This window comes from Colletes gigas, unplaced genomic scaffold, assembly GCF_013123115.1.
Source record: "Colletes gigas isolate AHSC1104 unplaced genomic scaffold, ASM1312311v1 Colletes_gigas_Sc00008, whole genome shotgun sequence".
NCBI lineage: Eukaryota > Metazoa > Arthropoda > Insecta > Hymenoptera > Colletidae > Colletes > Colletes gigas.
In genome coordinates, this window is record NW_025106637.1 from 4722217 (window position 1) to 4791465 (window position 69249).

General features: G+C 37.0%; 3 protein-coding genes across 4 annotated transcripts in view; 1 reads left to right on the plus strand and 2 right to left on the minus strand.

Annotated features, from left to right (window-relative positions):
* The first annotated feature begins 24511 nt into the window (after positions 1-24511).
* On the plus strand, positions 24512-60388 carry LOC122396942 (trehalase-like). The gene is made up of 10 exons (XM_043395738.1): positions 24512-24948; positions 43256-43372; positions 44745-45046; positions 45343-45521; positions 49792-49973; positions 50367-50613; positions 51947-52187; positions 53334-53533; positions 58366-58539; positions 59395-60388. The coding sequence occupies exons 1-9, from the start codon at positions 24851-24853 to the stop codon at positions 58534-58536; spliced, it is 1737 nt and encodes a 578-aa protein (XP_043251673.1). The 5' UTR covers positions 24512-24850; the 3' UTR covers positions 58537-58539; positions 59395-60388.
* Positions 60389-63971: 3583 nt separating this feature from the next.
* On the minus strand, positions 63972-66366 carry LOC122396871 (B9 domain-containing protein 1). The gene is made up of 5 exons (XM_043395601.1): positions 66234-66366; positions 65996-66107; positions 65504-65612; positions 65198-65316; positions 63972-64089 (listed from the first exon to the last, which is right to left on the minus strand). The coding sequence occupies exons 1-5, from the start codon at positions 66357-66359 to the stop codon at positions 63986-63988; spliced, it is 570 nt and encodes a 189-aa protein (XP_043251536.1). The 5' UTR covers positions 66360-66366; the 3' UTR covers positions 63972-63985.
* A 1498-nt stretch (positions 66367-67864) lies between these two features.
* The window catches only part of LOC122396829 (aconitate hydratase, mitochondrial-like), a 7671-nt gene continuing 6286 nt past the window's right edge, over positions 67865-69249 (minus strand). For both annotated transcript variants that reach the window (XM_043395530.1, XM_043395531.1), the window contains exons 8-9: positions 69077-69249; positions 67865-68705 (exon numbers count right to left, since the gene is read on the minus strand). The exon at positions 69077-69249 is cut by the window's right edge and continues 176 nt beyond it. In XM_043395530.1, the coding sequence (XP_043251465.1) occupies positions 68565-68705; positions 69077-69249 (314 nt within the window). In that variant the 3' untranslated portion in view covers positions 67865-68564. The remainder of the gene's footprint in view (positions 68706-69076) is intronic.

Here is a 69249-nt window from a genome sequence, read left to right on the forward strand (position 1 = left end):
ACTAATAACATACGTCATGTAAGTTTTAATTAATTTAATAGTGCAATTATTTTTCTGTTCGAGTATTTATTCTTTTTAATTAAAACGAAATTAAATTGGCAGCATTCCAGTGATTCTATTCAACTCTTTTAATTAAAATTTTGTATGTAAGGGAAAATGGTTTCAAAAATACAGAACAAAATGGCTGAGAGATAATTTTTCATTGTTCATTCAATTTTATTTTCAGTAATCTAGGTCTGTGTTATTGCTCATGGTCATTATATGGGGAAATTTTTTATCAGCGCGGTATGATTTTAATTTCATAAAACTTCATTTTATCATACTTATTTTTTTCAACATCGTCGAAATTCATGAATTCTATTCAAACCCATTTTCATTCTCATAATTAATTTCTCCGTTCCTCGATAACGAGGATCACTCGTGTATGAGTCGAAGTATTAATTAGGTCGTTTCTTTCTCGCGTTTTGCGAGTCCATATATAATTTTCAATTTATGTTACCATAATGTGTCGAGAGATCAAATCACCCCCCAACAGCAGTTAGCTTACAGCTTTTATTCAGCCTCGTCAGTTTAATGAAACATCAGGCAACGAGGCAGACGTTTTTGATTGCAGTCTCATTTGCCTCTGCATTTTATCAAACGATCGCCCAACGATTCCCCAAACGACTCTACCAATCGCGTAAAAATCGCGTTACGAAATCAGGATTGTCGAGCGTCCTAAAAATAGAGATCTCCTCGATTCCGACGGGACCTCGAATCGTTCGAAAATCACGACGTTTCTATAAATGTTTCGAAATATTCCGGCACCAGCTCTCCGTTAACGTTAAGGAACAGGAAATTTAGCGGAGTGCTTCTCCAACAGTGACAAAGTTTGAGAAATAGAAACACGTAATCCGACGCAGGCCTGTTGTAGTTTCAAAGGTGGAATTACTCTGTGACCCTTTGTGCGTTGGACGTTCATTGAAACCGACCGAAAGCAGAATTCTGCACTTTAACAAATAGCGTTTCTTAACTGAGTTTTCAGCTACAGTAATTAAAGTTGTACTTAACGAACGTTACTTATTCGGATTCCGTTTAAATGACCTTTGTTAAACGCTCGACAGTTTCATTCTCTTAAGATGCCTGGAAATAATTCATGATCATTTTTGATTCGTTAAAACTCACTCGAAATCTCGAATACTTTTATTCCATTGTTTTGTTTTTCTCTAAATAGCTTTGAATTCTGTTGTTATATATAGTTTCGAAAACACTGAAATCCTTTGATGCCATTAAAAGTTTCTTTCATACATTTCAATATAAAAATAACCCTAAAAACAGTGAATAAATAAACGTTCCAGCGCGAGTTGTGATGGGTCAATACCAGTTTCAGTTTTCCTGTGTTTAAAAAAGAATAACGTGCCTCTAAAAAATTTAATTGGAAATTTCTATCTGTTTCTTCAAACAAAAAATTCTATGCTACGCAAATAGAGAGCATTGGAACGAATTTCTCTGTTGAATTTATTTCAATTCAGAGCCCGACTAAAGACAAAAATAAATATGCAGTTATTTCTATCGTCTCATTAATCGTTCAACAAATAGAACGATAAATGAAAATTATTTATCAGTTAGTAATGGAAATCCCCGAACACTTTCTCTCAATAATTGAGATTCATTTATGAGATTCTTCTACTGCGAGCACTTCCTGTTCTTTTTCTATCCGTTTCCCGGGTTCTATAGATGCAAAGCTTGCAGAAGTGCTTTTCAAAGCACGGTACATTTGCATTAAAGCATTTCGACAGGTGTACGCAAGCCTGATTTCCATCACAACTTTGTGCCAGCTTTATTCCATAACAATGTTTAGTATTTTGTTTAATTCGTCGAATAAAAGCGTTAATGAACTTTTCCCCTCCACTGAGATCAGTGTTTTCGAAACTTTAGCTTGTTTGGAATCTCGATTCTAAAAAGAAAAATCTTTGGTTGCTAATTGGGATCAGTTGCAATTTCCCATACTCTAATTAGGGTCTGATCGGACAATCCAGCCCGATCTCGTTCAGAAGTAATAACAGTCTGCCGATCAGGTTCTGATTGGACACCCCACTTAGGATCCATTTAGGATTCCGATATGGTTCTGGTTGGATTAACCCATTCGCTATCGAGCTAATTTTCTTCTAAAACTGAACCCTAAACCATTAAAACTGGTCGACCTTATTAGGATATGTGGCTGGGACAAATATCCTCTGTGGCATTGGTTCTCAACCTGTGAGTCACGAAGGTTATTTTCAATTGTAATTATTGTTATAGAAAACTTAAATTGAAATTGAGTTGCAGAGAATTACCGAATTCAATATAAAGTTTTGCCAATGTAGGCAATCAATAATTTCGAAATTACGACTTTCTTCTTTTGATTAAAAAATATAAGACGTGCAAAAACTTACTTCTAAAGACCTATCTCTACCTTTCTCGCTGTTAAGAATCTTAAAGTTCTGAGCTCACTCTGTCTACGGTAGAAGGATTAATATTCAAGAATTATTAATTTGAGAAAGAAAATAAAATATTAAAGATTCTTCTGGAATTCTTTTTGCAAAATTGATTCACTTTCCCGAAAAGGCAAGTAAGACACTTTTCGAAGAATCCCGAATCCTATGGTCAGAGAAAGCCCTCCGTGACTCTGAACAACGTGAAAGAGATAGTGGAAGGATTGTAGAAGTCGTCTTCAATTCGACAAAGACGTGTACGAACGCGAGTACGTCATCCAGAAGTCGGAGTGGACTGTATGGCATTCTTTAAAACGAAATCCACATATTGTCCGTTCGAAAATGCTGTCTCCTTGCCCTAAAAAGCCCCACAAGAAGATTAAACTCCTCGTGCAAGTCTGATGTTACTAGAAATACGAGTCATGGTAACCCAGAAACTGGGGAATCAATATGAATATTTTATCGGCAATTTTTCAGAAATTATGCATAATTGAAATATCTTTTCCATCCAAATATAACACGAAACATCTTCCTTTCGATTCTCTTATTCGTTCCAAATGAGTATTTAGACGTACTGCATCTTGTTTTTAACAAATTGCCCTCTCACTAGCTCAGTGAATGCAGATTCCTCATTCGAGTGAAGATTTATTGCTCGATTTGAATTTCGCGAACAGAGAAAACTCGAAAATAATACACTGCATACGTTCGTATCCCATCGATTCGTTGGTCAAAATATTTTTTCGTTTTTATCGACAGCTGACGTTAATATTCGTTTACGCGTGAACGTGATAATTCAAAAGCTTGCATTTCAACGCGTTTTATAAAAGAAGAATTATCAAGATTGGGGAAACTTTTCGTTCGTTAGAAAGAGTTAATTAAAATACATTGTATTATTTCTATAATAAAGAGAATGAAATAATAGAAATATTTCACTACGGCTATGCAGTTCCATTCAGCAATTCTAAAACAGACATAAATTTTGGAATGCAGTGAAAAGGAGAGGGACAGCTTTATTATATCCCGTAAAATGAGTATAATAGAACAATAGAATTTTTGCTCCACCTTTATTCTGTTCAGTGCGAAATGTATTAAAAATAAATTCCACGCGATTAACCGAACCAGCCGGGAAATCTTAGTTATATTTACTATCGACTAACTAAAACTTATTAATTTCGATTACACTCGATTGTGTACAGAAATTGTTAGTATCGAACTTGGTGCAAACGTTTTAAAATTTCCTCGAGAACTTCGAGTTTGCAATTAAGGCGAATACACTGCTGTAACAAACACTGAACATTAAGAACGAGTGCTTGTTATATCTTTACATCGCTCTGTTCCATTTAACTTTCGTGTACTTTCGCGATATTAATCGTAGCATTTATTTCGTACAATATTCACGCTAAAGTGGGAATATCGATAAGAAAAGAACTTGAGAATTATTTAATTTTTAGATAAAACGATGGACGTTATACAATGAGCTCACGTAAGTTAACAGAAAGATATAGAATGTTTAAATCCTTTTTCCGGAACATATTTACCATATTTTTCATACGTACGTGCATATATGCATATTTTGCATGCTGAAACGTCATACGCTTGTTGCTTATCTCACGTGCATAAATATCCGCGGTTATGGGACACGAACAAACAAAATTAACCTTAATTCAGCTGTTTTTAAAATACAGAAACGTTAGTAAGTTACATAAAATTTCCCACTGTACATTCAGTACGATTTACACGTTCCGTAGAAAAAAATCGATCGAACTGCTGGGTGTGCGAGCTCAAGTGACAAGCATTGCGTGTACTCTGCAAAGATCGTACGTTGTCGACAGGTCAAATTACCATTTTCAGTCATTATTGGCTAAGTGGATCACACGTGGCGTAGTAACCTAACCTTTTGCTTCGTGTCGAGAAGTTTGCGAGTGCTTGACAACTTACGATCTCGGCACAGTACTTAAATACTTGGCACGCGTGCCAAACGCTCAGCGTAAACCAGCCTAATGTAACATTAAAACGCTGTTCCACTTTATTTCACTTATTTTTCCGCGTACCGTTACTTTTTTTCTCGAGGATGCAAAGAATCGATGTTACAGCAGCGAATGTAATCTTTACCATCTGCATGAAAGTCCAGCGATTATTAGATTGTCGAGAACAAACGAATCACGAACCATAGAAGCAAAATGTTGCTAACAGTGCAAAATTGACGAGAACCCGGTATTTTCGAGTTTCTCTATTGAAACAGTATCGGGAGCAACCGATGGGGAAGCATGACTCTTTTATTGTTCGACAGAAATGAACACGTCGACGACAACAAACGTAACGCGGCACTAAAAAAAAAAAAACTTTTGCCACGTCGCGGAGCAACGTACGCACGATGAAAGAGAAATCGCGGATTGTGCATTTTACGGAATTTTTGTTCCGTTTCAAAGGTCCGTTCCAATTTTTCCGCGACGCATCTGTCCGCGATACAACTTTCGTTATGGTTCTTTTTCTGTTTCGCGACGGTGTAATACAGTTTGTTACGCGAAGCAATACACAGGGTCCCGTTGCAATGTTATTCCTCTTCGGGCAAACGTATGAAAGCAACGCGGAACAACCGCATCGGGTTCCTCGGGGTTTATGATATACGGTAAAAATTTGTAACGCGCGCTATAAAAATTGCGATCGCGAGCTGCGTTGTTACCGGCGGCTATAACGCGTCGCGGGAGTGAAAAATCTTTCGACGCCGGCAGCCTGCTAGTTTCGTGCCGATTTTGTCAAAATTAAACGCGTCAGACTTTGATATTTTATTTCAGTAAAGTAATTTTATAATACGTGATATTATAGTGTAGTAATTTATTAAATAATTTGTTTAAAGGTGACCCTCTTTGGACAAAATTAAGAACACCTCGAAACAGTGAATATCGTCTTGACCGTATAAATAAGAAATTAAATCGTATTTCGTTAAATAAGTGAACAAGGACAGAGGAAACATTATGATTATTATTAGTAAAATTCATATGAACAATCGTAAAGAGAAAGATGTGTAACGTAAAGAAAGGTTGTGTGGATTAATGTATTGTTCGTGCAAGCGAAAGTGAGGTTCAATTGCGCATGCGTAAATCGACCAGCGCGGGTGGCTGGAGATCCAGTCCACCATTATTCCGTGTTTGGGAGCTGTCGAGTCCTAATCCTGGTCGCTACCCCACCTGTCACGTCTTATAGTATCATTAGCTCTTCGTTAGTCGCGCTGGTGACACGTGTCACCCACCCCTATATTTCGCTTCGTGGTTCCAAAGCTGTTCGAGTTAGCGTCGCCCTCATTACTCCGACGGTACAGAAGAAAATATTTTATATAATTTTTGACGTGGGATAATGTAGAAGAAGTCTTAGACGATTGTCTGCTATGACAATTTTTGTCTTGACTGACACGAAAGTTTGTGTGACATTTTTTAATTTGTTCGATTTGTGCGCAGTAGAATCGTCGGTTTCATTAGATGCTGTAGAAGTTCGTAATAAATAACACTTTGATAATATATAATTCAAAATTCTTGCTTAGAGTTTGGTTAAATATCAGACGCAGAGGGAAGTCATTGTATCAAATCCGTTTTGTAGTGAAAATGCATAAATTCAGCGTCATTTTAAGCGCCCGTTCTGCGGATAATTGCGGTCACTTCCGAGAAGACATAAACCACGTTGTATTTGTCGCATTTGCGTATTGCTATTTGTCTCGGTATAACGCAATAGTAAACAATACGCTGGAACGATTCGATTCATGCAAGACCATCCCCGCGAAATATACGCACGTCGTATATCTGCTTTTGTTCAGATCGAATGGTCATGCTGTAAAGCAAGGTGAATATTTTCTCGGAGCTACGATCGTATGGCCGATAAAAGCACGTATAAATCGTCAACTGACGGAAAACTTTTAACACACGGTATCATTGAAGGCGATTCGCCTCGCGGAGAGAAAAAAAAGAAGAAACTCGATGCTTCCCATACACATATTTCTCTGCTATATCTATCATTTATTTTAGAAATTTTTCTGAATTGTCTAATTTACAGAATCAAAGGAATAATGAAATCTAAGCCCAACCTGGCGAAATAGAAGCACGGTAATGTCGTTTAAAATTTCATTACACATAAATTTTCTAAGATCAAATTTTTGATTTCGACATAGTCACGTAAAAATGAATAAAATTTCAATCCTTTTCAAGCTTTGACTGGTAGAAACGTGGAACAAAGGATTTTAGTTTTTAAAAGCTTGTTCAATACTGTTAAATTATTTGAAATTTGCATATCAGAAATGGCAGTGACTCGGAACCGTTGGCTGAATAATTTCTTTGCACGTGTTGGAAATTTTTATTGCACGATGTATAGATCCCGTGTAGTTTGAAAATTAAACATCATCGAGGTCGGTGTAGTTCGTTACCGGCGAAAAAGAAACCGACGAACGAAAATGTGCAACGATGATTTACGCTCATATTTGAAAAAAAAAACTAAGAAACGGGGAATTTGAGAGGAGCTGAAAATTCGTGGTAAAAAATATGGCCTGGCTGTCGACTGTCAAACAATGGCGCCATCCTGTTCGACGTCGACAAGGCACCACTTCTGGAATTGGCAAACCGCCTGGTTCTAATGTATCGCCTTGTCCTATTGTTTCGAGTTCATTATGGGTAAACAAAAACCAGAGACGCAAGCAAATATACGGCATTCTTCGCTACCATAAGACACATGAATAGATCAGAAATAAATCGAGCCTCCTTGTACAGGAAAAATCCTTTAATACTTTCAATTACATTTTCAATTGAAAAATAACAAATTATCGTAACAAATGCTGATTCGATAGGTTATATTCTCAGCAATTATTTTACAATTTCTAATTGTGTTAGAATTTGCAAAAATATGTTAAAAAATAACGACTAATTTGTCCCCTGTATAAATACATTTAATCGCGTTGGATCGTTATTCGCTTTATTTCTGTGGTTTTTCCAAGGATCGTAATAATCGTAAACATCATTCTTTCTCGGTGATCATGATCGTTAATCTGTAGTTATACCACGTCGCGTATATATCATTTGATACCAGCGTTATGATAAATGGAATAAGAAGTGTTCTGAATTTCTTCAGCGCATAACAGGAAGTTGTAACAAAAACTGCCGTAAGCACATTGAGTGGAACAAACAGATTACGGTCATTAGCGAAAAAGAAATAAGGAACCGTAACGAGAACCTAACCGCCCGAGAATTAAAGTAACCTGGTACGATAAAAACTGTCACGCTTGGCAGTCAGCTTGACTACTACTCACCGTTGCATTTCGAGCTGCTTTTTTCGTGCCATATGGAAAGCACGTAAGAAGCAAGGAAGAATAGGATTCTACCCAACGTGAACTTCTTATCTGCTTCTCCTTTTTCCCCACCAGTAGGCATCTTAACGGGGTCGTAAGCTCATGCACTATTTACATGATCTTATAGATTTACAGAGCTGGTACGCAGTAAGGATTAGAGTTGGGATTAAGCTCGAATAACGTCGCACAAACCTTTATCTAGAGTACTACCTCCATAAGACTGTGTTCTCTGGCTAATTATCCGGATAATCCGTATTCATTGTATACAGTGTTCGTTCGTTACGAAAAAGTTCATAGAAAATATTTAAAAGATAAAGGTATATGTTTTTTTCAAGCAGTTTAAGAATATATGAAAAGAAAGATCCCCTATTTATGCCCTTGTGATTGCACGTTTGTGCAATTTAAAAAATCAATGCTGTCAGGGAATATAAGCCATATTGGGTCAGACGTTTTAATCAGCCTTCGAAAGGCAACATTTCCCTCACTGACGAAGTTATATTATATTTAATCCTTTTTCACTTCCAATATATCGTACTCATCCAATTTGACTTACGTAGAAAGCTTCGAAACGAATTAATCGTACAGGTCGAGGACGCACTGTACTAAATACGTTATTATTTGATTAATAAAACCTACAGTGTCGGGCGCAAAAAAGTTTGAATTCAAGAGAAAACATACTTTTACAGAAAATGATTGTATTTTACAAAAGCAATTAATTTTTTATAATGTAATTGTGATAAAAATATTTAAAATAAATGACAAAAATTAACAGGACAAAGACAAGTATAATAACGTGTTTTTTAAATGTTTATAAAATAGTAGATTTTCCAATAAGTTCGTACCGTGTTTTAACGATCAAAAATATTTATTTTTCCTAGAATATTTAATAACGTTCAGTCTAATACACGTTCTCCACCGTTTTCTGTAACTTCTTCCTAATGCTATGGTAATATTGAAAATTTGGATTTTAAAGAATTCGTTGCTTTTTGTTTGAAACCAATTTTAGAACCAGTTTACAGATTTACGTCACCGTGGAAGGAAATTCCGGCCAAAGCATTCTCAAGAGAATGGAAAAGGTGGAAATCTGTCGATGCAGGATCCGATGAGTAGGGTAGATACTGGAGATCCTTCCATCCAGGATTTCACAAGCATTTTTGTGAAATTTGCTGTATGGGATCGAACGTTGTCGTGAACGAATCTCCATAATTTTTTACTTACAACTTTTCTATTAAAAACGCGAGACGATAAATAGGCTGTACATAAGACAGTATCAATGGAAGACATTTGCTATGAAATGAGAGAATCTTCAGTTTCCACTGTCCAACAACGTGTATTAAAGATAGTTAAATTTTACACGCGTGCAGTTCCGCGACTGCTAGTGTTTTATTAATAATTGAGCCGTTGTTAGAAGCGGTAAACCTTCCCCTTTAAAATGGCTTTTGGTTTTTGTCGATCGGACTTTTCGTTTTCGAGATATCGTAATTTATGTAAAGGGGTAATTTTTTTAATTCGACTATCTCTGTCTCCGTCTGACGCGTCGCGCTGGACCTCTCTTTCTCGCACGTGACTCGCGACCGTGTGGTCTCGTGACCTAGTTTCAATGCGCGCGTGCGGTCAACGACCTTGCCAAGGCCGTAGTAAGAAAGTTCATTGATCTCGCGAGGTAAACAAACGCTTCGAACCCCTATATCTCCGAAACCAGCCACCGCATCGACTTGAAACTAAAATCGCCATATCTCCGGAACTAATAAAGCTATCCACTCGTACAAACGCTAATTTTAAAGGGCATTTCATCCCCCATCCGATGACCGTATCAACTATTCCAATTTATGCTGTCTTCTATGTTTAATTTCACATTTACTTTGACTCCATGCAACCAAAGAAATTTCAGCAATTCCTTTCGATTATACGACTAGTTCTCCGATAAAACTGAATTACAAATTGTTTATTTAATTGAAAATAAAATCAAATTTGAATACAGCATGTTTGTGTAATCATTAGCCAGCATTTTTTCGCAAATAATTGTTTTCCCTGGAACTAATCACGCGATCGACTAGAAACAAAATTCGGTAAGTTTGGCGTTAAAAGTAGTATTTCTTTCATAGTTCGTGCAACGAATTGGATGAATAAAAGTAAAGTACACGGTTGAGATATTATCAAGGGAGGTGTAATTTGTAAAAGTAGACGGAAAAGGATGCATTTCTGTATTAGATATGAATTAATTATGTACGACTTTTATTAATATTTCGAACGAAGTTTTCATTCAAAAGTAACTTGAATGGCTTCCTTGATACTGATCTGGAGCACGGCAGGGCAGTTCATTTAATCATGATGGGCTTCGATGTAACCTAAGTATTCATTATTCAAGGATAAACTTTTCGTTAAAGAATTTTAAATTCTATGTAAAATACGATCTTTAAGAAACTTCGAAATATTATAATAAGTACCGCGAAGCAGCAATCAGTTGTTTTCATAGCAGTGTTTAGTTTGGTAATTTTAGATAATGGATGAAGGCGAAGATACTTGCGACAACATTGTAATTATAGCGACTGGCGGAATTTATCGTCGCAGCCACGTCAATTTAGTCGTAACCGTGTAACCTAGAAACTCTGTTCACCGGTAAAAAGGAGTGATATTTTATCAATAATAACGACGTACATGTTGCAAAAGTGAATCTATGTATTCATCGCTCTCAGAGATCTACAGTTTGACGAGTTGTTATCAACCGGTTTCGAACAAGCCCGACCTGAATCGAAATCACGTGACTCGTCTGATAAAAATTTATTTTTCACGGAAAGTAATTAAAGGCTGGAAAGTAATTATAATTTCGAAAAGTAAAAAGTACCGTTGGTAGTAAATAAAAGTTTCTATTTCAGTGGTTTGAAAAGCAATGAAAACTTTAGTTAATAATCTTTCCAAGCGGAAGCATCGTTTGCCAATATTCTGTGCTTGTATTAAAGCTGGGAATGTATTTGGATATTTTCAGAGTATCTTGACTCTGTGCCAGACTTTAATCACGTTGAGTCGTAATTCTCAATTCACGTGTTATCGAGACGAGACGGCGGAAGTAAAAATTGTAAATTGACGTATTTCCGCGAGGGAAAGTCGAGTCAGTTGCATCTGTCCGCTAGTCTCATAATCCCGTCAAGAAGTCTTAATTTCCATTTGTTTGAGACGTTTCAGTGAACCCTGTCACGAGCAGATGTCTCGATCGCTTTGTTTCCATCGAAACGTGGATTCTTGTAACGGCAAAAAATCTTTACGCGAATTGTTCTTTCAGCGACAGAGATGTCAGAAACCAAACTTGACAAATATATTATAGAATAAATTCGCAATGATTTACGGAACAAACAGAAACGAATTTATTAAGAAACTTAAAAGTAAAATATTATTAATTCTAATAAAGTGCATTTTTAATTTTAATTTTAGATATTTTATTTTCGTGAATATGTCACTCGTTAATTAGACCATTGAATAAAACTGTTTAATGAAAGAAATTAATGAGAAAAGCTAAACTCACCGTAGCGTGTAATTCGACTCGAACGAATTAGTTCGCCATTTGTAATGCGTACCAAATCATATGAAAAGCGATCGACGATTAAAAAATTTAAATATAATTCGTATACTACACGTTTCTTAATACTCCATTTTACTTGATCAACTAACCAGATTATGACGGTACGTTTCGCGATCAGGCAGGTGTTTTCAACGTGTTTTCGTATTGTACGCCGCGAGTTTGCAAATTGAAAACACGAGCCACATTCAATGCAGAAGACAATATCTCCCAGACATGTGAACCGCTCGTTTGCTTCGTGTCAGACTGACGTAAAGGGTTTAGAAAACTATTAAATTTAACGTTGCGTCATGTTAAATGAATACAACGTTGACACGATGAAACAGGCAAGCACATTACCTTATTGATCAATATGAAGATTAAAGTTGCTAAAAAAAGGATGTTTATTTCTTCAAATTCTTTTTTTACAATCTAGCAATTTAAATAATTTTATGTCATCCTTGGTACAAAGTGCAAAGCATCATTACATATTTCTTACAGTGGCCTCCACGACCCTCTGACCCGAATCTAATCGAGAACTTACGGGGTGAAGTGGACCAAAAAATTCGAAAAACTGCCATAAATTTCAAAGGAACGTTAAGAAATTGATTTATCGGCCAATTGCAGCGTGTCGTTATTTATTGATTTACGATCTCTTGCGAAGGCTACGCCGGAGGAATGCACCGGAGGAATCTGGTTTTGATTTCGGGAAAATACATAATCAATGTTTATCGATTAGAGTTGGCAAGCGTATTAGTCGAGTTACAGTGTGCAAAAAATCGAAAAATATGGCAGGAAGAATGCGACTGAATTCCGAAATCAGGTCAATGGTTGTGGCTGTGCATTTTGTAGCATTGACCAACCAGGAAATTGGAAGATATCTGAGGATTTTGAAGTTCCGTACGAAAAAGAGTAAAATAGAGGAACCGGAAATTGAAAGATTATTAACTTAGTATCCGATGCAAGCAAATCAGAAAATACATGTCAATTTTACTATCATTTAAAAAAATATTGATCAGCTAAACGCGATCTATCAATTACTTCGCATTATTGATGGGCCTTCAAATTCTAATAGCGCGGGAAGCGCGTTTAACATGCATGGTTTATTACATTTATCACATATTGGAACGTTGATTTTCGAACTTAATTATGAATGTGTCGGACTATTATGGCCGATAATAAATTTATATAACGCTGTTTCATCTTTCCGGGTAAACGCCATGATTTTACAACGTTGTTCTCCTTTCCACTCGACACAATTTAATTTCACGAACAGTAGTGTACGCGTGTAACCGTCAACGAGCTGAATGTTTCGACTGCGATGTGCAGTGTCGCGAATTCTTAACAGAGAGCAACATTGTGCAATTGCATGTGGTTTCCAGCTTCCGTGTGAATGCACGGATGATTATTATAGCGAGCTCGCGATCAAAACCAGATAGTTAAAGGAACTCCGGGGAGAACAAGAAGTTTCAAAATTCGGGAGTCCAAACTGCACGGGGCGAGTTAAAACATTCGATTGTTAAATGTTTCTGGAAGATTCCGGTAGTCTTTAGATTCCAAATTTAACATTATCTATGCACACATGATTTGAGTTAGATTTAAACAGAATTTTGAAAGTAAAGTAGCTTTTTGTAAATGGTTGATTAAATGCTAATAATTTTGTAATGTTAATGGAAGACGACAAAAATCATTTTCGAGGAGAAGCTGACAATTGACAGTGTCGTTTGTATGCAATTAACGAAAATTTTTTTGGATGGATAAATAGATGGGTGAGAAATAAGTATGTTGTTCGATATATTTAAATGAACTGTCGATGCAATATGCACCGAGGCAATGTTCGTTAGTGGCGCCATTAGTTGGAGCAGCGAAACTTCAGCGTGAGGCGACGGTGGATCGTAGAATACGAGAAAATTGTTAGCAACTAACGACAACCACATAGACACGATATGTGCGAGGCATTGTACGAAACTATGTTCCTTGACTGCACGCGAAATTCTAACCGCCGAAACCCCCGTATAGTTAGACCCGTGGCAACGTTCGTCTGTGTTTGCACCACGGTGCCTGGTGTCACACTCGCGTCCAGACCATAATTTGTAAAGCACCGATGGCACTTGCAATCGAGACGTCTGTTAATTACTACGGCTTGTCGAATCCGCCTTCGTAGCTAGTTTCCGTTTCGTAGACATTCGCCCATGATTGACAAGAGATCTCATTTCCATGATGACGTTTCGAGATGGTTTTGAGCCATCGCGCCGGTAAAGCGGAAAGACCTCCCGCGGTATGTGCAACCCTCGTTCCAGGGAAATCGTTTCCGTTTAAGAAGCTATTGGATAGGGAGTTTGCATTTCAGGTGTTGACGAGTTTTCGTCGATCCACGTGGAAGCGACGTTCCCCCGCGTTTGGATAACGTGGAAACGTTTTTGACCTTAAAAAAGTCCATTTCGAGATACTCGACAACAAGGAGAATTGTACGATTCTATCGCGAGGGAAATTAGAAAAAGCGACGCAAGCTTTGCGTTGCACTTTTCGAAATTTTTAAAGTCAAGCGAAATTTACAATTTAACACGACCAGTGCGAACGACGTCGCGTGAGAACGTACAATGAACGGAACTAAATATTCAGGAGCCCGGATTAATTCGAGCTGTTGAGAATTTCGATTTTAACGAAGATGTCATATCCAGGAAGATGCTTCGTGGCAACTGCCACTCTCAGAACGGAAAACTGGGCGATCCTCTTTGAGTATGTCACGTTCCTTCGGCGAATATCTGCCATTGTACAGCCTGGAAAGAAGCCTCGATTGCAGCCGCGATTCTCTAGCTAAAGTATTTCCTGAATATGGCACGAACGGAATATATCGTGTCGATGGGGTTACATAATCGTTATTCATCGAATGTCATTCGATATCATGCACCGAAAGTTTATTCGGTTAAATTGAAAGAGAATCAGTTGGCTCTGTGTGTGTAACTTTTTCGAGATTGAACGTCAAAGTTTCAAACTACACATTCTGATTTTCTTTAGTATGAGCGATGAATTGCGTTAGTATTTTTACTTTTTCGTTAAAATATTATTGTACTTATAAAATTTAAGCTTTGAATCTCGTTGAAGACTGATGCAAAATAACAAACACACGTTTTAAAAAGTATTAGAGATTTTACGATTTGCAATTACGAAATTGTAATACGTGTGCTCGAAACCCTTTCAACTAAAGTATAGTTACAATAAAAGTGTTGCTGCTACGAGACACTAAATCATAGTGATAAATGATTTTGCCGCGCTGTTTCTGCAACGTCAAACATTAATTGTGTGCCACAGGTGGTGCGAAACATTTCGCAATACTTTGTAAGCAGCATTTTTCTTTCGTTACGACGTATCAAAGAAAATGTTTTTAGTCATGTATTATCGCTTTCTTGCTTTTCTCTGTTAAAACTCTTTTGACATTTTCCATTGGATAAAAAATGAACATTCCTCGCGCGCTTTAAGTTACTTGGAGCTCAATGAACGTATTGTCTTATTTCTAATTCTTCAAATTAATGTTTCGCGTATAGAATAAATATAATTTTTCTCGCAAAACATAATAATGAAAATATTATATTAAATATGTCCTCGTAACGTCTCTCTTATGATGTGCTATGTTGCATCGGTTTAAAATTATTTTTAATGTTTTTCGACGGATGTCACTGATCGTCACGAATAATGGTTAAAGAAATACATCGATTTTACGTTCGATTCACTCTCGTAGATACTAATTTTTCATCTGAACTATAACGCGTCGTGAATGATCGTAACTATTCGTCTCTTTCCACGAAATTGAATTTTGCAAAGTGTGGTGCACCATATTCGCGTATGATAAAGGTAACGTTTCAAAAGAATCGAGCCGAGAGATACTCGTTGAATACAAAACACCTCCTCTTTTTATCATGCTGCGAGGTACGTGGTTCAGAATCGATATTTCACTGAAATTACTTTTATTTAGCTCTTCCGGGAAGTTGTGTCCCAACTCAAAGACTAAAATGCAAAGGATATTTACAAACATTGTTAAAAATGCAACTGTTAATTTTAATGAACAAGAGAACTAAAATGAGGTTTAATTTTTGAGTTTTATTACGATATAATATTTAGACTTTTATGAACAAATTTTCCTTCGATGTATAATATATTATTTTTTTTTTTTGAAGAGTACTATAATAAATTTATTATTTATCTCATATTACGAATCGAGTCTCTTATCTAAACTAAGCTGTGTTATTGAAGTGTAACACGTTCAAGTTTGCACCGACATCATCAATTATTCTCCCCTATTAACATCGTAAATCTTCGTAGAATACATTACCAATATTTACGAGCGAAGTTAAATAAGGATGTACCTCCCCGAATATGTCATAAAATTCGAGGGTTTCGTAGCTTCATCAGATTTCATGGAGCTGGTAATGAAGGTCCAGATATATGGATCAAACGTGGACATTATAAGTTAGGAACTTTTTAACGGTGATTCCGCCGGCGAATATTTCGTTTCGCGAAGCAAGGAGTTCCAAGTACTCGCACGGGGGTTTATCGCGAAAGCTTTTTAGCACGCGATAAACTCCCGGCGACACGACTCAATCTATACGTCAAACGTATTCAGAGAAAATGTGTGTGTTTCATCGAACTTGAAAATTTTGTAATTGAAAATTTTTATTTTCTTTCCCGGCGGTTTTGGTACGCGCGAACGATTCGAGATATTTTTTAAAACACACACAGGATATTTGATGTAACGCAATACGCGAGTTACTATATTTGTATTTACTTTTTCGTTCCGTTGTATTTCGAATTTTTTAGTTTTATTTGATGTACAATTGATACGGGAATTAATCGAGCTTTCACGAGATCTTTCTTTTCAAATCACGTTCGTCTGATCTATCTCGCTCGAGTGGGAGATGAATCCGGGGCTCCCATGCATTAATTTCGCGCCATCATTTTTACCCGAACCACTGCACGTCATCTCGGCGGGAAAAGTCAGTCCCTCAGTGTCATGACTTTCGCGAAGTTCTTTTGTTTTACTTCGCTTCATTCAATCACCACTGCCACGAAGCGAACGCCGCGGCCGGCCAGATAAACCGGCAAGTTGTTTATTACGTGACTTGCAAACCGGAAATATGGAATTATCTCGCCGCCGGGCAGACTTTTTTGTGAAAAGTATTTCCAACTCCCGTTGGCTGCTTTCACGTATCTGGAATAACTTACAAAAAAAACGCGTTACCTCACTTTGTGCGAACGACAACAGCAAACTGTTCTCGAAACTGTTCTCAGTGTGATTCTGAAAATAACGAGAGTAATAGAAATTGATTTGGGTACATTTACCAATAGCCTTTTCATCCAATTTAAAGAATGTGAATTAGTGAATCGAAGACATCGTGCTTATATACGAGGTACATTGATAAGAAAAAAAAAGTAGAGCAGATATTAGAACGAGGAAAAAATTTACTCAATAAATATTCGTTTAAATGGGACTATTTTTATCGTCGTGACGTAATATCTGAGGTCAAAGAAACTAAAACAACGTGACCTTCGAAAGTACGACAATATGACCTTCGCTATCTCTCTTTTAATGATAAGAAGAAAGTAATTCAAGAATACATATATCACGATTAGCTTCAATTTTCTCGATTCAAAGAAAATAGAAAAATACCAAAGATACCTTCTATTTAAGTAACAAAGACGTATTGTTATTGTTGTTCCTGTCGTCGTGTTTATTTGTTCGATCGTTATCGTTGGGGTAAACATAGTTAGCGAGGCGCCAAGTGTTGACAAAGCACGTGTCATGAAATTGAAATGATAGTGGTGCAAGGGTGTATGGTTGAGCTGCAGAATGCTGGTTTCTAACAGTCACGAAGAGTGACGAGATATGTGCTGGTTTTGCTAATAAATCTTGCTCGATCACGGAATGATATGGTGTCAAGTTAGACGTGTCGTCGACATGCAACCAGTTACGAAAGACGCCCTGCAGTCCGAAGGTCTGATATTTTTCTAAGAAATGCTGCTCTGTATCTTTATCGACGATTACACGGTGCAAGTAGGTTACGAGATCGAAGGATATTGTCCCAACGTGCAACGATCATCGAATTTCGAATCTAAAGGAAGTACAAGCTTTTAAAAACGTTGTTTTCGATCCCATCATTTTAGGCGATCGTTTCCTAACATTTTTATGCTCGAAAGACGACCATCAAACGCCACTTATGCTTCAGGTAAGAGTAACTATGATGTCAAACAAGGACGTCAACCGTGGATCGTTGTTGCGTTGTCTAGCACAGAAGCTGGGAAGATTATGCGAAACGATAAAAGTATTAAGGTGAATTTGCACTTGTCCGTTAGGCAGCCATCCGTTAAGCGTATTCCTCGATGGAACTGCGAAACTGTGTGAATACCTTTGTGCAAAATCCATTGAAGAATGTTTCGAAGAATGGCTGCCGTGTGAATCCGAGTTTTATTCTGATACCAGCTATTGAATTCTCTTATATTTGTATAAAACGCTTTCTATTTTTATTTTTATGTAATTTTTAGTGCACGGTTGTTCGACAGAAGTTACGATCGCGCGTCTTTCTTAATTCTCGAACCGAGGAATCAAAGACAAATTCATCAACAGATGTGGAACCGGCGTAGAACCGATACAGCGTCGATGTTGAAACTGCAACCGGTACCGATGTGCAAGAAAAACTTTTCTGCCGGTAACAGTTGTGAAATTATATCGGTTCTTCGTAACTGTTTCACCAAGTATCTTTACGTAACAGTTTGAGGCAGTTATTTTTAGAATTTCAATCCTTGGTTGTAACTAGCTTCGTCGAAACGGGAATAAATCCATCGATGAATTTCGATTACTTTCATAATGATCTGCGCCGAGATTCCGCGACGGAATTGCGGGATTACTTTCGATAAAGTGTTCCCACTGACAACAGCCACGCTTTTTCCGTAGCATTGAAAAATTCTGAAGCAAACTTAAAGACGTCGTAAACCTTGTATTAATCATGTGTGCGTATACAGGTTTATAAAAATGATTCGCTTTACGTAAGCCGCGCTGAAAAGCGTAATTAAGAGCAATTTAGCTTACGTAAGATTGGAATTGTAAGTAGCGATAGATAAATTACTATCGGAGGAGCGTTTACAAATTTTATAACGCTGCTAGTGACATTGCGATTGGAAACAAACAATTACAATTTTTTCTCTTTTTTTACACGAATATTCGAAATTCATTCGAAGCTTTCATTCCACGTTTCCGTCGAGTTTGTATTATAAAACTGAGCAGAAATTTTAGCAACCGTGAAACATGAATTATTTATCCGGGTATTATATAACTCGGTTCCATTATTGTTTAAAACCGGATAATTAATATAGGATCGTATTTCTTAACAAGGTTTAGCCCAGTCTTTGTGAAACACAGCGTTGGCGTTGTTCAGTTGTGCATAATTTACTGCAAGTTAATTTCGTTCCGCCATTGCAACTAACAAGTGTCGGAATTCTAAATGAAATTAATGCTGGAAATTTGTAATTAAAAGACTTTTGAATAATCCGGGCATTAATTACATCGATCTTCGCAGCACAGTAAAAATGCATCGTTGACAATATCGCCGTGGATAAATAATATCCAGCGTGATAAATCACAAGCAATTTTTTATGCAATGACCGTAACTAATCGACTTTTAAATCAATCCACAAGAATTCCTCTGGAATCAAAAATCCAACCAAAGATTTATCATTCTTCCAGCACTTGCATAAACAATTAACATTAATTCCTTATCATATTAAATCAGTGTCGAGCGACTCATGCTTCATTAAACATTTAATCGCTATGTGGTCAGTAATTATTTTTCCGCTTTGGAAAACTCTATGAAGCTTCGCTGAATATTAAATTAATAACAACAATGTGCAGCAGTAATGTTGTGTACTGCACGATTTTATCAAGCGATGAGATAGGGCGTGTAATAAACATTCTAAACGCCCATAATTAATGTAATCTATGTAGGAAACGTTTCTGCATATCAAATACGTGAGCTGTTTTCTGTTACTGGTCAGACGATAAAAAAAGTAGAAAAATATGCAGTGCATGGTGGAGGGTATGGTACGTATCACCGAGTCTATGAAAAAGTTCTTTCTAGTACCAAGAAGTTCATGAATACCGTAGAATTACCATAACCGTGTCGTATTATATTTATCCAATAATTAATACTATCTACCGCGATTTAAAGTCTAATTCTAAACGAGAATTGAGCTCTTTTTGAGATCTGATATTTTTATAGAAGGTATCCACAAAATATTGTACATGTAAATCATCGATTATTCTACTTGCTTCATGATCGTTGAATTCGAGATCCATGACCTGTCTGAACGTATCATTGGCTTCCTATATCATGGTACTCCTAATGATTATTAGTAATTCAAATCACGCACCAGCGCGTGTACCCAATTCATCGAAATTCCCACTGACAGATGTGCACAGAGTAATAGGTAATAATATCCGTAATATAGTCACGTTTTCGTTAAACAATGACAGCTACTGCCACGAACGTTTGACGGTCAAAATTAACGACGAACAATTATTTGGAAACGTTGCTCATTATGCCCTATGCAAATCGTTCCCGGGAACTAGAATAACGTTCAGAAGAACGAGCAAAAATTATTATCGTAGATAAAGTACTTACATGCATTTAGCTATCAATAATTAGTACCATCGTGCAAAGCTTAGCTTATTTTTAATTTTATTTTTCCGCGTATTTGAAAGAATTATAACTCCTGTTTATATCAGTGTCTCAAATTAACAACGTATTAGGCTTTGTTCGTGTTTCTATTTTTTTTTTTTATTTGGATAAAATGTTGGCAATTGGGACCCAGTCTTGTTTAACTAATAACACACTGTCTTCTCGCGAGAATACAAAATCAGAGTAAGGATTGTAGATGTTGGACTAAAAATAGTTCCACTCAGCAGCATCCAACGCACTCGCAGGAGCAGGAGATCCTCCCGCGAACGGAATTGTGGGTCGTTCTGCAAATAGGATACTATATAAATTGCTCTCCGTGCCAGTTCGCAAGAAAGTTCACTCTATATCGTCATAGATATGCGCCAGTACGGTTTTCCAATGATTCTCTTTGCATTTGGTGTCTTCTCGTCGCACGCCACACCCAAAGTTATTTAACTGACTAATTAAAATGGGAATGATATATCTGCAAACTGAACGAGAGTCGTTTGAAAATTATTCATCTCGTCTGTGCATTAAACGTTCACTCGTATGTATGTTAATATTTTTAGTAACCGAAATGTTAACGTAATCTTGGAGTTTACGGTTCAGGGAAAGCTGCAGCAGCCTTCTAAAAATATTAAATCCTTTGTTTCACGGTTAATTGTTTGTTGTCTATCGTTTCCGATGGGGGGTATCGTTTGTTGATTTCCACTCTTCGGGAAAGAAATGTTTTTACGACGATATCTTTGAGCTATCTGCACAACGATGCGTTAAGTAATTGAAAAGATAGCAATTGCTGCATCTCTGTCGTTCGAGATAAAAGAACGAGAACTCATACATGAGCGTTGATATTATAGCAAAGGTCAAGGGAAAATTTGTTCCTTTTTCACCTTTCACTCCTCTTGAAGGAGGTTCCTCTCCGCAGACGCCGTTTTCTACGTTTCGATTTAGTATTTTGCGGTTTGCTCGCACGTTTTTAAGTGCGTTGTATTAATTACCGGATGCTTCGTATCATGAAATTGTCAGCTAACGGGGCCACACAAATTCTATCGCGTTGTAATGAAACTCTTTGTATCGAAGATCCTCAAGTTGCCCCAAGTAATTATGGAACTTTATCCGTGGCGTCAGTATGCGTCGATCCGTTCGGCGTTATAGATAATTAAATTTGTGACGATGGTTTTGTCAGTTATGATACGTGTTAACCAACAAGGGAAAGCTAGTTGCCAAAATTCTCAACAAACTCTGATTAAATTTGAACTTCTTCGAGCCTTAAACTAACAGTTTCGCTAAACACACGAAACTTTAGATCTTCAACAATAGCGATTCGATCACAGACGATGTAATATGTTTAACAAAGTATTAATTTAAAGGATCGCAAATAATTTGAAGCTCTAATTAAAACAGTATCAATGTGACGTGTTGGAAATTATTCCAAAGTTCTTTGTCCGTGTCAGCTCTCGTTCCTCTATGAATTCAATAGAAAATATGCTCGAGAATTTGGGCTCCGGTTCTAACCAAAAGCTGACTCGACAGAATAGTACAGCAAAACGTCGGTTATCCAATTTAATAGGAAGACAAATTCGTTCCGACAATGGATTTTTCAGATCGTAGGTTTGGGAAACCCAAGAAGATAGGAAATAAAATAATTTAAAAAGATACACGATTGGTGCTTGACAAATATATGATATAGAATACGTTAAAAAGCTAATTGCAGTTAAATTTCACAATGGTTTCCAATCGCAATGATATTCTACTTCCTTTTTAATACCCAGCGTTGGTTTTCTTTTTGTTATGAATGGAAATATTTTATGACGGTGGAAATGAACTATGTAATTTTAACTACGTGTTTACATCTCGTGCTCGACTATACTGGAACACTAGAATCGTAGGCATAATCTTATAGGTTAGCGAAATTGTTTATGCATGACAGAAACAGGTTTCTAGGCATAAACAGTACTAGCGTAGGATTTTTGATACTGCAGACATAAAGTGGCGTATATACACTTGCAAACTCATTGATATAACAGGTATTAGCATTTATAATAATATAATAAAACGTGCATGCATTAATTTTTACTAGGATACGTTTTGTCCTTAAATACAAAGAAATTTGATGAATTTCATAAGCTTTCTTTATTCGGGTTCAATTGGACTAACGAATCATCTGCATATTATAGATGGGAAATGTCTCAACCAGAGATAGGTAGAATTTTATTTGAATAATAGATAACCAATAAGACCAACGTATAGTAATTTATTAATTTAATCGACGTCTACTGGATCGAATATATTTCTCTTATGGAATATTTTATTGTATAAAATTTTTATTTTTATTTAATGGATAGTTATTCATGTTTTCTAAAATTGTCCTCACTTCTGGTCTTAACCATACTATATTTGTTATTGACGATACGAACGTAACAACATCGTTAACGTTTTTGCGGTGACTTTGGTGTCATTTCTTTTATTCGATTTGTTGGTCCGCAAGCTCCTTCAAATACATTGTTCCGCCATCTCTTCGAAGACATATCGTTGTTTTAATGGATACTGGCAACGAAATGTGTTCCTTTAAAGTGGGTATTCCCACCACCATAACAAGACTGTAACATAACAAGCGCTGATCGATCAAGTATGTTTTGCTAGAACGATAACGAGCGTCGTTCAAATTGGACAACGACAGACAATATAACATAGCTGAAACTAGGTCAAAATCAGAGAGAGGCAAAATTTCATGTTAATGATAACGTACAATAAATAATGAATAAAATCGATGCGTAGAAATCGAATCGAATAGTTGAATTTTTGTCCGATCATTGTGTAGTATTCAATTATATACTTGAAATTTGTCGTTTTATCTTTTTATTTAAATGGAAATGTTTCTCATCTTTGATCAAAAGAAAGTTTGATTCTCCGAACGAAGATTAAATCTTTATACTGATTTTATCAGATTAGTATCATGCTCCTCAAGAATATTTTCTAACATTTTTCGATTTTCATCGACACTTGATAGATAACATATATCTCGCTCCACAACAAACAAAACATTACCTAATGTCGCATTTATTTTTCTCTTTTTCATAACAAGTTTGTTGTGACTTTCCTTTACAATTTGTTATGTGATATGCTATGTAATCATAGTGCGTAATGTAAACAGCTTTTTTAGAATCAATTTTTTTTTAAGAAGCAATTAATATGGTTGTTCAGATTGATTGTGTCTATCAGTTTACTTGTTATGAGCAATTATAAATTTCGTAACAGTCTGAAACGTTCGTCTGTTTACACTATTAAATTTAATAAATTCGCCCCTTCTAAATACCATACAGTAGCACGGAAGACGCGAGCTTCCGACAGATAAAATCGTGAAAGAGAGACGTGCGTTCTATCAATCGTAAAATCTTGCTATGGACATCATTTTAACGGAATGGACCCCTCAGAGGTATTCTTCTCAGCTGTCACTGATATTCGTCAGTGTATATTCACGTTTAGATAATGAACGTTCTGCTGTAGAGAGGACAGGGTTCAAGATAAACATTTATTGGAGATTGTAGTTTCAAAGCGATAGAATATAGATTATTTAGTTAATTATGAGAAATATTATTGAAGCTATTAATATGTAAGCTGAGAGGCAGTTATTCACAGACGGGGAACTTTTTAAAAATAAAAACACATCTTTGTTTTATATAATTTTTTATTTATTTCAGATCAATCAAACCATGATAAGTATGTAGGTATAGTTCAATCGATAGATTGGTACTTTTACAAAAATACCCCCTAAATTATGGTAATAATTATTAATAAATACAAAATACAGTCTCTTAAAAATAAATTCCTAAATATAGTATAAACTAAAATTATCCGTCTAGATCAAAATACGTCTCAAATTCTAATCCCCGGTGTCTTCTGTTTCCAGATTCCAACGATCCCGTGTGTGCTCACGGATTTAAAAATCGACGAACGGAAAATCCCAACGATTCGATCGATGGAACTTAATCGCATCGTTCGATCGTTCGGTGGGGGATTAGTAGCTCAAAGCAACCTCTCGCGAATATCTTATCAAACTGGGAATGCAAATATTAACCGGCAAATATTGCGCGTCGGTGCCGAAAGCGCGCGCGTTTCGAACGTTTCCCCCGATGGCGTCGAAAACACGTGGCAAACGTGGTTATCGCGCGAGCACGCGCGAGGGTTTTAACTATGACCGAGTTCCCGTTCCGCGAACCCGAAACGGGGCTCGCCCCGTCGTGAATTATCGTACGTTTCGCGATTGCAAATCCGTCCCGTAGTCGAGCGTTGTACGCGAGAGGAAGAGACGCGTAGCGAACAATTGCCGCGAAAAGGCCTGTTTCGCCTTGGCGGGCAGATAAGCGTCGCTTAATCGACAGCCAATCGGGCAGGGGGAGTGTGTCCCGTGTCCAGCCAATGAGGAACGAACCGTTATCAACGCGGCTCGATGCAATATAACTGATGGCGAGTGACGCCGGTAGCACAGAGGGTCGGAAAACGCGTATGAGCGGACTATTTTCTGGGTTCTTCTTATGTTCGCGGAGCGTTTGCTCGCGGAACAGCCGAGAGGACGCCTTTTGACGGTGGTGTAAGCGCGACCAGCGAACCGTCGGAAGGCCGGACGCGATCGTAACGTTCGTAACTGGCGCGACGCGTATCAGTCGGTCGGGTGATCGTTGAACTATTCGGCTGTGCGACGAGAGGACGGCGCTTAACCGCAGGTTCACCGAACTTCGCGCATCTGACGAGGCACATAGACGTTTCACGCCCCCGTCCGGGTCATCGTGTGAGCCCCCCAGCAGGAACCACCATGTCGTCTGGACCTTTGATCGTTCTTTTGGCGGCGACCGCCTTGACCGATGCCGCCTCGATCGGGCATGCCAGCGTCAAGGCCATGGACTGCGATAGGTGAGTGAAAGGGAAACGGAGAAGGTGCAACCGCGGCTCGAATCCGTTCCTTCCGCGCTGGAAACGAGGTTTCGCGGCTCCTTTAAACGACGCGGTACGCTCTTGGCCCAGAAACTCGAATCTTTCCGGCGAGGCTCCTTCTTTGTTCTGCGTCGCTGGGACCAGACGTCTAAAAAATTCTTATTTAAATGCAAATTACCGACCAACCGGAAAGAGACGAACGTCCACGGTTAAGGAGGAATAAAAATTCCGCGATCGAGCACCACGCGAGCGTGAGTCCCGGTCCTCTTTGGCAAATCTTGGTAATTTTATAATTGTGCACGAATTGTTATTTGTCATCGTTTAAAAGCAGAAGCAAAAATTTCGTTGAATCAAATCCACTCGATCCCCCGTGAGTCGAAGCTTCAGTTCCTCTTTGGTAAATCTTGGTAATTTAACAATTACGTATTATTATTTAATATTTATATTTGACAACGGACGTTATTAGCCACCAAATCTCAGTGGTGAACTTTCTTCGTCGTTTCTCTCGATAATACTTTGTCCCAGCTAGCCACCCTCTGACACCACTGACGGAACTTTCGCGAAGTTTTTAAAACCACGACCAACACAATACCTGTAATCGCTCCGCCTCTATTTTATAAAATGTTTCATTCTTCTCTGCAATTTTCCGCTACCTTTCTTTCGAGTTTCGCGGTTTCAACAATTTGTGATATTTTTTTATTTTTGTGGCGCCAGCTCTATCCGTTACAACCGCGAAACTGTGTCAATTTTTATTGTTTCGAACGAATGGAACTATTAAATAGAGAATATCTTTCTGAAGATAAGTCTAATTAAATTAAGGAAATAGAAGAGAAGATTAAAAAGAAATATGTGTGATGAGAAATATGTGTGTGAGTATCCACAATAATTATTCCGTTCAGTTTAACGTACATAGCAACGAAAATATCATCATTCTTGAGATATCTAGAGTATTTTCGTCTATCTGCGCGATTTCCTGAATAATAAGTATATTTAAAGCACATGAAAGCAATAACCCTTGCCCTCAATCAACGTTTATCGTATTATAGACCTGTAATTCATTAGATAATTTATCTTGTGAGTTCTGGAAATTCTTAAGTTTCACGAGTTTAACTTCAACGTCGTGTTAGGGATAAATGGACGCTAAAAGATTATGTGAAAATACGAAGTATAATTGCATTCGAAATATGTAAGATGTTCACACAAGGTGAAATATTAAAAACTTCTCAGCATTCAGTCATCAGCAATAACAAGGAAAATTTACATTATTCTGTTGCATAAACTTTTAGGCCCAGACTATACTGAAATCGAAACTCTTGATTTCACTTTGCAGAATTTGATATGCTTGTAATAATATCCAAGAAGGATATCGCGGAGTCAGTGCCCCGCAGATATATTGATAGTACTTAACGGATGCTATGCTATAATATGCTTTGACACGGACACTGTTCCTACGAATAACCTATTTCATTCACTTTACTTAACATTCACTGACTTAAGTTAAAAAAGTTTAGCTAAAATGCTCTTTAAAACCCTAATTTCAAATTTCTACTACGTCAACGTCATACAAAAATTCATTTATAAGAGATAAATACGATTATCAATAGGTAACTTTAATAACATAAAAAGTCATGTAAAAGTTGAGATGGAATTCTGCATTTCCATTACAGATAAGGTTGATATCGAGACAGTTTTGTTTTGCATCACGTTCGTTAGACTTTTATCAGGGATCTACGACACGAAAATCTTCGAAACCCCAGATAAACTCGGCCCGCGAATATTTGACATTTTTTAGCGTACGGGGAGAACCGATAATATAGAAATATTACGATATCGCTCAAAACGTCGCACTTTACGTCGATGTAGCAAGTACTAAACCGTGTACGGCTCTTACAGTCGATTGCTATGAAAGCAGAGTCCTTCATTTTAAGTATTTGCGTTGAATTTTTACCGATAAACGTAACGCTTTAATTGTTGTGCAAAAATACTCCCATATCTCGTAGCGACTTCAAGTGTTGCGGGAATTGGAACTTTATTAACAATTGCTGCTCGCGAAATATCGTCGAACGAATTTTCCGAAATTTCCAACGTTGAAATATTTTATAAATTTCAAACGAATATTATAATATAGGCGTTTCCTTGATTTGATGCTTAAAAATTTGCAAGATTATTTGGTTCGAAGGTAAAAATATTGTAATATTTTTTTATCTGTCAATGTTATTGAAGTTTTCTTAAATAACGAAGCGACGTCCGTAATATTGATCGTATGAAAATATTTCAACGAAGGACTCGTTGGAGCGTACGGTTTCGCGTGGTTTTTCGTTCGCGTCGTTCGCTAAAAATAGAAAATGTTCTTGATGCATGAGAAATCCTTTCTTCCGGCATCGTTTGTCATCTCGTTACGATCTACGAAAGAATTCGATAGAGTCCAGTTTCCTGCGTCGCGTTTATTTACAACTCATTACAGGCAGCAGTTAGACGCAAGGTTGCAATATAGAGTTCTGTTCATTGTAAGTACAGCTTGGTTAGTCCTTTTATGCAATCGTTTTGCGCATCCGCGCCTATCATTATACACCTCTTTTTGCGTAGATAAAACGGAATGGGAATCTGAGCAAAAACGTTAAGTGAGACGGAACTCTACGGGAATGTAATGATAATGTGATCGATAAGATTGCGATCTCACATACTGTGCTCGGCTCGGACATTTGCGGAAAACCGCGATGATCTTTATGTGAAAGGATTAGCACTGTCGATCGAAGAAAATTCTATTCGTATTAATAGAATCGAATCGTGGATCGCGTTAAAATCTCAAGTATCCATTTTTGCTCGAATTCGAAAGAGTTTTTTGTTATTGATAAGTCAGACGATCTGACAATGGAAAATATAATCACGATATCCGATAATTTGTGTCATTGTTAAATCTGAAGCTGTCGATAACATCATCGTCCAGTCTGTACTCAGCTGGAAATAAATAACATTTTTTTAAGTTTTTGTTCGCATAAAAGCGTAACGAATTACTTCTCTTAATGACAATTGACTTCAATTTTAAAAACAAAAGAGATAATGCCTTCAAAAAGATTCGATGAACAATACTGTTATTATTTAATTCTTCAGAATGTGCTCAATAGAAAATTGTCTAACGATTGTGGAAAATTTTCGTTTTCAGACCCATTAACTCGTTAGGCCCTACAACTTTGATAGTTTCATAATTTTTTTTCAAATTGATGTTGCACCAATGTTATTACATCTTGCAGAAATAATTCTGATTTATCCTCTTCCATCTTCGCCATAAAATAATAATTTCGTGTTCAAGGAATTTTTTATTCTCAAATAATTGCTTTTAGTTTCCTTTTGTAACGCTCGTGCAAGCAATCGTTAAAGCAATTATTGAAAATTAGCTGTGAGAATGATAGTTATGGCTTCGATGATGAAGGTATGAAATGTCTGTAATTATTATCTTTTGAATTTGCAAACAGTTTCCGTGGCTAATAAGTTCTTATCCCGAAAACTCGTTCAATCAGCTTGGACAGCTGATTTTCTCGTAACGTGAGCGAAGCACGTGTATTTAACCATTCATGCTTGCACACAACTCGTCGACGAAAGGCTTGATACACGACGCACTAGCTTATTGAATGTTATCAGTCACTACCGAGGATAAATAATTATCGTCGACCACACACTTCGGTTTATCAAAGGGAGCAAGCTTTAACAACGATGCATGAAAAGGTTCAGCAATTTTGCATATTAACTGTTTGAAATACTGTTTAAAAATTTAATTCAATTTTCAATACGAAACAACTTGACTTCATTCATAAGATTGGAAATATAAGACAAATAAAATACAAAATCCATTTCAATCAATAGTTCGAAGTTTGTTCAAGTTCTACTATTTTCTGTTTCATTAACTTTACATAACATGTATTAATTAAAAAAAGAGGAACTTCATGTTTGGCGAACCTAAATCACACTGCAATAATGGAATTTATTCTGTCATATTTTAGTTACACTGATATCCTATTGTACACGTCTACTTATTACGTCGTTATAATAATAAGTACAAGATTGCTAAACGGAAGTTGCCTCTTTGTTTGGGATTTCCAATAAAGCGTCGACTTTCTTGAAACATTGACTCACCAAAAATGTTTGCTAATCTTTTATTGGAAATATTTCTTGACACGTATCAATCGTCATCGATAATGCTTCATTTTCATTCTATTTTTGTACGATCGTTTCATATTTTCACCGAAATATTTTGCAACTGCTTTGAGAAATTTCCTTTTCGAGAATTTCATCGCTTTGATCGTCGACGAACAACGTACTCGCGCACAGAACTTTTGATGCCGTTTTCTGGCAGTGCTCGAAATAACAACAGTGATTCTGCATAGCTTTCGACGCGATTAAATATAATTGGACCGGTCTTATTGTTCCAGTGGGAACTCAGTCCAGTGGTTTACCTTCGAGTTCAAGGCTAATTCATAATTCATAACTGTCTGTCAACCAGATTTCCACTATTTTTGTTTTCTTTACTTTCTGCCCCGTGGCAAATTTATACGGTGAAAACTGATCCTCGCCGCTTTCTTAAAGATAATATCGCGACAAATGGCTTCTTTAACCCCAGGCGTGCAAACTGTTTCTCTCTGATTCGCGAAGTTCTGCTGTCACATATATAATTACTGAACTTGTAAAATCAACATTGATGAATGGAAATTCAATCAGGAACCTAAATGCAAAATAACAAAATTCGAATTCTCGAAAGTATGTTTAGTTTCGTCTCCATATTTCCCCCAAAATCGAGCCATTATTCCGTATCCTCGATATATTTCAAGCGTATCGAAATCCATTCGAATAATGCAACTCGTGAGACCAAACAATCACGATTGGCACCATGTAACCTTTCAACATTTCAGAACGTTCGTTCCGAAGGAATGGTTGGCGCACCCTTACCAGGTCGTAGACCGTCGAATTCCGTTTCTCTTGCATTATCAGCTTCCTATTGCAGATTCACGGAAACTCGAAGCAAAGGATACAAAAATCTATCGAAACGATCGAACGTCGAACTTGCTCGCGAAAGGTGGGAACCTTTTAAAAATTTCTCGATTCGTTTGTAGGGACGATTTCGTGGTCTCCTTTTTTCCGTTTTGGTAGAGAGGAGCTACCGTTTCCTATGGAAGTACAGCCATTTCGATCTCGTATAATGTCGCCATAAAGGCGGCTTTACGATCCCGATGAAAGCCAGCTTGTCGATGTTCCATAAATTTGGTTCACAGGTTGATGTCAAGGCAAAGTGGCCGATGTTAACCGGCGTACAGGTTGTATTATAATCTGAGAACCTGTCGAATTCGTGTTTAGTCCCAACAAATCGATCGTTTAGAACCGAAGACGCGGTAAAATCGTTTGGTAGCGTGCATCGATCTCATAAAAATACGGTTAAACTCGATCGACAATTTTTCAGAAACATAATATCTATCAAAATGAAATCAGGAATCTTGTATCAGTCATTCTTTTATGTTATCTTGAACCTTAAGAACGAGAAGTGGGAAATAATAATCGGGGTAATTGCTTATTTCATTTACAAAATAATTTATTTTTCTCTTATTTAGTAGATATTACAATTATCTCTAAATTTAATGGGATAACTCTCATAAAAAAAATTAGATAATTAATATTAAAACTTTTGAACGACGTGTTCAAAAGTTGTTAATATTTTAGTGGCGGTATTTTGATGGACGTTGTCCTGACAGGAGGATACGACGAAGGAAATATTACTGTTGTAAACTTGAGAAAATGACCAACAAAACGCTTGAAATGTTAAGAGAAGTTTATGGCGATAATTGTACGCCCTGTACGCAAGTATTTGAGTGGTGTGGATGCTTCAAAGACTACAGAGAGGATGTAAACGACGATGAATGGCCAGGTCGCTTGAAATTGGCAAACAGGGACGAATTCGCGCAGAAAATGCACGATCCCGTCGCTATCGAGTCGAACGTAACATTGTAAATAATGGCGGGAGGTTTCAGCGTCAGTGAACATCGAATTCCTCACAGTTTCAAAAATTTGAATAAACGAAGGACTTGATCTCGATTTTACCGCGATTATCGACTGATTCGATTTGGACCGAAAATTTAGTAATCGAAAGTAAGAAATTAATCTCTATGATCGATGATTAACGTAATGATAATTGACAAGTGAGTTTGGATAAATCGAGGAAAATGACTAATCGTTCACGACGATTGATGACTAAAAAAATTGTTATTCGCTAACATATATCATTGTCTAATGATTAAATCTTCGATGGCTAGTAACTTAGATTAAATTACCTAAAATAGAAAATAAAAATGAGTCCAGGTCTAATCAAATACCATTATATTTATATTTTCTCTAATTTTAGAGTGTTTGTATTAAAGTTCATTGTTTAAGAATTATAGTTGCTGAATTGATTATAAAAGCAACGTCGCAGCCTATAAATGTTTTATGTCGAATCAAACATTTAACATTTCCGTTCGTGGTCATCGAAAATTTATTATCAATTCATTCTACGATGCCTGTTGGCGACTAACAATTATTTTAATTATCGGACGTGAACGATTACTTTGGCCGACAATCGTTACAAACGATTAACCATTAATTTATTCGTCGAACATCAGTCGTCAGTGACACCTCGACGATTAACTATCGTAATCGTAATCGTCAATCGTTGTTTCGATTAAAATCTGCCCAACGCTGCGGGAATATCATTAAACCGACTCGGAGGAACGAAAGCTTCTTGCGTTCGACGGTGACTGACAATGAGAATATTTCCCGTTTCGGAAATTGAAAGCATCGATGAAAGGGATCCGATACGATGACATCGAGGCAATCAAAGTCATCGTGACGATTTCGAAATTAAAGCCCCGAACAGCCCCTAACACAAACCTGTTAGAAACGACCAGACGCACTATTTACATGACATATTCGAACGGAAAGGTGAAAAATGCGGACGCGAGGAATAAAACGGACGTATTTTTTATCGCCAACGTTACGGTGAAGATATTAAAGAAAATTATTTCACAGCTGTTCCGTGTCATAAAAGCGAGCAGATCCGTGACGCGGCTGAAGCAATAAGCCGATATTTGTAATAAAGTACGGTTTCAGTTATACGAAATATCAAATCGAGGCGGTAAAACCATTGAATATCTAAAACGTAGGACCAGCGTATAGAAAAATTGCACGTCGGCCACCCGTTATTTTGCATCGTTTTATTTCACGATTAGCAGGCTCGATAATCGCATTGTTTCTCTCTCAAACTGATCCGTTTTGTTAATTCAATAAATTTAAGTTACGGATTTCTCATCAATTAAAAATGTAACAGACGATGCTCTTTAAATTTATCGACGACGAATACTTATTTTGAGGAACTAGTACGTCTTGGAGTATGTTTGAAAATTGTTAATTTTATTTTACTGGTAGTTGTTACGAACCTGTACAAGAATATATGATAACTTGTGATTCGTACGACGTGGTGAAACGTTGTTTTGTTTTACGTATCACTTGGTATCGAAGAGTATACTGTAGATGAGAAGTTCGTGCTGCAACAGCCTAAAATGAAATTCAAAATACAATAACATCTGTGTCTGACTGTTTAGAAGCACGTATTGTTGTTGAAAGTAGCCAGTTTGGAAACTTGGAATGCTCTAAGTATTTTTGTATCGTAGAATGATATGTACAGAGCTAGAAAGATGATTATCGAAACTGCACAGACCCGAAAGGGGTAGACCGCACGCTCCGCCCGATTCCCACCATTAAAGCTCTTTTAACCACTATAATTGGGCACTTACTGTTAGTGGCACACTCTGACAAGAAGCAGGTCTGAGGTTTGCAGATGTGACCGTTTCAGATAATAATAAACGACGACCGAAAATGTGTCTACGTAAAAGCGTGACTAAGCCCCTGCAACCAACCCACGTTTCAATATTATTTATTTACGTATTATGCATTCGAATTTCCTTTCGAACACTAAACATTGGACGATCGAATGTGAAGCAATAATAAGAAAACCATAGAATCTTGATTGTTCTTAACAGGAACGTAATCTTCAGAGTTGAGAAACTTTTGCATATTGTGTTGAAAAGAAAAATAAAACAAGGAAAATTTTATGGTTTTCTGTCTGTGAGAAACAGTCTCTATATACCGTTTATTATTGAATATGATCCATTGGAGGAAGATTACCACGTCGTGTTGGTTTGATTCGGGTTTAGAGGTGAGGACTGCATTTGGGGCAGTCCAGGATAATATGCCTTAGGGTAATTTGGCAGTTGCAAGTATTGCATATTGTGTGGGAGGGGGGGTCGAAGCTGGAGATTAGATAAGAGTGAGTTAGCCTAATGTGTTCTATTCCGAATCTAGTCAGTACCATTTATCCTCTAATATGTCGTGCGTGAAAACGCGATTTTGGCCAATACGAGTGGGTTGGTGGTGGGGCGCGACCATCCACGCGAAACCTCGCGTTGATCGGATCTCTTTTTCTATGGATCCGTGATCGTGTCAACGTCACCGTCTGAGGAAAGGAAAGGACTCGTCAAAAGGCTTCGACAGCACCGGGAAAGCTCCAAATCCAGCTATGTGGCCTCTTCTCCAGTAAAGAAGGCCACCTTCTTCTCAAAGAGAGACACACACAAAATAAATCGGAAAATCTTTTCACCTTTTCGAATAATGTTATAACCCTTTCTGGTCGAGACTTACGATCGAGGTTCTTTCCATTATCCGTTGGAGATTTCTATAGTCCACATTTTGTCATTTAAAAATAATAACACCAATCACAGTGGCATCAGTTAAAAGTTACTTCATTGGCAAATAATAGAAAATTATTTAAAATGAACAATTTTAGAATTTACTGATTTTTGCATGATCTTATAATATTTGAGACGAGTATAAATAAGAAGATGTATGTGGAAGGGTTTGAGATGTAATTACCAAAAAAAATTACGTTCCAAATGTGGAAAATAGATATATATCGATCGTTTTAAAAAACCATGACCAAATTACTGTGATGAATTTGAGTAACATTCGTCTTAACGAAAAACTTAAAAAGATGAAATATTGGGGCGAATAAAGAATGAATGGAACAAGAAATCGAGCATTCTAATCTTCCATTGGAGGATACCATCTTAACGATTCCTTCGCATGCAGGATATTTAACGGGCGAAAGTTCACGAAAAGGAGATAATAGGCGACTGGATTCACCGAACGAATCAGGAGGAATTGTGTAATAAGAATCTGGCCGGGTGTCGGCACGTTCGTACGAAATTAGAAGAGAAGAGTAGCGTTCCAAAACGAAGAACTTTCGAGAGGAACGTGATAAGAGTGCACCGCGAACGGCGGGGAAACCGATGGACGAAAATACAGGCTGCGGAAATTGAGTGGCGAACAGGAAGATAAAAGAGAAAAATCCCGCATGTTCAACGCGCAGCGCGACAGTATCTGCTACCAGCATTGCTATCAGTAATCCGCGGCATTTCTGTGCAAATTTTCCGGGATCGCGTCGAACGTCATTCGGGGCTTCGACAATTTTACGAAGCTTTTAATACACCGTATAATTTGAATTCGTTAGCGACACCGTCGCTTTCCCAATTTTCACGAGCCACAAACCGACGTGGATGTAAAATGAGACTTATTACGCCGGGCAAAGGAAAAAACAGCTGAGAGTACGTCTACAGGGTACGTGCTCGTGAATACACAAACGTTACTCCAACAAAAAAATCCAATTATAGCTCGTTCGTTGATCGAAAAAATCTTTTTCGGTGAAATCGGTTGGATTCGTTAGGTGCGATCGATATAAATTCAGCGAAAGTGTTAATATGATGCGTGGATCGTTTAAGTATTTTTAAAAGTGGTAGAAATAAATGAATTGTGAACGATATGGCCAAAGACGCGAAGAACTCGCGGAGCAAAATGCGGAAACTTTCCATCCACGTATTTCTCGCGTTACGGCTTGTAATCTGCGGTCACAATTACGAAGACAGAGCGAAACCGAAGAGGATCGTCTGTAGAAAGAAGGCCGTAGAGATTGACAAGTGCGATCGGCTCTTCAATTGACCTGTGAAACCTCGGAATAGTTCAATCTCGTATCAACCAGACGATAAGCCCCGGGTGGAAAGGTCAAATTACTTCGATCAAAGAATCAATTCGATTTAGCGCGGGGAACTCCGTCTATAAAAAAGGAGTTAGTCTCCAGACAAACTCTGATGTTCTATTAATGATCGAGGTAAGCGCGAAAGACCCTTTCAAAGAATCGAATCGATCTAATAGAGGGGCCGAGTGGAAGCAAAGTTTGGAGAAATGAGGTGATTATTCCGATACGCGATATTCTGTTGCTAAAATAACTAAGAAAATATGTATTCTGCATTGATTTGTTCTCTCGTGTGTCCAATTACTTTCAATTGCATTCGTAGCAAGTTATTGTCATTGAATTCCACGGGCGATATTGATCACTGTTTGCAAAGAGTTTTTTAAAATCGTGGTGTAAAAATCTTATCTACTCTTGATTTCATTGAACCAGAAACGTCTACAAAAATAAGTAGTACCGTTTGAAAGTTAGCTTTGAATTTGTGTAACAATTATGTTTTAGAAATTTAACTTCATGCAGAATTCTAAGAACGAAGGATCTTTGAAACTTGACTACCTCTTCAAAGTTCTCGATGTTTTACCTGTTGCTCTAAGAAACGGCTCCGCTTGTGTTGAAATATCCTCGAACGTGTCACCTGAAGCTCTTTTTAAAATCGTACCTTCATTTATCACGTTTTCTATTCTACTTTGAACGATATCCATGGAACTTGCGAGTAAATAATTGTAAAATTTCTGACAAAAAATCAAACCTGGGATGGCTTACAGCACCCTGTGCTTTTAGTCGCTTGATGTCCAGTTACGCTCGTTTGCTGTCAGCTGTCGCTGATCCAAATTTACGATACGTTGAATCCATTGAAAAATACAGCCATCCGTTACGTATTTTTTTGTTTTTTCTTAAGTTGCAGGTTTATCTTGATATACCGTAGAATACAGAGATGAATTTTCGAATTTACAGTTATTTGGGAGAACCGTTTCTATTCACAATGAAATATTGTACTGGACTCAATTCGAAGAATATTAAAAATAAATAAATTCTGACTCTTCACATACAGAGACAGTTATTTCACATTTTGACGAATGAAAATTTTTAACTGTACGAATCCTGACGAGAGAAATTGTAAAATAGTTACAAATAGGTCGTTCGTAAGCTGCACAATGGTTTTAAAACCGTTATTGACGTATATATATATTTATAATAGGATTAAATCGGATTTCTAAAACGTAGATAACAGGTGTACGGTTTCAGAGACACGCGGAATTATAGAGAATTAAAATTTAAACCGAACGTAAATCTACTTAAACTTGAAATCATATGTTATTTAGGATGACGCGAAACTGTTCAAACGAAAGGCAAATTTGCTTAAATTTCCTTAAAGTGATTTCCAACTTGCTCGTAATTTACACCGCAAAGAGACCCATCGAGCCGAACGCTTCGACTGATTTCCGTTACACGAATGAATGGTTAACGTTCCGTGGAGACGCCGTTTCGAGGATTATTCTATCAACGTCTTATATTTCTGACTATAGTCAGAAGAGAACTCTCTGAACAGTTTGCTACGAAATGCAATCAACAAGCACAGCGCAAACTAGAATTCTAGACTAAATCCTACATCGTTTTCCAATAAACGAAACTAAATTAAAAACCGGATGTATTTTCAGAGGCACGTGCTGTCAGAAAATTCAATAAAAACCAACGTTCCCCAATGGTAATCTTAAATCATCCCGTACGAGAGCAATTTGTTTCCAATTAAAAGTTTCAAGAATATTTGCAACTGCTGCAGGCGGCTATAAATAAAAAGATTATCGCTAAAGGAACGAATAATTATTAAATCTTCAACTTCCTCGGACGATTAATACTTGGACTGATAGGAAACTTAAAATACAGATTAAATAAAATCATTGTTTCCGCCTTTCGCCTAGAAAGTGATCCATTTCTTTGATCGAAACGATCGTTTGCTGCGGGATTTTCAACGCTGATCGAACTGTAAGACGATTTCGAGGATTCCAATTACACGAACTGTCGTTGTTAACCATGTTGCTTGAACCATTTCACAGTTTATAGTTTAAGTCCATACCAATGGGTTTAACGGAACCAGGTTTACGCGCAGATTCCCCGCAACAGCGATCGAGAAATCAATAACACGCAGCGCGACCACCTTAGTCTTGTAGGTATTATCCTTGAGCACACGGTGAACGGACGAATCACCTCCGGTTTCAACCTTTACGTTTTACGGTTTATTTTACAGTTTATGGAGCGGTTAAAGCTTGTAGTATTTTATCACACTCGTTCGTTTGTTATTTCTAAGACAAAAGTTTCAATCTTTATCACCGACGTGTTTCGAATTATCTAACGTCGGATTCAAATCCTTACGTTGGCTCGTTCGGAATCATTTTCATTACAATGATCGAAAAATAGTGGAACTCTGTCCCCTTATACTAGAGTCTTTTTCTTGCAAGCTATTGAGAGGAAAGGGTAGTAGAACAAACAACATAAATCATTTGTGTCACAAGGACGTTTCAGACATCGATGATCCATGTAGAATCCTCGATCCTTCGTAGACGGAGAATCGGGACGCTCCGTGCTATTTCACAACGAATAACTCGAATTCCGATTAATCGTAGGTCCTTTAAACTTAGATTGAACTTTGCTTAATTAAGCGGTCTTCCGGGCCGCGATTTACGGGATGCATTCAGTGGATCAGTCAACGAGTATAGTTCGTTTTAATTTATCTTATGGAACGCGTCTGGTGTAACGGTTAAGCTCGACGCTTAACGATTTCGAACGGGGAACTCCAACCATGCTAGACGTTTATAGGTCATCGTGATTTTGCTTAATTTTGACTTTGCTTCAAAATCGTGCTAGATATTTTACAAGGTATAGCTTAAAGTTGTTGGATCATTTTTCTTGAAAATGCAACGGCGAAAAGAACTATTCATTATTTCTTATCGTATTAAGATCGTATGTAGCTTTGCTATCAGAATGTCCATTACACGAAACCCGGGGCGAGCTTGTAAAAATTTATGAAAGGATCCGAGGTGTAAACGCACAAGTTCGAGTTCTTTACCCTCTAAACGTGGAAACGCCTACTATTCAACCCCTTGACAGTTTGTTTTATCGCCACAATGCTTTCAGCTACCTCAGAAATTTGTCTCTGGCATTATTTTGTCTTATTTGCATACCATTGAGATATTCGTCTTCGAGCTAAGGCACTTTTCTTATTCGGTTTCGTGTTGTGAAACTTCATACCAAGAAACAAAATTTATACGCTGTGATTTTTTGGTATCAACTTGAAGTACTGCGAAAAATACTTAAATCTATTCGAACGTTTCATTTTAATTTTATCGAGAGATTTACTATCTTTACTGGGTTTCATTCTGTAAGCAATTTTATTTTCCTTTTTGTTAAAAATAATTGGGAGTCGGAGAACTGCGTATCTTAATTTCGATTTTATTGCATTCTGATTAACAATCAAATACTAATAATAATAGGGTGGAAGAATTCGAATCTTGGAGTCTGGGATGTCTTCCAGCTCGCAAGAAGCCTGATCTCAAGAAGAAGTTTGATTACTGGATTATATCCCCAGGATGTCGGTAAAATAACTCGGGAGGAGGTTTATTGATTAGGTCGATTGAACGATCCTTCAGAAAACATTTCACAAAACAACCTTAATCAACTTAGGGGAGACTCCAAGCATTATCGTTACGGACAAGGCTTTGTAAGAACGATATTACCCGAAAATTATTTCGTTTTATTCTTCTCAAAAATTATTCAAATAATATGTTTGAGTTCACTTGCTGTCATAATTTTTCGAATAATTAGAAATCGTTGCTTTGTTAAAGTACCTTTATTCGTTACAAGTGTTTGTCTTGAATGAATTTATATTATATTTTATTATGTATTGCACTATCAACCAAGAGGATTGTTTCATTTGATAATTATTTAAGGATTTCTGAGCAAAGGAAGAAACTAACCATTATTAATAATATTTCTATTCTTTCTTTGTTTAATTTTCTTGAAGAGATTCGTTAAAAAAAAACATTCCTCTAAGTATTGGACAAATTTCCATTCATCCAAGTTGATTCCCTGGCAAATTGTTGCTCGCGTCTAACGACGTTTCGTTGATGGAACGATAAGATAATAACACGAAAAACAGGTATCCCCCTAAAAAAATTCATGAATCCCGCTGCTCAGGAACATTTTGCTCCGTCAGAAATATCCTCGAAATGATCTAAGAAGTATCTCCCCTATGGAGAAGTAACTGCCTCGAAATGGAGACTGCGATTCATTTTATCGTTGACCCCTCGAAGTATCTCATCTATTCCCCATGCTATGCTTTCGTTGCCTACGTTTTATACGTTGGCATCTGCTCCACGATGTCCAAAATCGGAGGCTTCTGGTTTGCAATTATCGTACCTTGCTGAATAAATGCGATAGAAAAATATTCGAAGAAATTATCTTCTCGATCGTTGTTTCTTACTCGAAGATACAACTCGATTTGTACACAACTTGACAGTATTAAAAATTCTGTAATTTCCCTAACATATTAATTAACAGGTTGCAAAAGTCATAGAAATCGTGTATTTAAATTTGCACGGACAATTTTAATTTAACGATCGATGTAAGTTAATAATTCGAGGGTTTCGTGTTCCGAGAATGTTAATTAGAGTTTCTCGCAATAAATCTATACCGGTGCTCGACAAATAAAAGAAAGGATCGCCAATAAGGCAGTGCAATACTATTCTATCGAGAAAGTGTATTTACCTTGTATACAACGAGCTCTGTATCGTGTTTACAGTGCTGTGCCATTTAATTAACCGAAGCCTCTCTGAATTTGTAATTAAGAACACTTGCATTTTATTACCTCCGGCGGAAACGTACTGCCGGCTAAAATGAACACACTGCGTGTACGTACAAAGTAAACCGCTAATAGAGATATTAATTACATACATCGCAATTAACCACAAATATAAACAGCATTTAAACAAATAATCGTACGTAATATCTCAACGTTACAAATTAAGAATAAATGTTGGCATTTAATTCATCGTCAGTCAACACGTATCTTTCGATTTATCGTACACTTGCGTCGCGTATGCTTTTTTGTTCTAATTTAAGAATTTTTTTAGAAATTTGTATAAAAATTATACAAGTGTTTAATAAAACACTCTCTGTTATGCTTACGAGTTAGGAATTATTTCCAACGATATGATTATTATTTTCACGGTTCAGTCTGGTACAGGCAGGGCCAAAGTGTCAAGCACCGACTCGTTTAGGCTGTCAGAGACAGAAGGCGATGCATCTGAATTGTTTAGTGTGGTACAGATATAGAATAGTTCATTTCGCATGTACCATTCTTACTCTCTTATCTCTCTTCCTCTTTCTGTTATATTTTACATAAAGTAATACATTCGCTGAAAATAGCTTCTTTATTTAAAATTTAATTCTCTGCGAGACTTGAGTCAGACGTTGCTTTAAAATATATTTATAATGATTTAAGTTGATTTTTAATTGAATTATATTTTTTTCTGATAATAATAAATATTAAAAATTAGAAAAGAAACATCTTACATTGAAGACTGCAATTCTTCTGTAATGACTTCTACCAAACTTTATTTACTTTTATTCTCCTCACTGTAGAATTTCTCCTCAAAAATGTTGGTCTTACACTTGATTTACGTTGGTGTTTTTGCCGTTACGTTGCTGTGTTAGCGTTCAGTTTCTTCTCGTTTATGTCTTTTATATTCTTTTTCGTTAGGTTTTGTCAACTCACTCTAAACTCACCCTTTCTTCGCGGTTAGTAGTTTCGTTGACCGATTACGACGATATGGTTTATGGTCTCTGTTTTTCTTCTGGACTATCACGCTTTAGTAAATTCGAGTACGTTCTCTGTTCTATTGATCTGGCTGACTGGATACACAGCAAAGATCGATTATTAATTTTTGCTGCTTCGTTTGCAAAATCCTTGCCTCAAAGTTTGCTATTTAATCAGTTCCAGCATGGTAATTATTGGGTGATAGAAAACAATTAAATTTTGGATAGTTCTGGCATATAAAAATTAAAATAATATATTACGATGCACATGTTCGAGACTTTATTTCACGAACGTGAAGAATGATTGTTTTATTTCGTTGTTTTCTCATTCTTCAGACGATAATTCTTTAGTAAAATAATCATTACCAGTGATATATGATGCAGCCTCATTGTACATTAATTGCTATAAATATCATAGTGGCCTTGATCCCGACTACAGTATTTTGCTTAAAGTTCAATAGCATCCACGTTGTATCAAATTAATAAAATATTGTTATGTATAATAAACACCGTTATGAATATTTAAATATATATTTTCGCGCACTGATGCACGGATTAAATAATTTTCGTGTCTAGGGACGAAAAATAGAATATTTTTGCTATTATTATTATTTTGAAAACACTTTGTCAGTCGTGTTCGTACCCAACGTTGTCTATTTCTTCTAAAACGTTAAAGTGAATTTTCTCAAGAACGTAAACCCATTTTGTCGAACGGTACGAAGCTTCCGGCCATATTGGAACAGAAGTTGGTACGCAAACAAATATGCAAGTCGCTGCTCCCCTAAACATTTACACTGAAATTCAATAACCTTTCGACAGTTTCGCTCGACTCGATGTTAGAAAGTTTGATAAAAGTTAGAGGCTATTCGCGACTTTAATATATTCTTTGTGAACACATCGTTTCTTGAGTCTTCGCTCTTTAAACAGCGCGAGATAAGACGACTCAGATAAGGTGAAAGATCAATAGATAGTACAAGTATGTTTTGAAAAGGCGAGTTTGTCTTCCTACTGTAATTGTGCAACAGTGAAAAATCAATTAACGATAAGACGGTCTTGAAAATTATTTTTACGCGTACGATAAAGTAAATTGTTGAACGTTCGTTTGGTCAGAAACAGCTCCATAAGTTACGTTTTTAATATTCGATGAAAATTTTGTGGAAATACAAAATGTAATTACCTACTTAAATTCTGCGTTTTTTGTGCAATGATGTTACGTGTTATTTAATGTTCACTGAGGGTGTAGATTTATGGAAATTAGGGTCTTTTTTAAAAAAAATAATAAGAACGGAACCGATGCCAACTATTTTTTTAACTGGTCGATGTTAGCATGAGAATATTCATTTTCATTTTGTCGAGTATGTGGAACACTAGGCGTCATGACGACTCCGTTTTCTTGGTCCCTGTCAGGCGTGTGCCAAATCCGCACAGACTATAAATTTTCCCAGCCTCGTACTCGTCTTTTACACTTCTACACACAAGATATTCGCGTAGACTATTTATTGCAAAATTTTTATTCCACCGAACCGTCCGGAAAATTTTATTTTGCCCATATTAATGTCAAACTATTTGTTGATCCATCCTCTAAAAAATGTTTACCGTCACAACGTTGAGAATAATTCGATACTCGACACTCGTAGAGCTTGGACGGCACTTCAGAAGTTTCATATTTTTTTGAAGCGTGCTCAAAGGCACTTAAACTTTTTGAAGCATTCATTTGGAGATGCAGAATCAAAGAATAGAATGATATCCTTAATTGCAGTGTGCGTAGCTTTGCTTTAACGTGGTCGTAATGAGTAAACAAGAAAATATTTTCCTTTAATAACTGCAACATTGAGTTGACGAATTGTGGTGAAATTTTAAATTCTGATTCGAAATTTTGGATCTCCTTTACAAAATTATTTATAATAAGGGTGCATAATTTGTTCAAAGAAAAGAAAAAAGAAGTTGTTATCGATTCAACGTTATTGCGGTACGCTGTTTGCTTAAATATTCCGGATTTTATACCAATTTATATCAGCTCGATCGTCGATGACCTCTCGTTTCAACAATACATAATCGGATCATCGAATGAATGGTTTCGAGAGTTGTTGAACCGGATCGTCGATTAAAACCCGCTGTAATGTAATTTTGATGAAGCCTTTTGAGAAAATGATTTATCGGAAGTTACATAGCTATTAAAATCGGTACAATGAGGCATAAAGCACGATACAAAAACTAACGAGCAAAAAATAATCACGGAAGTGCTCTTGTGATTAATAGAGTCTAACGTTTATTCTTTTTCAAGATCACGATTAATCATTCCCACTTTATTCTTGCACCGGACAAGATTTATGGTTCACGTGAGATTCTAATGATTCGTTGCGATTCGACTTTCAGCAAAATCTATTGTACCGGGGACTTGCTGAAGACCATACAGCTGGCCGAAATCTTTCCAGACAGCAAGACATTCGTCGATCTTCATCAGTTACACGATCCTGATATCACTCTTGCCAAGTAAGTATCACTCGATTATCTCTTGAAGCGCACTTGTACCACATAGTTTCCTCCTTAGGTCGTAATAACATTAATTAGTATACGTTAAAGAGGGTTCAAGGATCCGAGAATTCCGAAAATGGTCCACTATTCCACAAAGTAGATCGTAACTTATTCAAAACATTTTTAATCTAGATTTTTTTGTAATTGATTCCTCTGGCAAATAGAAAAGTTTCTTCTAAATTTTGTATTCATTTACTCATTGTACTACGATTTCTGTCTGAAGTTATGCTTTTTAGCTGTTAATTTTTTATTGTAACTTGTAGAATAATTTTAGAATTACTATTTTATATGGGCCTAGATAGGTTTGTCCAAGAAATGTTCTAGTCTCGGTTTGTATCTATTGTCAAAGTCTTTCGTATCTGTCCGAACGGTTCTGATTCTCAAATCTATATCGCGGAGTATTGATTGCACTGACACAACTAACTTTTCTGACATCGCTATTAGCTGCTGTCGTCCAATAGTTCGATGCTATCTGTCCAGACAAGCTCCACGATAGCTTTATAGAGAACGTTCCACTGGAACACAATAATATTTTTGCTACGTTATATAACAGAAAAGAATATTCTTCCAAACAGTTGTTGCACGTCAGAAGTTTCTGTATTTCACTCGAATAACAACCAAGAAAGTCGATCGATTAAATTTGACAGTTTGGAAATATATTTTCATAAAACAGGTGACTTTTCACTATTCTCTGTTTGCGTTCCAACTTTATACGATGCACGTGCAGCTGCTCGACCTTATATCAGTTTGTTTCGACAAAACGTTGAAAGCCAAACACGTATTCTTAGCCCAACGAGCCGAAAAACGATTTACGTCGATTTGTTCGGGACTTCCTCGTGCTAAATCACTCGATCCCGTTAGGACGTTTGTTGTTGCCCCTTTACGATGCACGGTTACATTCATTTTCCTTCGGCTTTATCGCGTCAGATTGCAAGCGTCGGGTGTGAAGCGTAAATGTGGAAGGAAATGACCGCCAGTCATCCGTTTGAAGCAAAATTTACGTGCATATACTTTGTCACGAACAGATTACAGCTGCACAGGAATTTATAAATACTAGATGATAAAGAAAAAGTCTAACATTCTCGTTAATAATAATTAAACGAAGTCTTTGAGAACCAGTGGCCCATTTAAAAAACCAAAAATAATAGATTGATTTTTAGAAACGTCTATGGCATTTGCATAGGTCGTTAAACCCTTCGTGAGATAATTCTTCTTTCCCATTGTCTTTGGTCGATAAGTCGACAGCTTGGATGTCCAAGACAAGCGTTCCCGTTACTCGATGTGTCGTGATTAATTAACCAGCCAATCGATTCCGTTTGTGGTCGGACAGCTTCTACGCCCTGATGAATGCAACGAATAATGCACCTAATCGGACGCAACTGACGCGGTACGTGAACGAAAATTTCGCGTCGTCGAACGAGTTGTTTAATTGGACGCTGCCGGATTGGACGGAGGAGCCTTCGATCTTGCAGCGGATCCAGGACCCGAAATATCGCGAATGGGTGAAGGATCTGAACAGGATCTGGAAAGAACTGGCGAAGAAGATGAACGACGACGTGGCGAAGTACCCGGAGAGACACAGCTTGATCTACGTGGAGAACGGTTTCATCGTCCCTGGTGGACGATTCAAAGGTAACCTTGGACTTTAAAAAATGCTTCAAATATTTTTTATTCCCGTTAAATCTTGTCGAGACTGGATCGAAACAAATACAAATCAAGAGTGAGATTATTAGAAATGGTAGCTTTGTAGAGTGTTGTCTGAACCCCTAAATAATTCGTATCTTATAAGATTATATAGTAAGACAATCGTTTAACACGATAGTAATGTAAATCGATCCACTCGAAACTAGTTTCATTCGTGCAGGCCTTATTTGTACTGCATCAATTTATAAAAGAAAAGTGATTTCGATACTTTTTTGCTTGCACAGAGTTCTATTACTGGGATAGTTACTGGGTGATTGAAGGCCTGTTATTATCCGACATGTATCAAACTGCCAGGGGAATGATAGACAATTTTCTGTACATGGTGGAAAAATATGGATTCATACCCAACGGTGGCAGAATTTATTACCTCATGAGAAGCCAACCACCCCTATTACATCTTATGGTACGTCATACTTTTCCGATATTAATTTTCCGATCGTCTCTTCCCTCTTTAACAAACACTTTCAGCGCACTTTTGCCAGACAAAATTCCACATTCCTCGTGTAAATAATATCGAAGAGTGTTTTTCAAAAATAATTTTGTCTGTTGTAATTTCATTTGCCAAAGGTTTAAATGCTTGCATTTGAAAGCAGTTTTTCTGAAAGTCCCTTGTAAGTTTCGATTCACTTCACAACGCGAGCTACGTATTAAAGAGCCAACGTTGAACGAGAAGCAGTTAGGTAATTGAACAAAATTGCGACGGCTAGATTGAACTGAGATTCCTAAATAATCTGATTACTTAGAAATCCGTTTATTACATGCGTTTCTGGAAGTTCGACAGATCAATTCGGAATGCAATTTCAATCGAGTTTAGATCTCGTTGACCACGGAACGGAATTACGTAGCGTGTTCCCAGAAATTTCAACCAGCTGCCTGATGGTAGATTTACGTGTACTGTGGGCCTACCTATATCGAAGACGGAACAGAAATTTTAAGCACCATACGAACTTAACTTCCCGGATAACTTATCTAGCCAAAGTTTTCGCGTTTCCCTTTCTACGGAGTTCTAGGCCAATGTTCGAAGTATTCCTCGCGTTCGAGTTCGCGGCTCGATTCTTGTGAAACGTCAGAAATATTACACAGACATTGGTATATTCGGTTCAGGCAGGATACGTGATCAACAATAGCTTTGTACTTTTCAAAATCAAATACCAGAATGAGGGAAAAAGATCATTAAAAGCAACGATTGTCAAAAAATCTGTTAAATATGTACATTTGTTATATCGACCGGTAGAAAAACATAAAGTGTAGAAATGATATAAATTCTTCTAAAGTGATAGAATTGTAAAGTGTAAAATATCAGAAAATTAGAATATCTGGTTTTCAGATATTTATTAATTATGAGTAATATAAAGAAGTAATAAATGAACTGCATTTGATCATATAGTACATATAATACTTGTTTCAATATAATAAGCAATATACTGAAGCTTTTAATTAAAAGGATCTATTTAAATGGTTTCTCTACACAATTAAATGTTAAAGCTTCATATGATGCACTAATTGTATATTTGAATAATTTAATTAATAACGAAAATATTGTCCAGGAGTGGAAACGTTAATTAATTTTAAGCGGGGATATAATATATCCTTTATTATATTTTCCTTGTTTATTTCTACTTATTTTTTTCCTTTTCTTATATTGTACTTAGATCTTCATATTATATATTTTGTGATAAATCGTTATCCTCGTTGATAATAGTAACAATATAATGTGTACGCCTTGCAAAGATCAATAGAAACGAACGAAAGATATTAAAGCATCCTGCAATGTCAGTCGAGGAAGCGACGAAAATCACTACTATACAAACTTTTCACATAAATGCAAGAAAAGTACATTTCGCCAGCAAGTGAAAATCTCTACCTATGCCCAGAATGCTCAAGAGACGTTCGTGAATGCACACGTTCGCTCTTACCTCTTTGACAAATCCAACAATAATCTCTAGCTCGTCCACGACTCAGCTGCTTTCTCGTCGTAAATCGTGTTTAAGAAGTTTTCTTTCCTCTTGTATTCTTTTACCGAGTCATGAGATAATCTAGATAAAGAATAAAATCCTAGTGGTTTTTCAGAAGTGATTTATTCCCTCGGTAGCGGTGAAATTGCGGAAATTGAGATAGGAAAACGAAATATTAACACGACATTAACACTAATATACATACAATGTTATTTTACAGCCATTTATGCAAATAGGAAATATGTAGCAAAGGTGAAAGAAGAGAATCTTTAGAATCCACTGTATTAGAACAGTCTAACAACGCGTATTAAAAATAGTTAAATTTTACACGCGTGCAGTTCCGGAACTGCTAGTGTTTTATTAATAATTGAGGCATTGTTAGAAGCGGTGAACCTTCCCCTTTAAAATGGCTTTTGGTTTTTGTCGATCGGACTTTTCGTTTTCGAGATATCGTAATTTATGTAAAGGGGTAATTTTTTTAATTCGACTATCGCTGTCTCCGTCTGACGCGTCGCGCTGGACCTCTCTTTCTCGCACGTGACTCGCGATCGAGTGGTCTCGTGACCTAGTTTCAATGCGCGCGTGCGGTCAACGACCTTGCCAAGGCCGCAGCAAAAAAGTAAACAAACTTCGGACCCTTATATTTCCGGAACTAGCCACCGCGTCGACTTGAAACTAAAATCGCCATATCTCCGGAACCAATAAAGCTATCGACTCGTACAAACGCTCATTTTAAAGGGCATTTCATCCCCTATCGAACGAATGTAAAAACTATTATCATTTATGCTATCTTCCATGTTTATTTTGACATTTACTTTGACGCTCGACTTGAAACTAAAATCGCCATATCTCCGGAACTAACAAAGCTATCGACTCGTACAAACGCTCATTTTAAAGGGCATTTCATCCCCTATCCGATGACCATATCAACTATTCCAATTTATGCTGTCTTCTATGTTTAATTTCACATTTACCTTGACTCCATGCACCCAAAGAGATTTCAACAGTTCCTTTCGATTATACGACTGGTGCGCGGTATAACAGGATTATAAATTATTTAGTTAATTGAACATAGAACTAAATTTGTATGCAGGATGTTTGCATAATTACTAGCCAGCATTTATTCGTAAATAATTGTTCTCTTCTAAAAATGGCCACTTTCTGATCAAATACAAGCCTAATATCGTTTCGTTACAGACTTTTTCAATCGTTGTATTAACAAAATAAACGAATGAGAAATAAACATTCAGTTAACTCTAGATTTAAATCTGAGGAACCAATAAGCCAGGAAGTAGATCCTGCGATATCTATCCATCTGTTAGAAAATCGTTCGTTCAAGAACTGTCTGGCTACTAGGCTGAAATGGAAAGCTGCATCGACGCGCATAAATCACCTTCGACGTTCGATATCTGGTAGAATTTCCTTCCATAATTCATGCAATTTGTTACTAAAAAAATTGACATGTTACATTTCCAATATAGAAAACAAGGAGTCTATTTAATATTATGTGCAAACAGTTCAGTAGAATCTAACTATTTATAAAGGGAAGGTTTCCAGTGAATGAAGTTTTCTTACAAACGTATACATTTTTAAAATGTGTTTTGAGATTTAACCGTATTAAATAACATAGAATCCGTATTTTAAAGTAGTCGCGATTTGATCCGATTTGTTTCGTTCAGCCCTTCAAGGAAGCGTACAGCTCACGAAGTAACATCAAGAGGGTAAAACATTAGGCTACAGATAACGATACTCGCAATAACGAGACATAGGTTTTTGATACAAATCCAATCTTGTGGGATGTATCGAATTATATTTAGGTGTCGTTGAGACATTTTATTGCAATTTGTTTAACTATCAACATGAGTTGTTTCACAATATTTGTTATACTTAGTGCAAGTAGAATACGCCACATTTGCCTACCTATTTCCGAAACACTCTGTGTAGATTCTTCTGTTCAAACAGAACATTTGGACAAAGTTACCTCAACCCCGTAATTGTTCACGCAACTGCACAGATGGTCTTAGACTCGCGATGAAGTTCCGTTCAGAAACTTTGGTTCTAATTTGCAATTACAATTATCAAATACCATTGTCACATAACACGTAAGTCAAGACTACATGTCAGTCACAAGAATATTTGGACACGTGGATTTTATTCGTTTAAAAAATTAAAATAACAGACTTTCTATTAAATAGAAACTGCACTATAATATAATGTAATAGATTCTGTAATATTTTCGCCTCAGTCACAGATCGTAAATGGCAATGCTAGGCAGGTGAAATTTTTGTAGCAGTCTGTACACGACAGGAATATTTTTCTGGGAACTGTTCGCATATGGAAAACACGAAATTACGTTAGCGTACGGTATACCATGCTGCTGTTATTTGAAAAACCGTGCGAGTAACAGTGTCCTTAAGGTGGAATGGAAAAGTTCCGAGTTATCCAGAAACAGAATTGCTCGTCGTCCGCAATTGTACGTATCGAAACTTTTAGCCCGTATATCACTGGAAAAGTTCGATACGCGAGCACTCTCGAATGCAACGAGCCCTTTAATGTGTTCTCAGTAAGGATATTCGGTCGCGTTACGGCTCTGGTCCTCCTGTTTGCTTATTTCAAGTGTATCGAAGTTTCGGAAGAACGATGAAGAATATCGTCAAAGTTTACAAGACAGTACACGCTGTCCTCGACGTTAAATCTCTGTCTCTGTGTTCACCTTAGGTCTCAAAATACTTGCATTACACGAATGACTTGGATTATCTTCGTACCATTATACCGACGCTGGAGAAGGAGTTTGCGTTCTGGCAGAAAGAGAGGATGATAAACGTGCACAAAAATGGAAAGACGTACAAGATGGCGCACTACGTTGTCAGCAGCGCGAGGCCTCGACCGGAGAGTTACAAGTAATCTTTTGTTTAAATTAAATTTCGAAGGGCCACACAGATCTAGGAAACTAAAAAATAGTCAACTAGAACGATACCAAATTTTATTGTTCGCTATTTTCGATCGTGGGAGCAATCCTTCTTCAGGCATTCTAAGCAGTTTGGAATTTTATGAAGCAAAAACTATTCGAGATATCAGTTTAACACTCCACAGATTTATTTGCACATACTTTGACGAGTTACATGAATTTTTTCACGCAACAACACACAGTAGTTTCAAAGATATTAAATTTTCATTTTTGTACTTTCATTTTTATTTCATTGCTGTTTCTTTTAATTTATTCGCGATTAAATGAACGAAAGAACGCAAGGAGGGCAATTACAACTTGTGGATTCGTATTTTTCTCGTTTCAGGGAGGACTATCAGTTGGCGCAACAATTACCTGAGAAGTCGCGGAATTTCTTTTACAACAATATAAAAGCTGGCGCCGAAAGCGGTTGGGACTTCTCCAACAGGTGGTGCGTGGGAAGTAACGAAAACGGAATGCTCAGTTTACTGAATATATCCACTCAGTATATTATACCCGTCGAACTTAATGCGATTTTACAACAAAATGCCGCGCTTCTCAGCAAGTTTCACGGATTTCTGGGAAACAGCGTGGTAAGCATTCAGAATCGAATCGTTTAAATTTTTGTCACAGTTCAAGTTATTAATCGGCGTTATTAATTCTCAATCTAGAAATTCAGATCTCAGAGAAACGTTCGAACTTTATTTAGTAAATTCACTCGAGAGCCAATGGACAAATTCTTTTTCATTCGCTATGGACCACATCTCGAGGGTGAAAACAGTCCTTAAAAATGAAAATTGTTCGAGGCTCGATTTTATTTAATTTTCTTTTTCTTTTTCGCGTCGATTTATGCGAATGCAAATCGTCCGAGTATTGTCGATTCTCCTTTATTGAAAACGTTAACAAAGGGACATGGTTTCCGGGCGAGATTATCAGTACTCGGTGCGGAATAAAATTTGAAACGGTGAAGCGCTAAAGTACGCCAATTTCAGTATCGTCTACATTTCACGCTCAGTACCTATTTAATCCGACCTGTCTTGAGCATGTATAAACGGTGCCCTCTTTCCCGGAATAAATGAAGGTACGCGAGCACGTGCAACAAATCGAAATGACAAAAGATAAGCCCCGCTGCTCATCCGCTTTCGGGAGAATGATTATCCTTAACGATTGTAATTCTGTTGAAAATTTTCTTGTGCTCCTCGTCCTTTGTAAGTTTCTCTCTGCGAGACGGATCAGAAACACGATTTAATCGCACGATTAATTCGTTCCTGAAGCTCGTTTACAGGGACAAAGAACGTTCAGATCCAACGTGAAAACATACTTCTACGATAACTTCTATTAAAATCAGTATTGGGCTGTTACAACACGATAAGAAATATCATTTCGAACCTAGCTGAATTTTTATTTTAATTCTTCACGATGCAACTACCACTTTTATATATTCGTTGGATAAACTGGATGTGTGATTTATTTATACATTTTTGAGAAACGACTCTGCGTTTTGTCCGGTGTCCATCGAAGAATGTTACTCATGGGAGTAGATATCGAAAATAAAAGCTTTTTGTCGCCGTATGAAAGGACTCTTGCTCTTAATAATGTATCCACTTTTCCTTTTGATAGCGACTCCTGAAAGCAAAACTCTCGAATGGACATGGAACATTAGATGCCAGAACGTTGATCGATCGAGGAATGTATAGAGAGTGTCCCATTTGAACCTTCCAAACAGAATTGTTTTCCAATCGATTTTCCTAATAAAACTTTCTTTCGAAAAAAACAATGATTTTAGTTCTGATCAGTTATAAACGACAAGGTTTCTTATTCTGTGTACAGTAGTATGCTTGCAGAACTCGTGAAAGGTTTTAGGTAGAATACGTTCTTTCTTAAAAAAATCGTCATTGTGACGACCCGTGTTTGATTGTTTTCCAGAAATCTCAGTATTTTACGAAGATAGCTAAGCAACTTCAGCTTGGAATCGACAACGTCCTGTGGAACGAAAAGGAGGGTATATGGCTCGACTACGATATAAAAAATAACCGTGCCAGGAATACATTCTATCCATCGAATCTTGCGCCGCTTTACACGAGAAGCTACAATCCACAAAAGCGCGAGAAGTACGCGTTGTCTGCCGTGAAGTATCTAAAACTGCAAACCATCGACAGTTTCTTCGGTAAGTTTCACGAATCACTTTACTAATTTAGATGTCTAATGATCGAAATATAACAGCTACTTCGAACGCGTCGAAAGATAGAAGATCCGTGCTCCTAATCGATTCGCATTTTAATTTCCCCGCCAAGATATAGTGACCTTTAGTTCCTTTCCAGTGGTTCGATTCAATTTAAACTTTCGTCGACCGCGGAGTCGAAGAAATCTTTACCCTTTAAAGTTATTCCCATGAGAATGAAATCGAATGGAATTCAGATAAGAGACAAATGCTCGCCCCTCGATTTCAGTGGTTCCTCGAAAGAAAAATGTTTTACCACGATATACACTATCGTTAAATGCCGTTCTAGTTGGCCGCTCAGTACCTATTTCTGATAAATATTTTGTCGACAAATTAATAATATTTTAATTTTGAAGCAACTTAGAGGTAATCGGTAAATAACAAATTTATAAACTCTAAAATACTCCATCGATACACCACCTTGAAACTGTGGAAATCATTGTATAGCTAGAGAAATTCAGAGGCCTTTGTTTCTGCGAGGGAAATAAATAATTTAATATCGCATTATTGCATCGGTAGTAGCTAACGGGTTAAAATTGAAATGCTGACGATTAGTATGCTCGTCGGATAGGAGAAAGCGTGCTCCTGATGAGCCATTTTCTTTGACGTTGACGTCTAAATTGGTTCCCGAGATGCGAGACTTGGAGATGGAGCATTTAAAATGTACGAGGGTTGATAATGGAGGCCGAAATTCCGGGGAAGCGATGTGACCTAGTTCTTTCGCGAAAATACGCATATCGGAAGTGTAGTAGTGGTAGTAGCAGTAGTAAGGAAAAGCGCTGACTCGGCTTTCATCATTGACCATCGCACAGGTGCCAAGTAGTAGGGTAGGCCAGTAAAAATGTGTGAGCGAGGCAACGCTGGCGGAACAATCATAAATTATGCATCGCTTTAAACGATTATATCTTACGAATGGAAAGTCTCGTCGACGTAAAGTATAAACGATTCGAACGGAGAGAATATTTTACTTCTAACGGTGTTGTAACCTTCTTGCAAACGATTTAAACATTTTTGTTGCTCTCAAATATTACAATATTAGAATTATTTATTAGCTAATATTCCTCTACTGATTCGTGACACTTTTGTTCGCAGGTGGTACACCGACGTCCCTAAATTACACGGGAGAACAGTGGGATTTCCCGAACGCGTGGCCGCCATTGCAGTCGTTTATCGTGATGGGTCTTTACTGGACCAGAGTCACAGAAGCTATGGACTTCGCCAGAGAATTGGCGTCCAGATGGCTGAGTTCTAATTACATCGGTTACATCGAGACTGGACAAATGTTCGAAAAGGTGAGTTTTATATTGGAATTGTATCGATATATTTAGAGGTCTCGTTTCCAGGCAAATGTTTTCAAGTAATTGCATATGTATCGTTCAGAACAGGAATTGTCAGATAAATTTAGTAATGTGAAACATGAAGCTTGAGCGTTAATTAGCAAAAATGTCAAAACAATGATATATCCGAAACATTTCCAAAGAATAATTATAAACAAATGTCGATGAAATCCTTCAGCATCCTTTGTGCAACACATTTTACTATTTGTAAAAAGTAACTTGCTAATACGAGAAGCTAGGTCTGTTCATTACACTTTGAAGGAATTTATCTAGCTCCGAGGGAGAACAATTTGTTTCTCTCGCCTGAATTTTTTTATAGCCTGACATTTTAACAACTCCACTGTAAAATATTTCTGTGAAATTCGTAAAATTGGCTAAGTTACAGAACTTTGAACTGAACTTCCTCTTTATGAACACTGTACGCCCGAGTTGAAAGCAATTTTTCTTGAAACATTTTTCAAGCTCTCTAACATATAATATCTCGCGAGAAAATGAACCGATTTATATGAAATTTTATTAAGTAAATCATTTACACTAAAAAGTATCCCCGAAATTCGACAAAATGCGTCCAACAATTTTTCGCGAAAGAAAGTCCGAATTATCATCGAATTTTTAAATAATGCGGACGATTTTAATTCCCATGAACTTTCCCCGAAACTGTTCCACGCCACTGTTTGTACCACTAAAGGAACAAGTGCCTTACGTAAACATTATCTCTTCTTCTCTATCGAAAGAGAAACTTGAGAAACTGTTTAAGATCGTAAAAGGGTTCTTTCACTGGATAGCAGGTGATGCCCGTCTCTTTTGTAAGGATGACAGAAGGGAAAGCAGGACTGAAAGCTTTCAGAAATATCGTCTAATTTAAGCTGCCCAGTAATCCATCACGCACCGTGTTATATTCCCTTTGTTTCGATGAATACCATCAAATATAATCAAAGTCATGTGATATTCTTAGTACAATACTCGGAGAAAAATAATAAGATTACGTACCGGATGTTCGAAATATTAAAAAAGTTTTAAACGAAACGTGTAGCCCCTGAAAATAAATTCAAATTTATCTCAAACTTCCTTCTTTTCCAGGGATCTCGTTTGTTTATCGAGTAAATATCCTCCTCTTGTGGATAAAACTCTTTCAAATGTTTCACACACAAACGCTGTTTACCCAATTTTCAGCTTAGTTAACAAAAAAATTATAAGAAAGAAGAAACCGACGGAAATTTCCTAATTTGAAAAATATGAAAGCTATTAAAAACGTAAATATTGAGGGAACATTTTGATACGAACGACCGAACATACTCATCCAGTTCAATTAGAGCTTATCTTGCACTAGTAAAAAGAGTCATAAATGCAAGGAAGTTCATCTGATATACTTTACAGCAACGATAAAAATGTGTCCTAATGATCACTTCGTATCATAAATCATACCAAAGATAGTTTCTCATTTCTATTACCATAATAACCATAGAAATTGATATTTTCAACGAATTGTCTTCGCCATTCATACAAATTAATTGTCGATGCATACTGACAGAAGACATCGTTTAAAATATTAATTTTCTTCTAATATGTACACAGAAAATATTTTTCAAGGAATAACAGTGATACAGATAAGTGATAACTTTGTTCTGATTTAGAAGCAGTCGAGATTTAGGGTCCAAGTAAATTATTGCGGACGTATTTCGTCGCGTAACTTTGGCATTTGCATAGAGGGATGAAACAAGTTGTTCAACTTCATTCTCGCGCATTAACGAGGCTTTGGGACGTCACTTTGTTGACTGACATGTGTCTGCCCTTAAAAAGGGGCTGCGAGGGTACAGGATAAACGCATAAATTTACGTTAAAATATTCTCTCTGGGCAAATAACCGCGGGTATCGAAGGCGTTGTGAATGGAACGGAACGCTGTTTATCATTTTTCACCCGCCTATGAATTTCCACGCAGTCGGGGCTTTCGATCTCCTTCGTTTACGTTTTTTTACGATACGTTTTTACAGCACACGCGCAAAGATACTCGAAGAACCGCCTTAGAAAGAATACCGTGGAGTTTCATACTTCATTTCGACTCGATGCTCTGACGAAAAAGAAAATTTATGAAGCTTTTTCGTGCCTGAGGGAGCTCACGGTGAAAATATCAGCACGTTTCCCTTCTCTTTCCTTTTGCAACTCTTTTGTTTTACACGCCGTAAAAAAAAAAAAAACAGTCCTAGCAGGGCTGTATTTCAAAATCTCTTTTTAGTTCCTCGGGATTAAATCCCTTATTCATTCAAATATCCTTAGCTTTACCGAGTGGAGGATCGTCAGTTGCCTCGAAACTCCAAACAGACATTAATAACGTTAATGGCGCGGCGGGGTGATTCTCGAAATGTTGGTTTCAATTTTTTAAGAATAAAAATCTGAAAATCGAAAGTCCAGCGTTGCATAAATAACGCTACGCGATGTTCGTCTCGCAGCGATGCAGAACTGGATGCATCCATTTGAACAGGTTACGCGTGCATGAATAATTTTACTTGAAATGAATGTTTCAGTATTTTAAGGTTGCCTCCGTTTTCGCCTAGTTCCGGATAAATTATTAACGAAATAACAAGAAAGTGATGGAACAACGTACGAAAAGAAAGCGTGTTTCTATTAATCTCTTTAGTCCAGGATTATAAATTCGAAATAAATAATAGTTGGAATCGAGATACTTGTTAGAATTCTCGCGGGAATATCTGTGAATGGTTCAAAGACAACCATTGATAAATTAAAATCTTCATCGCAGTCGTTAAAAAGGTGAAGTGTACCATCGGGTATTCTTTATTGTCTTTGAGGAAAGCTGATGAAAAGAAAAGCGAAGAGTATCCCACGTGTGGAGGATTTATACCAATCGATACTTCCCTTCATTCGACGATATATACAATGAAAGATGGTGGTTATCGTGTGAAATTTAAACTTCCTTGGAGGGTAATAGAGAATTAAAAATCGTTTCATTTCTACGGTATCAGTGATACACTGTTCTCGAGGACGTTGCAATGAATCAAGCTGTAATTTTTTAAATATTTCTAGTAGTAATTGGAGAAGAGAAATGTATTACGTGTATCCTTCATCATTAAGTTAAAATAGCGTAAAAGTAATTTTATAGTTCACGAGGTATCCTCTATCATTCGAACGATAAATTTAAATGATAAATTCTGTCTGTACTCGAATGGGAGTTCGTGGTCTTCGAATTCATCATATTCGTTTCGTTTTTACTGAAATTACTCTGGATTAAAAAAGATTTAAGAGAATTTTCCGTAATTACATTTATACCTCGAAAGACGATAAGTCTCAATTAAGAGAGAAATATTAGATAGAACGATCATGACAGTTAACGTTATTGAGCAAGAAAAATGGTCGATTAAAGCGAAAATTATTAAGATTAATTCAAACTTGATAGTACAAATTGAACGCAGAGTAGTTTCAGACAGAATAAATTTTTTTCGAAACAAGCTGAACACGTTATAAAACGTTCGCTGGTGAATAAATTGCGTTCATTTGCTTTCGAACAACAGGGCCCGGTAAAAAGGGATGCAAATAACATTGGGGAGGATAATGAATTTCTGAGGGCCGCCCTTACTACAAGTACCAATCTACGCTCATTACAAAAACAAAAGTACATCTTGGAAGTTTCGTTTTTCTTTCGTGAAACTCGAAACTGAGTTTAACATGAGATTCGACAACAACGCAACAGTAACTCTTTGCGCTCCGTTTGCGTCGAAGCATTTACTATAAAACACAAACGAAAGACACCATGGGAACGGAGAAAGGTCGAGGAAGTTCTTTCTTCGTTCAGAATTTCATTACGAGAAAGAGTTAAACCCGTCCCAGTACTTGACTTCGTAAACTTTAATTAGATATTGCTCGCAGGACTGAAGCCAAATTTTGAATATCGTTGTTGGATCATTAAGATTCAGGGCAGAGCTCGTTGTTGGACGTTCTAGCGTGGTAAAAAGGGAGCTTCTCGTATTTAGAATTTGTTTTATAAATTCTACATGTTCGATAAAACCGTATCGAATGATATGTTAATGAGAATTCAAAAAACAGTGGTCGAAGAAATGGGAATGTTTTTTACAAAATGTAATGATACGTTTGAAAATACTGGTACAAATTCTAATAGAAAATTCGACACGAACTTATGAGACGATCTACGACATTACTTTTACGAGAATGTAGTCGCTCGAGAGTAAAAATATTCCACGATACCAGTCAGGGGTTAACACGCCATGAACGAAGGGGTTTAATCAGCGCGGAACTTTCCGTCTCCCTCTCTGCTCTAACCATTCGCTTTCTCTCTCGTGGTTGGTTACCTCTCTTCCTCGTTCGAAAATTAGGCGTCCGTGTAAGGCGTCCCAATGCCATAGTAAAATTTACTTTGAAAGAAGAGCACTCGAAAAAGGGGCAATTTCACTCGAAAAAATAAATAAAAAATGTAGAATAAATTTTGTTCCTACGTGGTTTCTTTCTCGAACTTGAAAATTCGTCTGACAATTACTTGCTATTTCTACTTGTTCTTAAAGTCGATTTTCTTAAAAATAAAATATCCTATGAAGAAATTGTATTCCACGTTTTCCACTTATTTTTTCACGTTAAATTACCCCCTTCCCTTTTTGTGGGGGGTTGTACTTTACTGGAACCCTCTCTATGCTCTTATATGCAATTGTAAATAATTAGTTTGGGAAACGCGTTGAGAACAGCGCCTGTTACTCTTCGATACTTTGTTAATTATAGATCATGGTGTCCAACTGTACATCCATACATGTATTATAAATTGCAGTACGACTCTAGTATTCCTGGCCAAGGTGGTGGGGGCGGAGAGTACAACGTTCAAACGGGTTTCGGCTGGACGAACGGCGTGGTCCTCGAGTTCCTCGACACTTTCTCGATGATCCAGGCGAGGGCGGTATCATACGAGAATGACACGAACAACACGGTTGTCGTACAATAACAGGTAGAGAATTAAAAAATAAATCATCCCCATAGATACAGTGAAATAATTCTCGGTTAGGAAATGTTACAAATTAAATTGCATGTAACAGATCTCATTCACAGTACATGACAGGCTTCACAGGAGTTTCTTACATTCATTTTGCTACCCTTAGTATACAATACTCAATATCTTTGAGGAATAATTTAAAGACTTTGTTCTATAATTCTGGAAGTAATTATCCTAAATTCTATTTAAGTTAAGGGACAGTCTGATAAAAAATCCACCTTTTTCTTCTACGAAAGTAATAGTTCTCTTTCGATATTTTAAAATTTATTTAAATCGTGACGAATTAAAAACTGAGAATTCTTTTATTATATTATTATTGTGTATCATATAATACATAATTGTGTATTAAGTTTCGTGAAAATCGGTATGCATCATTCATCAAACTTACCAGTTAACGTTGGTAACGTGCAAATATCATTGCCCGATTGTTGACTAAGTACGCAATGCCTATTATTGAGCCCCACAACAAAGCTATTTTATCGCAGCAACTTGGTCAAATTTTGGTTTCAATGCAGTATTGTGTAATTTCATAGTTGAACGCCAGAGAGCTAGGTAATGCAAACTGGTCAACAGTATTGTACTGACATTTTGCCGAACGCGTATTATCGTTCCGTGCTTCGAAAATTAAAGTTCAAACGTAATTCCGGACCATTATACGCGACCAATTTAACTATCAAAATTTATAACACAATCTGTTCGTACCATTAATCGTTTAAATATATTTAATTTCCGATCGGAATATGAAAAATAATAATCGAATAAAAATAAGAATTACAAAATTGTTACAGATAATTTTCTTGTTTCTTTTAGGTTTTATCGATGACAATGCAACGCGTATTTTCCAACGAATCTAGTCTATACGAAAAAACAGGGCAGCGCGTTTAATAGAACCACCATTATATTCGTTGAAAATCGCTTAATATTTTAAGAGAATCGTTATGTCTTGAAATACTCACATGAAAATTGTGATTATTTCTTCGGTGAGCCGCAATTCTTGTCTGTGTTAACGATAGGTACTAAAATTAGGAAACGGGTTTTGATGTAGCAATTTATTACAAAAAAAGCTACGCAAAATGTTCAGACGTCAGTTCCAAATTTAATATGAAATAATGACTTTTGGAACGCTCTGTAGAGTGATATAACGTTTACTAGTGATTTATGCTTTATAAAAGACGTCAGTATTTTGTAATATTTATCGATTCGAGCTTCGTCTGTTTCTACTAACATTTCTATCGTATACGATTCGCGGTTGTTCGTAATTTCAATAGAATTATTGGACGTTCGAGTACTTGTTTGGCACAGTCGAGGAATAATCTGCATCAGGGTGTGAACTTCGAACGATGTCAACGACGTCAACGACGTCTCGCCAATCGTATTTTTTTAGTCGAGCTTAACAAACGATACGTCGTCTATGAAATACGAACACAAAGTATAATTGCGTGTAACTCGTCAGTATTCTAATTTAATGCTAGTTGTAAACGGTAAGTTAGTGCGATTAGAAGGCTGGCATGCGTTTTCTATCGTTTCGCGTGGAGAATGACGCTGGCGACAAAACTCCGACGTATTACTGTAAGGTTACGTGTATTTAATTAGACACGCGTATCCGGAATAAACTTAACTGTAAAAAAAATCGTGCAAATTCAGCAACGTTGTGATGTAACAAATTTAGAAGGAAATGTTTCAAACAAAAAAAAAAAAAGATGATTATATTTTTAATACGCTGTTAAATCGAATTGTTACGTGGAACGAACGCAACAACGAAACCACACGTGTATGACAATAAATTAAAGTGTGTTTTACCATACATAAATATATGCATCGATTCCAACCTCCTGCTCCATATTAATATCGTGGTTAAACTTTGTGAAACGCATTTCTGTTAAAACAAGTTAAAACTTGAGACAGATCTCGCTTGAAATTTAATTAACATTACAAGCTTTGATCATCGCGGGTGCCGCGTCTTAATTGAAATTTCATAAAGATTTGCCACGTTCCTTTCAACGGAATTCGAGTAATATTGAACGTTTCAATGAAATTACAATATGTAATGTCTTAACCCAATTCTTAGCACCAAAGGGATTCCTCGGATCGCTCAAGTTCTTAAAGGCGGTAAGTATTAAAGGGCTGTAATATCAGTTTAATAATTCACTCTGTTATTTATCAAAAATATAAGGAGAAATCTTCTCCACTCGAAGTGGCCCAAATTCGTTAACGTTTAATCATATCTGTCCCGAACATCGTCGTAAAGATACTTTGACAGTCTCGTATATCACACAATCACGTTATGGGGCTAACTGTGCTCGTACGGTCGGATATAAAAAAACTTTCCAGGTTCTAATCTCCCTTTTCGTCGGATGAAAAGCCCAGTTTTGGAAAGTTTCCTGCGCATCCGTACGGAGAAGTTTGAATGCACGCGCGGAAAAGCCTATATCTGCTTAGTACCACTCGAATTCAACTTTTAAAACGTATCGCCAACATTCTTTGAGTAATGAAAATTATCTAAATATTACCTTGCATCGATATACGAGCTTTTAATAAAATTTGAATAGGAAACAAAATTAAAAATTCACGAAGATGATTCTTAAAATTAAATTATCAGCAATTGTCGTCTGTAATAGCAGAGAGTTTACGACGAATACTGTTTTAAGCTAATAGCCAAGCTTCAAGTCCCTAGTTTTATTAGTTTTTAAGGTATCCGTTCCGCAAGCTTGGGAAATGCGGTTTCGTGAAAAACGACTTTAAACTTTCCGGTTCTAATTCATTGTTACAACGCGCCGTATCCTTCAAACTCGCACAACTTTCTCGATTCTTCTTACTTCGGCTTGAAATTATACTAATTGTGGGACGACCTTCGTAGTTTGTACCGCGAAAGAGTGTGAGATTTTTTTATATCGCGAATGCAGAAAACACCATTAGAGATTCTCGATTTTCTAAAAATGGTACGCCAATTAACTCCACGGAATGGTACAATGCTATTATCGATAACTAGGTGGAATTTAATTTCTGGAACTAATCTTTATCGATTCAGTAACCCTTTAGTGTCCACTTGAGATTCAAAAGAAAACACTTTTTACATCAAATCTATTCTATATCAGAATGTTTGCCCCAATCGAATATTAAAGTAAACATCCCTATTGACAAAATTAATTCTTTGTCGCCAACGTAAACTCAATCCTCCTTCGAGCTGGCTATTCCTTCATTTTGCAAACTGATCGACGAAATTACAGCCAACGTTGAGTCTCGTTACGCCTACCATTACGCTGGTGCTGTGATTCAACGCAATTCGCGCCAATAAAGCGAAATTGAAAAACGGACGACGCAACACGATTCGCTTACTTTGTAATAAGTAGCGTCGTATCGAAATACAATTCGCAGGATTTCTCCCGCGTAAGGTTCCCGTTCGATCAGCCGGAAAAGCGATCGGGAAAAGTGACTAATGCCAAGGAAAGGGGAAGGGAAACGCGGGCCATTCCGAGGCGGATGTTTCACGAGGAATTCCTCGCGGACGTGTCGTTAGAAATTTTTCACGCTTTGCTACCTCGAAACACGTTTTACGGCGCCTCGAATTGATATTAAATTGCACCAGCACTTACCATTTTGAGTTCCATATTGCGTTTTAAGCCCGTCAGTTCGACAGGTGTTACGCAACGTAGCGTTCGATAGACTTTATTGCTCCGCGATCGAATGGAATGAAATTGCAAAACGTGTTATTCATCTCGATTCGCATACACACGGTCGTGTATGACATCCCGTCAGTAGAAACACTCGCGTTAACGCCCTTGTATCATCCGGGCGAACGTTTGTTCGTTATTTTAGATAATAGCCGATCCGGGAATTCAATGAGAAACAAGAAATCATTCGATTTTCAATCAACGTTTCGAAGGATTTGTTAACTCTACAATCTTACAGAGATTAATACGATATTAAAAGGTGACACTGAAGATGTGTGCAGTTATAGGATTGTTTACAAAATAGTAAATAATTTTTAACATTGCTCTTAATTTTGTATGTGATTATTGTCACTGGTAAAATCGTATAAAAATATTGTTTGAATACTCGAAAAAATTTAATCGAAGACATTTATCATAAAGACTAAAATCAAAACGTAAAGCCACGGTGTTTAGTACGAACAAAAGCTCGAGTACAAAGAGCATAATTTCATCTCAGATTTGCTTATCGGAGTCATTAACGAGGTTTCAGAAGCAGATCCTGCCATGGACAAGATGCAATTTGTCTTTCGAATAGTCTCCATTATTTCAAGAATATTTACTTACGAATATGAATTCGTCTATTATACAGAGTTAATAAATATCAGTACGCTTCGTTAGATGGGAAATAAATAATTAATTATTGTTTAATGAAAAGAATTTATTTACGTTTCAAGATATAATCCATTATATCTTCTATTGGAAAGTGTACTGATTAATTCTTTCAATAATAACCGATCCAATATCGTTCCACTCGAATAATATTTCAGATATTAAATCTTCTTCGTTTCGAGCGGCGTGTTTTCTATCCCACTCTATAGACGTTCCGAAGATTATGGAAGCGTGTGTAGTAGTTTGATGAAATTAAATGTATAAAACCCACTCCACCTAAATAGAAAGATTCTTAGTCGCGTGCTTTGAAGCGTTATCCCATTGAAACATAAGAGATTTCAAGATTTAAAAATAGTAATTTCGACTAGTTTATTTTTCTACCTTCCATAGACAGACGATGCAAATTGGAAATTTAACAGACGAAACGTTTCGACGGACGAGAATTTCATCGTGTTAAACTTACGAAAAATTAAACTTTTAAATTCTCTCGACAGTTCTATTGACGTTCTTATCAAGCGTCGTTTTTCCTATGCGGACAGTAGAACACGTAAAATGATTTGTCGAAATAATCCGTTCAATTTAATTCGCTAACAACGTGATATCGACGAACGAATAAAATAGAACCACTCCGCCTCTACGTGAATTTGAAAATTTCACAGAACTTAAAATATTTATTTATGTCAAATACAATTGAAACAATTTCATTTTACACCTTGAATATTTCCTTTATTCATTTTACAAAACTGTTGTACAAAATACTTATACATACATATATACATTTACAATTGACTGTGCTAACAGAATAATGAATTAGATAGTCAGAATCAGTCTTCCATAAGTAATTAGCAATTATTATTAACTCTAATTTTGCTTAGAATTTCTAACATACAATCTTATTTTAGCGTCATTAAAGCTAAAAGGAATGTTTTTTTTTCGTGAAAAAATTATTTATTAATAAATATCAATTTAAAAAAATCAATTATTTGTTGCTTAATGGATCAAGGAATATCTAGTTTTCTTCGTTACGAGGGAAAGAAAAAGCAAAGGGCTCTTCGTAGGTGGTTGCGTGTCGCTAAATCTCATTACTTCTTATGCTTCTCGCCATTGTTGTAGCCCAACTTATAGAAATCTTTCAGCACCGCGTTGAACGTTACGGTAACAATACCCTCCACTCTCATGCGCGTGACTGCAATTATAAAGGGGAAGTTATGTGACTCGAGGCTGCCCTTCATACCGCGGAGAAACATCAGGTGCGCATAGCTTTCTGTACAGTTCATAGCGGGTGGAAATCTCGGAATATAAACGGTGTTTCCGAGTTAAGAGCTTCATTTAAACCACTTTAATCCGTTATCCCATAGAACCGTGAAATCATAAAATCTCTGGGGCTGTAAATCGTTTAGTGCGCCCTCAATATAGATACACGATTTACGAAAAACCCTCCTTTTGCTCTTTGAAGTTTGAGTTCGTATCAAAAAGTTGTATTGTTCTCGAAAACCATTTCAGCACTTTTGAAGTGTACATTACATAAAAGAACATAAAATATATCCTTCTTAAAGCGATGTAACGTTTAGATCGGTGTTAAAGAAGAAGTCAAATTTCATTATCGAACTTCGAAGCTGGCAGGTTTTATTTTTTTTTTTTTATATATTTCCGATATCACTAAAACCATTTTATAGAGTAAATTTTACAGAGGAATTCTCGAGAAATGGATCTACATTTTTTATTACAGATCCATGTAATACTTCGGTTTAACGCGACCAACAGTTGCTAGACAGTCTGAAATCTTTGGGTTTCAAATAGGGACTAAAATCTTGAGATCCCTCAAGAAAAATTCTTTAGTAATGTTGGTATATTTTAAAAATATTTCTGTTCAAAGTAAATACTAATTTAATCATCTTCTAACTAATGGTCATGGTCATCCTCACATCTAAACTGTAACACCCTTTGAACACAAAAGGTAATTTGTCTAATTGTTATTGAATTTCGCGTTTCACGTCCTAGAATGTTTTAGAGAACATTCACGCTGAATACGGTATGGAATGTATCGTGTAAAATGTATAGCGTTGTATTTATTGACACTAAAAAGTAATATTAAACGCATCGATTGACGCGACTTCCAGAATTTGATATGCACAATAGTTAAATTCATTTGCCCATTGATACGGAATGTGCATGTTAATATATTCGACGTATCGACTGTCCTAAATACGCTGAATCCCCAGGAGTTCAATTAATTTAATGTCAGCAGTACGTCACAGCGGACCAATGTAAAATCGTTCCAAATATTGCCTTACGTTCTCTTCCGCCGCCAGAGGCCAATATCGCTGGATCAATTAGTTCTGGCCTCCTACCAGTTAACCAGGCTGCAAATCGTTGTAATGTCGAAGAAGACTCCGGCACGTACACCGATACCCTGCGGAACGTTGGTGTTTTAGAGCAATCGTTAATTACGAGAACTTAATTTCATTACGTCACGCTCGAAAAGAATCGCGCGAATGCATTATGGGACAGTTTGGTAGCTAGAGGCGAAAGCTAAAACCTTGATAAATTAGATAACAAATTATTTGGTGAGAAATATTTCCAGACGAATAGCTTAATACCTTTTCTCGTGATGACCTGTCGTTAGCGGTAAATGACATACTCCGTAACCTCTGATGACATCGTGTCCAAAGATGTCCAGACCGTAGATTGATATTATTAGCTGTGGCCCTGAGACATAATTTAGTCGCCTAATTTTAGAAGCCCCTCGTATTTAAAAAAAAATAATTTTGGGTTTAATGAAGGTTTAACTGATTTTGTCACATACTATACAGTTGACTCTAATTTCTAAAAGCATAGTATATAAGTATGCATTAATATTATCCGGATGTTGAGAAATATATCGTGTTAGAAAATTATATTCGAGCTTGTGAATCCTGAAGAGAGGCAACAAGTGGCCGAAATATTGAAAGATAAGTAATATTATACCTTGGGAAAGAATGTTCTCTGACCAAAGAGTTTGAGTTTACACCCTATCGAGAGATCATGGAGGGATTCCGTAATGCCAGGTGGGAACCGGTCGGAACGAATAAACGTCATCTTTTGAAACTTACATCCGTGCGGATTGGTGCTTCTGAACGTGATTTCTAAGGGAAAGTTCCAAACGGCTAAGTTTCGAGGGTCGCTGCTACACTTACACATCTGCGTCAGACCCTCCTCGATACCCTAACGGAATTTTTATGAGCCAATAGACCGTCGTCGAGGTGCCAAAATTCACGTTGGAAAGCCCTGTTCGCTGTTCGGTTTCAGCGACGACACGGCGTCCGAATTATGAAATAAAAAATCACTCACGGCGACCACGCTCCATTCGGGCCCAAAATGAAATCCGTACTTGCAGTAGGCGTTATCGACGTCGTAAAATTCCGCGTGCTCGATGGAACCGGTGATCGATAGGAAAAATTCACCCTCGACCGACATGACGAATAGAAAGAAACTCACCGGTTCCGCGTTCTATGCACGATGTACGCGTTTTATGGAACGGGAAGAGCTTTCGGACGGAAGATCGTAAAGAACGTACGCCTATTTGCGTTCTTCGACCGCTTTGTATACATTTATGAGAATTCGTCGTCGTGGTAACGAAGCATGCGCCCCACTTTTGTGTGGAACATGTGGTGCGTTTGATACTTAAAAGACTCCGGGGTTGGGGGGCAACGGTAATGAATTTTCCCTTTTGATATTCGAAAAGCAGCACTCGTTTTAGTTAACTGTCACGCGTGTGTGTGACTTTTGGTTAACGTTGTCTCGATGTCGCTAAAAAAAGACACTATTTCGTAACGAAGTAAGTACGACTAATAGAATGGAGGCCAATTTGCAAAAGTTAATATTATAGATCGTTTGTCGCGTGATATTTAAATGTATCGCCTTACATCTGTGTTTGATGAATTTACAGATGAATAAATCAACGTTAGATTTTGATTACATAGCTGTAGGATATATGTTAATATATTTTAAACTCTTCCTTAATTTTAAGAAAATTTATTAATATAGTTCATCTAATTAATGAAAAAAATTTTAATTCTCTTTTGTATAATATCATTCAGAATTTTAAACTTTCCGAAGCTTAGCTACTAGACAGCTTACCATACGAGCCACTTATGGCAGTTCACCAGTGACAACATTTAAAAACATGTGATCGCTGAAAATAACCACGACAAGATAAAACAGTATGAATTTCTTGTTCAATAAACAAGAAAGATTTCTATAATAACAGCAGATGGCAATAATTACTGAACTCAATTATTATCAACATGAATTTATCATAATTACCACAGATGATTTATACGAGTGGACCTTACATCCAATGTATTTTTTCAGCCCATTTTTCTGGGGCCCTAGAACACTATTACAATATTCGTGGTACTCGCAACATTACCAACAGGTTACAGAAATGGACACAACATGAAGCGAGACAGAAAATAATATTACATATTATATTTTCGGTAAAGAATTTTTTTCCTCGAAAGTGCGTAAGATTTCGAGGGTATGTCTATCCACCAAAAATGATTGTAATTGACTCCCACAATAGAAAATAATTTTTTTAGAACGATTCGAAATTTTTTAATTTCGCCGAAAAATTTCGGCACCTACTCGAATTTTTTTCTCGAAAGTGCGTAGAATTTGCGCAGTATGTGTATTCACCAAAAATGATCGTAATTAACCCCCACAATCGAAAATATTTTTTTTAGAACGATTTGAACCAATTTTTTTTACCGAAAAGTGTCGGTAGAATGTTCCTGGTCAGACATTGTATTTTCGGTTAGGAATTTTTTTCTCGAAACTGAGTAGGATTTCTGGGGTATGTGTAGTGACCAAAAATGATTGTAAAGTCTACTCATATACCTCGTCTGTGTGATTATCACGAATATTAATTGTTATCTTTAAATGGAGAATACAAGGACACACAAACACAATACGCGTTTCGCTACGGAGTTTTTTTTATTTATTCTTCGAATAATAACAGCGATCTTACATTTTATTTTGTTAGTCGTATCTAGAAAACTGTATAGTCACAATGTTTCCTACATGATGAACAATATATACACAAGATTCCAAGAAGTGATAACTCGCACATGACAGGATCACGCAATCTCGGCGTGCCGTCGATGGACTGTACACGTTTTAAAAATGAACACGTTGGCACGTTCGAATTGCGTGTTCGACCGGTGCGTATGGAAAATTCTCTTCGCTTTTCGCCACAAAAAGAAACTAAGACGAACTCTTAGCGCGCGATTTCAGTCGCCGGGAACCGGCATGGCGATCTAAATAATTCGATTACTCCTTTCCTAGGTTTAACGAGTACTAGAAACTTTGCTAGACGTGAGCTTCGCTCGACGCGGTTTATCGTTCGCGTTGATATATCGTCGTGGAAAAAAAAGACGCGTTAAAAACCTATTACCATCGTTGTTCATCGTACAGACTCCTTTCGAGCGACCTTCTCGACTCCGCGAGTACTTTTCGTCCGGTACTTTCGCGATTACAGACATCTACCTGGGAAATTAGAATGTCGCGCCGAAACGAATCTTCGTTCGCGATTCGTTATCGGTATATACGTAACTAACTACGATCTTGCACGTCTTTGCGAACGATGACGGTCCTTCGCAGTTCCTGGACGGTCGGACGCGTTTACTTTCCAGCTGCGATCTCCTTCATACGATTCAGAGCGGAGCCTGCTTTGAACCAGGATATTTGTTGCTCGTTCAGCGTGTGGTTCAAGCTGATGCTGTCGACTTTGCCGTCTTTGTGCTTGATCTCCGCTTTCACCGGCTGCAAAATGAAAGAGGCTCATTAAAATCTAAACACACTAAAATACGAGAAAAAGTTCATAGTAGTTTCTGTCTCCCAGCAATGTTTATGACAAATTAACCATTTGCTTCGACTGTTCATGAATAATGTTCTATAAATAATTTTCGTTTCAATTGATAGTGACAGGTTACATAAATGCATACACGACACATATTTTCTTATTTTAGCGTGCCTCTAAAGTGGCTCTCAACACCTAACCCAGACCAAAGAAATTAAAACGATAATTATGGTAAATTCTTATTAGAGATTACGAATGGGTAATTTTGACTGCTCTGGTAGTTCTAGTGTGAATTAACTGTCACCTAAGCAACTATCACAATCATGATACATACCTTTCCAGGAGCCAGATCCTTCAATCCCAGAAGGCTGATCTTGTCCGTGGGTTGAACCTTATCGTAATCGCTGGGGTTCGCGAAGGTCAGAGGCAACAGTCCCTGTTTCTTCAAGTTAGTTTCGTGGATACGCGCGAAGCTCTTCACGATGATGGCGCGACCGCCAAGATGTC

Excerpts from the sequence above, each read along its gene's own strand:
- LOC122396942 (XM_043395738.1), top strand. The coding sequence starts at position 24,851 with ATGTCGTCTGGACCTTTGATCGTTCTTTTGGCGGCGACCGCCTTGACC. Across the intron at positions 45,522-49,791 it reads CACCCCTATTACATCTTATG|GTCTCAAAATACTTGCATTA; the intron begins GTACGTCATACT and ends TGTTCACCTTAG. Across the intron at positions 53,534-58,365 it reads CTGGACAAATGTTCGAAAAG|TACGACTCTAGTATTCCTGG; the intron begins GTGAGTTTTATA and ends TATAAATTGCAG.
- LOC122396871 (XM_043395601.1), bottom strand. The coding sequence starts at position 66,359 with ATGTCGGTCGAGGGTGAATTTTTCCTATCGATCACCGGTTCCATCGAG. Across the intron at positions 65,317-65,503 it reads ACAGGTCATCACGAGAAAAG|GGTATCGGTGTACGTGCCGG; the intron begins GTATTAAGCTAT and ends AACGTTCCGCAG. Across the intron at positions 64,090-65,197 it reads CTCTGGCGGCGGAAGAGAAC|TCACGCGCATGAGAGTGGAG; the intron begins GTAAGGCAATAT and ends TTATAATTGCAG.